Raw genomic sequence first — 72,089 nt, forward strand, 5'->3', positions numbered from 1 at the left:
TACAAAAATACTAATTCAAAGGGATACATGCATTCCTCTGTTTATAGCAGCATTATCAATAATAGCCAAATTATGGAAAGAGTCCTGATGTTTATTGATTGACTGATGAATGGATAAAGAAGATGTGATATATACATAGACATGACGGAATATGACTCAACCACAAAAAAGAATGAAGTCTTACCATATGCAATGATGTGGATGGAGCTAGAGAATATTATGCTGAGGGAAATAAGTCAGTCAGAGAAAGACAAAGAAAGACCATGTGATTTCTTTCATATGCGGAATTTAAGAAATAAAACAGATGAACCTATGGGGGACAAAAAGAGAGGCTAACTAGGAAACAGACTCTTAACTAGAGCAAACAAACTGAGGGTTACTGGAGAGGAGATGGGTGGAGGGATGGGTGATGGGTTAAGGGTGGAATATGTGATGAGCACTGGGTGTTATACATAAGTGATGAATCACTAAATTCTACACCTGAAACTAATGTTACACTGTATGTTAACTGATGGTATTTAAATGAAAATATGAAGAAAAAATAAGTTACCACATTTTTAAATTAGGTGAGTTATCTTCTACTTCCTGTCTTCTTCCTGCCTTTCTTAGATGTCTAATATAGCTGAGTACACGCCTTGCATTCCTATACCTGCTAGGGCTTTAGGCAGTCAGACCATACTTCTCTTGTTTCAGAGACCAGAAGTTCCCCAATGAAGTCTCTATGGCCTGTTTAGGGACCTGTAGGGCCATAATAGGGGTGGGAGGCCATCCTTCCCCATACTTAATGAAAAGAAACACTCAGGAAATAAATTGGTATTCAAGACATGATTTTAGTGTGAATTTAAACACAATGTGATGCATCGCCCAGGAGAATTACATTCTTTCCCTTCCTAATTATGGGTCCAACGGACTTACTCAATTCTACAGGTTTTAGGAGTGACCCCTTTGTATGGGTATGTGTGAGAAGGGAGCATGAGATGGCCATTCCTCCCAATGAGCTCACATATCTAGTTCTTATTACCCTGTCTTAGTTACCTCTCAGGAAGGCAAATGCTCTGGAAATATAAGGAACCTGCTTCAACAAGTGGCCAGAACAGAAATGCAACTAAGGCTGGGACTTGAGCCCAGTCCCATCGCTCCAGCCTACATTCTGCAGAAAAGACCAGGAAATGTCACCTGTGAGTGTATCATATATGAGGCTGTAATCTGAAGAGGAATTTGCTAGAGCAAATTGACAAGAAATTTATTTTCAGAGAGTACTTTAGCCTGAAGATCAGAGGATCAAGAGCAGAGAGAAGCCAGAGAGCTAGCGTGGAAGTAGTCTTGACTGATGCAAACCTCTTGGCCTTGGGTAGAAGCAGGACAGGAAAGTGTTGTTCTTTTCTTGAGAATGTGTGTGGGAGCTGAAAGGTAGCTAGGATGACAACAGAGAATTCGTTTTCTTTTCTCCAACTCCTCCTCCCTCCCTAGGCCTGGAACAAGACTTGAACTAGGCAGGATCTTAAGCTGTTCAGGCTCAGGTGAGTGGTGGGGAGGCCCATCAGAATACACCCCTTTCATGGAGCTCTGTCTGAAGCAGACTCAGAATGGTGCCCAACAATATGGATTCTCTTTCTCCCTTTATCTCCCATTTTCTCCTCCGTGCTACTTTCCTCTGACATGAAGATATAATTTCCTTTGAATAAGTACCCAGAAGTGGGATTACTGGGTCATAAGGTAGTTGTGCTTTTTGTCTTTTGTGTTTGGATCCTCCATACATTTTTTGTGAGAATTTTTTCGAGTGGTGACTGGGCCCCCTGTGGATAGATGTCATATGCTCCATGGAGGTTTTCTTATCTCACTTCATTGGGAGAGGATACTGGATTCAGAGGAAATAATGCTTCTCTTTTGGAAAATAAAGACCATTGAGATAGCTGGTGATAGCTCTTCCTGCCTCCTTTTCTGTTGCACAACTCTTTCTCCTGTTACGAGGATGCAGTGGAGCTGGGTTAGAAGGTAAGCCTGGGCTTCCTGGTGAACACCCTCCTGAGAGCTGCCTTCACTTCCTGGTTCTTGAGACTGTAGATGAGGGGGTTTAGCAGTGGGGTCACCACACTGTACTGCATGGAGAGTACTTGCTCCAGGGCTGAGCCAGATGCTGGGGTCATGTACCTTGAAGGGATTGGCACAAAGAAGTAAACTGAGGTCAGAACAATGGCCACAGTATATTGGTAGCCATGGTCCATCCCATACCAGACACTCTGCAGAGTCCTTAGAGCTGAATCAACTAGCAGTGGTAGCAGCATTTAGATATGACTGTGTGATCAGTGAGACGGCAGTCATTTCTATCTTTAATTGTCTCCAAACATGAGTTATCTTTTTTTTTATTTTTTATTTTTTTTTAAAGATTTTATTTATTTATTTGACAGAGAGAAATCACAAGTAGGCAGGCAGAGAGGCAGGCAGAGAGAGAGGAAGGGAAGCAGGCCCCCTGCTGAGCAGAGAGCCCGATGTGGGACTCGATCCCAGGACCCCGAGATCATGACCTGAGCCGAAGGCAGCGGCTTAACCCACTGAGCCACCCAGGCGTCCCCAAACATGAGTTATCTTATCTTCCAAGAGCTGCCCTGAGAAAAAAGCAAGTTCTGTAGCACATCAAGTGCTGCAAGCTTGAATAAGACTAATAATAATTTCATGCATTTCTCTAGTACTTCATAGTCTTCAAAACATTTTTTCTTAATAGTTATGATAAAGATGTAAGGATTTTTTCCCCTCTTCTTTTCCCTGTATATATAATTGTATGTTTTCATCTTATGAGGATTGTTTCTTGCCAAAGTAGATGTTCATTCTAATAATGCTGTCATTGTTCTCAACATTTATGGCTCTGGGAATTACCTTCAGTCACAGCATGTTATTTTATATAATGCTAGTGGAACAAAACATTTGTCCTTTTTTTAAAAAATTTTTTTAAAAAATTTTATTTATTTATTTGACAGACAGAGATTATAAGTAGGCAGAGAGGCAGGCAGAGAGAGAGAGGGGAAGCAGACTCCCCGCTGAGCAGAGAGCTTCACGTGGGACTCGATTCCAGGACCCTGGGATCATGACCCGAGCTGCAGGCAAGAGGCTTTAACCCACTGAGCCACCCAGGCACCCCAAAACATTTTTCCTTTTAAGTACATTTTTCTTCAGCTTAGAAAAGAAGCTAAACATGATAAATAAAGTGGAAGATAAACATGTTTTAAGCACAAGATTTGAATCCAAAATAATAAGGTTAAGTTTTGGGCTGCATTTTGTTGAGTCTCACTGGCAGTACTTCCCAAAGAAGCATTAATTTTTTTTTTCAACAGGTCATCATCATTGGAATATTCCTTGTAGATTCTGCTGTGCTCTATTTAAAAAGATATTCAGGGGCACCTGGATGGCTCAGTAGTTAAGCATCTACCTTCGGCTCAGGTCATGATCCTGGGGTCATGGGATTGAGCCCCACATCCGGTTCCCTGCTCGGCGAGAAGCCTGCTTCACTCTCTCCCACTCCCCCACCTGTGTTCCCTCTCTTGCTGTCTCTCTCTCTTGGTCAAATAGATAAATAAAATCTTAAAAAAATGAAAAAAATATTCATTTTACTGTCATTTTTCTTCATCTAATTTATCCCTGTTAACATTTCTGTGAAGTAGGTAGGGGCAATCTTAGTGTCTCCTTATGGCATATGAGAAAAATGAGATACAGAGAAAGAAAGATTTGTCTACAGAGTCAGGTGAGCTCCTTTTCCACACCTGCCTTCTTTTCAAGTAACAAACAGGTAAGAAAATTACAGAGCAATTTGTATAAATCTATCTCCAGTTCACTAGTAGACACTATGGGTCATTAATTATTCTGCTCCTAGTAAGTGAGGACTTGTCAGCTAGAGTTGTTTATGTTTGAGAGAAGTATGGTAAGAAAGAGTATGATGTTTTAAGTCAGTGAGACTTGGTTTATACTATGGCTCCATTACTAACTTGTTCTGGGACTTTGGAGAAATTACCTGGTTACTCTTGAAACTTAGGTGCCTTACCTGAAAGTGGAGTTAATAATATTTCTCTTGTAGTATGTTCCATACTAAAATTGAGCTTGAGAATTTAAAAGAAGCTGGTGTACTGTAGGTGCCTAAAGAAATAGTTTTAAATAAGCTTCAGAGACATCATCTTCCAGTAGGAAAAACAATGTCATCTCTTTCAAGAATGATATGTTTTATTGTTTTGGTTAGCACTGAATAAAAATCTACCAAGGGCTCTCTGATTTCCTTTTGAGAGGTATTAATCATAAGTTAATAAAGTAGAAAATCTCTAGTCCTTGTATAAGCTCATCTTTCAGAGATAGACAATTAAGACCTGAGAAAGAAAATGGATTTTTTTTTTTTTATAACTCACACAGCTAGTCCTCAGGAGAGCCAGAACTAGAAACCAGGCTTTCTGAATTCCAGTACAGTCATTTTCCTGCCACTTTGGAAGACCAAGGCCAGTTAAGGGCAAGTGATATCCTACATTTACATTTAGGTGGTTATAGTATGACATACCTGAAAACTCCTGAACCATAAAAGATGGTGACCACAAGAAAATGAGAAGAGCAGGTGGAAAAGATCTTGCTCCGACCCATCGAAGAGTTGATTCCCAGGGCTGTCATGATGATACGAGTGTAGGAGCCCAGCAATAGGACAAGAGTGCCAAAGCCAAGGACTGCTATGGTGGTCAGGATGGAGACAACACTAATGTAAGGGTCAGAACAGGTCAGCAGGAGCACTGGGGGAAGCTCGCAGGCAAAACTGCGGACAAGATTGGGGCCACAGAAGTGCTGCTGAGCCAGAAGGATGCTGTTAACCAGGCTAGTTCCCATTCCTATGGCCCATGATGTTCCCACCAGGCCAATACATACCTTTTTGTTCATAGCCACCACATACAACAGTGGGTGGCACACAGCCTGGAACCGGTCATAGGCCATGACTGAAAGGAGGCAAGCTTCAGTGGCTCCAGAAAATATGACCAAGGAGATCTGGGTGAAACATTCAAGGGGGGATATAGTCTTCCACTTGGAAAGAAGGTTCTCTAGCAGTTTAGGCACAATGACTGAGGAATAGAAAGCATCCATGAAGGAGAGGTGACTCAGGAAGAAGTACATGGGCGTGTGGAGATAAGAATCAGTTCTGATCACCAGCAGCACTGTCAGGTTCCCCATCAGGGTTAGTAGGTAAATTCCCAGGAGGAGTACAAAGAGCACAGCCTGGACCTGAGGGTTGTTGGACAGTCCTAGGAGGACAAATGTCGTGACTGTGGTTGTGTTGTCAACTTCCATGGAGCATTTAAGTTCTCCTTTCAGAGGGACAAGAAGGGAAAAAAATTATCACATGGGTTATCAGTCTCGGAGCATGCCTGGGGATGAGGCATTGGGAGTAAAGCTTCATGGCTGATCCAGAACAGGTTGTGTCGCAGCCACACCCTTGTCATGTCAGACCTGATTAGTCCTTCTTGGCTCAGGGCAGGAAGCTATTGGCCAAGGTGGAGAAGGTGGAAGAGAATAATGTAGACAATTTGACCTAGAAAGGAAAGAGAAGAGAACAGGGATTAGACTGGAACAGGAACAGACTTCAGAACACTGAGAAGTTGCTATTCTCCAGTTCCAAAAGGAATTGAGCTCAAACCACAGGAGAGCTGACTGGCACAGTGAATAAGTGCTGAATATTTTGGCTGACTATCTGGTTGACAGACTGTAATGAATGAATGGTTGATAGGGGGTATAGTGATACCTAGTAACAGTGCAAGACCTTTCCCTGTCACGGTAAGTTCAATGGTAAGTCACTTGAAGTTCTCATTTTTAAAAAAAAAAATGGGAAAACTAGATGGTTCTAAAGTCCATTCCAGTTTAGAAAGTCTAAGGATTAAAAAAAAAGAAATTCTAAAGATTAAGAGACAATCTTCTTTGGGTATCACTGGTACTAAATAGAAATCCTTTCTCCTCTTCTGTGTCAATCCAAGCAGGAATGGTATGTGAGTGTGCTGATGTTATGGAAGCCTGGCAGGAGGAAGCCCTCGAAATGGAGGTGAGTGTTGTACATATCAGCTACTCCAAGGTCTTCCTATTCCAGGGTTTCTGTATTGTCCACTGATTTTTTCTGTAATCTCAGTAATTTACGGGAAAGTCCATGAAAAGTGTGCTATTCTCTGAGCGGGTAGCGGGGGACTTGGATAAATCCAAGTCAGACTTGGACCATCTTCTATGCATCACAGGGATGGTGAAAGCTGATTGAGAGAGAGAGAGAGAAACAGAGAGAGAGAGAGAGAGAGAGAGAAGAGATAAGAAAGATAAAAGAACACCAAGAACACCTGGTAAAATGTACAGTTATAGGGTTTGGTCTAGACCAGAACAAGGTAAAATTGTCACCTTTCTCTTTGATGGGTAACTCAGAAGGAGGTAAGTGAGGATCTGATCTCTATTCATGGCTTCTACACTCACGGTTTCCCAGAGTGGGTAGTTTTAGAAGATGGATAGGAATGAGAAGGGGATTTGTCTTCACCTGGGCACCCTAGGCCAACAAGAGATGATCTCCGTGGATGATAACCAAATGACATCCTTTCCAACACTGGAGCAAAAGCCTCAGATGTGGCTAGGGCTTCTGTGGGCTACCCTCAACTTTGTCCTTTCTTTAGAAGATTCAGGGGTGAAACTTCTTAGCAAGGAAATATTCCTGTTGTCTTTCTATCTAAGGGTAAGACTTCTTGACTCTGCCTCCCATATAACAATGGCCAGAGGGACTTGATCTCAGCTCTAGACCTTGGAGAGTGAGGGAACTCCCTAGAGAGGCCCTTAGAGCAGAAGAGCTGCTCTGGATGTGAATGAGGTCTCCAAGGGCCAACTATTCCTTCCCTGAATCACTCTTGTTTCAGTGGGTTGCATCATACAAGAGGGGACCCAGGGTGGCCAATAATGTCTAAAGATAAAAATAGAGAATTCTGAGGATTCCTGATACAAAAACTTGAAATTTCTTTCTTTCTTCCCTCCCTTTATCTTTCTTCCTTCTCATTTCCCTTCCTTCTCATTTTGTTATGTTAAAAATTGTATTTATGATTATACAAATAATATAATGATAAAACAAAATGAAAAAGATACTGAGGATACTTTAAAAATGAAAAAAAGATATTGGGGCGCTTCGGTGGCACAGTTGGTTAAGCATCCAACTCTTGATTTCTGCTCAGGTCATGATCTCAGGGTTGTCAGATTGAGCCCTACAGTGGGCTCTGCCTCCAGTGTGGAACCTGCTTAAGAGTTTCTCTTTCCCTCTCCCTCTGCCCATAACCCCACCCCCACCCCATGGCTCACTCTCTCTCTAAATAAAAAAAAAAAGGTAAAAAAAGAAAAAAGATATTAAAAATATTTTAATTATAAAATAAGAAAATAAAAATTTATCATGTCGTCCAAAATTAATTGTTGCAATTCAAATAAAATTCAAATAGATTAAAATCTTCAAAACAAATTTTTAATTGTGGTAAAAATGTTTTATTGTGAATACATTTAAGCATATACAGAAGCAAAGGGAATGGTGTATTGATGCTTCTGTATCCATCATCCAACTTCAACAATTATCAGCTCCTTGACTGCAACCCAGCTTTGACCACATGGAGCTGGTAAATGTGGTCCCTGTGTTCCATGAGCAGTCATGTGTCTAAGACATAGAAAAGTTCCATTACTGAAAGATAAAAGGGAAGGGCAGTACTGAGGAGGGATGATCAGGCTTTAGAAATTTTTTTTTTTTAAAGATTTTATTTATTTATTTGTCAGAGAGAGAGCGAGCGAGAGCGAGCACAGGCAGACAGAGTGGAAGGCAGAGTCAGAGGGAGAAGCAGGCTCCCTGCGGAGCAAGGAGCCCGATGTGGGACTTGATCCCAGGACGCTGGGATCATGACCTGAGCCGAAGGCAGCTGCTTAACCAACTGAGCCACCCAGGCGTCCCAGGCTTTAGAAATTTTTTTTTTTAAAGATTTTATTTATTTATTTGACAGAGATCGCAAGTAGGCAGAGAGGCAGGCAGAGACAGAGGGGGAAGCAGGCTTCCCGCTGAGCAGAGAGCCCGATGTGGGGCTCAATCCCAGGACCCTGGGATCAAGACCTGAGCCGAAGGCAGAGGCTTCAACCCACTGAGCTACCCAGGTGCCCCAGGCTTTTAAAAATTTTTTAATAAGATTTTATTTATTTATTTTTAGACAGAGAGTGCTCTCCCACAACCGTGAGCTGAGGGAGGGCAGAAAGAGAGGGCAGGAATCTCAAGCAGACTCCACACTGAGCACAGAGCTTCAAGCGAGGCTTGATCTCACACCGTGAGGTCATAACCTGAGCTGAAAGCAAAAGCTGGGCGCTTAACTGACCAAGCCACCCTCATGCCCTGGAGGATTGGCCTTTGCCATGGATGAGGACTGAATGGTGAGTAATTACCTAGGAGATAACGAAGCAACAATACAGAGGGAACTTGGGCCTTTCACTCCGGACCACCCATTCATCTCTGGACTTAAAAGAAAAGTAATCTACTTTGATTGAGGTGCCGTATTTTGGGATCTCTTCTATAACAGCTTAACCTTTATCTTCCTAAAATAGATTTCCTAATCAACTCAAATTGTCTCCAGTGTCCCACCATCAAAAATAAAGTTGCAATAGCCTCCTTTCCTTCCTTTTGCCTTCAGGAGTGTATTTATTGTGTCTGAGATAATACATCAGGTGCTCTCTGAGCTACACGGTGTAAGAGGAAGTTTTCTCATTACAAACTGACAAAGAAGTAAAAAATTGTTCACAACAGCCATTTGAAGATCTGGTTCTACATGTTCAGAAATATGTCTGGGCTTAATACTAATGACAGAATTCTTAATCATCCAAGGCTGCTTTTATAACTTAATACAGATAATAAATTAGGCTAAAATGTACTGTAATATTTGGTAGGACCTTTAGTACACCACAAAATAAATTTTGATACATCAAAGAAGCAAGACTTGCAAGCAGACACCTTAGACACAACAGATCCTCAACTCTAAAGTTCTACTCTTGAGAGAATTTCCGTCTTTGGGGAGTCTCTCAGTCTCTAGTGGGTAAAGGCAGGGAGAAGAGTCAGCGTAGCATGCCCATGAAGTCTGTGCTGTGTATAGAGATGCACGGCCCAGGGAGAGGGTGCTCCTTCATAGAACATACCGATTATGTGAATTATGTTGCCTAGCACTGGGTCCATGGTCTGAATATCCTGTCATGCTCTGCCCTGTTGGTCAGATACCGAATGGCCATACTTCCAGGCAGAGGACCTTCAGGGTTGCAGTTTGTGAAAAAAATTGAGAGCAAAACCTTTGAAATAGATAAGCAGTTATTCCACTTGTCTTTGAGTAGATGGCTCCCTGACTGTTGATGTCCCAGAGGTAGATACTGGTGTGGCCGTTAAGCTTTGGTGGCTTAAATGGGTCATCAGATGGAAGTGCGATATCCAGAGGGAATAGACCACCATCGTATACAGAACCCAGTGGACCGTTCATATTTAGGAGGAAGATTGGAGGTTCCTTTCCACTTCACCATCAAGAGCCAAGCAGACACAGCTCATCATGTATATGTTGTCATGATGAAGAGTAACCAGTCTTAAGTACGAGAACTGGACAGCACAATTTGCTTTGTCATACACAGGCTCATTCTAGACTCACTTGGTATTTGAGGTGGTTGTTTGGGTTTGCTAACTGGCATTATCCAAAGGAAAACACACTCATCACATCACTATAACAGGTGGTAGTTTTACAAGGTGGAGTGAGGCCCCTCCAAGGTAAGGCTTCTGCCCTTCCCCAGAAACTGGGAGACAGGGGTGCTGTGTTTTCTGATAATTACATTTTGAGGAGTTGGTTCTCAAGTCCTTAAGGAACACATTACTGGTAGTAAAGCTGGCATGGGGCTTTTTAACTTTTAAAAAGATTTATGTACATTTCAAAGAGACAGAGAAAAAACTTACAAATTTTTTAAAGTAAATGCTCTAAGAAAAGAGAAGAGGGAGAGAAGCAGGGGAGTTCGCCTTTTAGTTTTAATTTGCACTTGCCCTTATGTCGTCCAATTTCTCTCCACCCTTGGGTGAAAAGGTTCATTTCTGGGGCGCCTGGGTGGCTCAGTGGGTTAAGCCTCTGCCTTCGGCTCAGGTCATGATCTCAGGGTCCTTGGATCAAGCCCTGTATCGGGTGCTCTGCTCAGCAGGGAGCCTGCTTCCCTCCCTCTCTCTCTCTCTGCCTGCCTCTCTGCCTACTTGTGATCTCTGCCTGTCAAATAAATAAAATCTAAAAAAAAAAAAAAAAAAAAAGGTTCATTTCCCCACTGGGTTTCCTTTGTGCCTTTCAAAAATCAGTCCACTCGCTTTGTGTGGATCCATGTCTGGATTCGCTGGTTTCATAGTTCCACACCACTCGCTTTGTGTGGATCCATGTCTGGATTCGCTGGTTTCATAGTTCCACACATCCATTTTTTTGCTAGCCTCTTGCAGATGCAACACTGTGTTGTAACTTTATGGTCAGTCCCAAAATCAGATGCTAGAAGTCGTCCAATTTTGTTCTTTCTCAGATTCGTTTTGGCTATTTTAGTCCCTTTGCCTTTCCAGCTTCATCAGTTTCCACAGGCTAAGTATGGTTTTGAACACTTTTCATCTGCTGGAAGGGCCACCCCAGCACCCTTGGGAGGGCTTTGATGAATTTCCTCCTTCAGGCTGAGGCTTTTGTTCTGCAAGGGAGCTCGGGGAGCTGGGCCTGGGAGATTTATGGTGGCTGCTGTTCGCTGACCCCAGCCAGCCCAGGGGGAAAGCTTTCCTTAGTGTCTCCCCACCATCCTCCCCGTGAGAGCTGGATGGAGTTCCTGGGGGAACAGACTGCAAGAAAGTGGGAGCTTCCCTAGGACCGCAGCCCTCTGGAGCCTCAGTGCCTCTCACAGCTCACATCCGGCCTCCAGCAATCTGTCACCATTTCTAGTTTAATCTTTCTCCTCCTTGAGGTGGCACCAGCAGCTTCTGTCCCGAGTAAGCCAACGCTCAGGTCTCCCGTCTCCCTGCAGGCACACTCTTTTCTCCAGATTTCTGTGTGGCCCAACAGCTCTCTGATGACTAAGAGAAGTGGTTGACTTTGTCTGTCTAGCTTTTTTCTTATTTTAAGAGTGGGAGTGATAGTTTGCCAGCCTTCTGCATCTCTGAGCCCAAACCAGAAGTCTGAGTTTTTAAAGTTTTTTTTTTTTTTAAGAGTTTATTTATTTATTTGACAGACAAAGATCACAAGTAGGCAGAGAGGCAGGCAGAGAGAGAGGAGGAAGCAGGCTCCCCGCTGAGCAGAGAGCCCAATGCGAGGCTCGATCAGAAAATTGCAGCTCTTGTTGCCAGGATGTCTTTTATTTTACCGTATTTGAATCTCTTTAAATGCCCTCCCCGTGTTTTCCTCGATTGTTTCGGTCCATCTATCTCCTTGCACATTTTTTTATGGGGTTGTTCTGATCAGCTGCTTGATGCTTACCTCTCTCTCCCTCTGTACTGTTTAGTTTGCTCATTGTGGCGAAGTCCGGCTGGTTGAGTTCTGTAAGTGGTGACAGTCTCCTGACAGAAGGCAGTCTGTGCCCCTCCCACTCTGTCCCCACATCTTCTCACCATGCTACAACCACGTTCAGCTCCGGGAGAGAGAGGCGTGCACACCTCTCCTAACAGAACTCCCCTGGGCCCTGAGCCCCCTGGCCCAGCTTCCCAAAGGCTGTAGCTGCTGCTCAGCTCAGGAGGACCAAGAAATTTGAATTTGGGATTAGCATTCCATGGGACATGTTCAAGCTGCCTACTCTGTACATTTTTGTATACAACACATTGAATATATTAATGGTCAGCTATCCTGTATCTTTATTTTGCCTGTCACTGGTCTAATCCATTAAGTGTCACCGCTTAGTGCTCAGAAAGAAATCTATTGCTTTCACTTTCAAGTTTCTGTAAGAACTTCCTTCACGTTCTTGAGCACTTATAAAGCATTCTTCCTCCAGATAAAATTTCCCCAAACCCAAATATCTTCTACTTTTCCTTTCTCAACACCCTCACTGGTCTCTTTGGTTATGGGGTTAGGCCAAAATAATCCTAGCTCATTCAGACCTCACAGCAGAGGTCTCTATCGCCAATTGGCCATTTCTCCCTATGGCTCATGAGAAAGCTTCCCAGCCATCATGGCGGCCTGCCTGCAGACCTCATACTTCCTATTCAGCTCTCACTAAAGGGCAAGAGGGCAAGAGAATTTAAAAAAAATTAATGACAAGAGTCAGACACATTTCCATCAGTAAAGAAGACTCCAAGGATCCAAATGACAGATCTTACAAATCTATGATTTGCAGGAAAAAGATACAATAAGACAACAGCATTAAAATAAAGATATGCATCACAGCCAAAGGCTGCCTCATAGCAAGGGGAGAGGACTGGAGAGAGATCACTTGTCTTCTCTTCACAAGGCCAAACAACACATATTTTCTCTCTTGGTTAGAAACCATCAACATGTGTGTGAAACACTAGAACCAGCTCAGACTGGGTATGGGTGACACGTGGCTTCCTTGATCCAGCCCAGTAAATTAGCTGCAGCTGCACGAGCCATTGCCACAAAGGCAGCAGCCATTTGAAGATCCAAGGTGAGTCCAACCGTGCCCTCAGAAACAAGCCGACATTCTCCTCCACTTAGTGCTGGTCAAGGATGGGGACTTTGCCCCTTGGTCTAAAATTCTCAGTAGCCATTTCAGCAAAGGCGGAACTTCGGGCGGCTGCTTTTAACACACTGAAAAGTCAAAATTCTTTTCACTCATGTATCCCTTCTTTTTTGTTTTCTTGCCCGCCACTGTTAATTTGTCCTACCTTTTTAAATAGTAATTGGTCTTACAGATGTAGCTATTTTATCAGGGGATGTCCGCTCCCGTTCCTTTGGTTGAAGCGCCACCTCCTGGCCAGAGAGGGCGAAGCTCAACCAAAGGAGATTCTGAGCTTTCATTCATTCATTCATTCTTCATTTATTCATTCATTCATTTATTTATAAAGATTTCAAACAATGAATTTTGGAACACTGAAAAAAATAAAATTAAATTGAAAAATATTTTATTTACTCGACAGAGAGAGAGTGAGAGAGCGAGCGCACAAGCAGAGGGAGTAGCAGGGACTCCCTACTGAGCAGAGAGCCCATTCACGACAGTGGGATTATGACCTGAGTGGAAGGCAGGCACTTAGCCAGCTGAGCCACCCAGGCGTCCCTCTGAGCTTTTATTTTTGCTAACCCTGAATGCTGCAACCACGGAACTGAATTTTTGAGCTCCTGCGGTCTTTCCTGCTAATCTATTTTGCTAGATCCTGAGGCTTAGGTTTTATCATTTTCAGATTCCACTGGAAAGTTTATTGTCAGTAACTGCTTCCAAAGCATGTGCTACTTCAAACCCGGGGTGACTTGGCAACCATCTGGCATCAATGATTCATTTCTACCGCCTTTAGCAGAAACATTGTTTTTCTATCTAAATAATTTAGCCATATTTTTAGTTAAAAGTGAGTCAGAGAGTAAACTTCTAATTCCCTTTCTCATACCAACTGAACAAATGGCAGCAGTTAGGGTTTGTTAAAGGACTCTCACAGGACCCCAAATGACAATGCTTACAGATCTATGGTTGTTGTAGAGGACACAGCATAGCAACAGCATCAAGTAAGGATAACCTCACAGCCAAAACCTACCCCGCGGCAAGGCATCCAGAGACACCTGACATAGGCTCCCATTGTCCTCTTTCTCCAATGCCATGGCAGGACATACTTCTTAGATCAGGAATCACTGATGGGTGCATGGAACCAGGGAGGCCAAAAAGGTTCTAGGACTGTCTTGTACCCTGTTGATCACATAGATATATTCTTGCTATGTAACCAGCCTCAATAGCAGAGGTCTCACTGAGACCAGTACAAGCAATCTCATTGTGTCAATAAACAGTGCTGACACACTGGGATAAGGCACCTCAAAACTCACCTTGGACCAATGGATAGACACAAAGTAACATATTAAACAGTACATTTCATACTGATTAATGATCAGGGATCAGTGCCATGCAGATATGTCTCTTACCTCAGTAAAAAAGTTTAGGCCAATTTCATGTGTGCTGGAGTTAATTCTCACAGCACACTTTCCTTATTCAGTATTAAACCTCTCTCAAAAAGCACAATACTGGGGCACCTGGGTGGTTCAGTGGGTTAAAGCCTCTGCCTTCAGCTCAGTCATGATATCAGGGTCCTGGGATAGAGCCTTGCATCGGGCTCCCTGCTTGGCGGGGAGCCTTCTCCCCCACCCCCCCACCCCCTGCTTCTCTGCCTACATGTGATCTTTGTCTGTCAAATAAATAAATAAAATCTTAAAAAAAAAAAGAGAAATCTGGGTTTTCCTATTAAAAAAAAAGTACAATACTCCATGCATTCTGGATGTTCACAGGAAGCCTGATGGGTGAATCAGTGAATGAATAAACACAATTTGCAACCCCAGGCTTTGGCTGGGTTTTATAATTTTCTTTCCCTTTCTTTTCTTTTCCTTGAGCACATGTTTTCCATCTTAAAGAAATTTGGACAGTTAATCACTAATTGTTTTTAAGTGAAGTGTTTCTGTTCTTTCACCACAGTTAGATCATAAACTCCTGGAAGGCTGGATATTTTAAATTTTTCATCCCTACCTCTGCTTTCTAATGACTCCAGTCTTCCAGCTGGGCTCTCTGGTATGTATCTTATCCATGCTACATAGTAGATATCAACAAGGAACTGATTTCTCTACCCCACGGGCATGCCAAAGTGTGGTCATTGGCAAAACGCGTACTTAAAATTTCCTGGATCCACAATGTATTCTTGGTGAATATTTATTAAAAGGAAATTAATCTCAGTCTATCTATATGTTTGGATTATATATCATTCTAGGAATAATAGATACACACTCTCTCTACATGGTATCACTGAGCCTTTAAAATCCACAAGAGATATATATATGGTTATACTTATTTTGAGATTAAAGAAACTCACGGAAATTAAATAATTTGTTTGAGGTCATTCAGGTGTTACATGTTTGAGCAAGGATTTGAAATAAGATCTGTTTAAGATAAAATTTTGGCTCATTCACATAGCTATCATAGTGTCCCAAGATATTTCAGAAAGAAGAGCGGGTCACATGCTCCAGGCATAAAAGGGAGGAATTCTTCTTTTCTTTTAGTTCCCTTGTTGACATTTTAGAAATTTCCCTCCTGTTGCTTCCTGGTCAATCAATTCCTCATTTTATTCAGTCTTGACCTTCTAAAATTTTATAATGCAGGTTAGATATATCCTTATTAGAAGATTGTTTTTAATTACATGATCCTTGTTTTCCTTGATATTACTTCTGTTTGACTAATTTGTTAAGAACTCTAAAATCTGTATAAAAGTCTTCTACAATATTACTCAGCCACCTAAAATAATGGAATCTTGCTATTTGCAACCATGTGGATGGAGCTAGAGGGCATAATAATGCTAAATGAAATAAGTCAGTCAGAGAAAGACAAATATCATATGATTTCACTCATATGTGGAATTTAATAAATAAAACAGATGAACATAGGAGAAGGGAAGGGAAAATAAGATGAAAACAGTGACGGAGGCAAACCATAAGTGAGGCTGAACTTTAGAAAACAAACTGAGGGTTGCTGTAGGGGAGGTGGGTGTAGAATGGGGTAAATGGGTGATGGGCATTAAGGAGGGCATGTAAAGTAGTGAACTTTGGGTGTTATATGCAAGTGATGAATGATTACCTTTGAAACTAATAATATAGTATATGTTACCTAAATTGAATTTAAGTAAAAAATTAAAAAACAAACATATTTCTTCTTCTTGATGATGCATAATAATGTCTCAAATAGGTAGTATGTCTCTGAAAATATTCTTCCTGGAGACCATTATTTAGTAATACATGGAGGTTTAAGACTATTGGATACAGCAGAAATACTCATGAAAAGCACTTAATTTTTTCTTTTTTTCCATGAAAGTGTTAGCATGTCCATTTAATTCTCATTGATTTGATTAAAAGTACCCATAAATACGTTGAAAAAAAAAAAAGTCTCCTGGGGTACCTGGGTGGCTCAGTGGGTTAAAGCCTTTGTTTTCAGCTCAGGTCGTGATCCCAGGGTCCTGGGATTGAGCCCCGCATCGGGCTCCCTGCTCAGCGGGGAGCCTGCTTCCACCTCTCTCTCTATCTGTCTGCCTGACTCTGCCTACTTGTGATCTCTGCCTGTCAAATAAATAAATAAAATCGTAAAAAAAGTCTCCCACAATTATTATAAATTTGTTAATTTCCTTTATTATTTTCTATAGTATTTTATGTTCTGTGACTTGAGTAGTTAATGTTCAGTCATTTTATCTTCTTTGTGCCATATAGGTATCATTGTGGTTGTACCCATCTGAATTTGAGAGTAATATTCTTACAGTCAGCACATTTTTCTTGAGCATTTACTACTTGACTACTGTCCTAGATTCTTCAACTAATTTTTTTTAATGGACATATAATGTATTATTAGCCCCAGGGGTACAGAAACTAATTTTTTTTTTTTTTGCTTCGAATTCAATTTTGACTGAAAATGAGACCTTGACAGCTAATTTCCCCTATGCATTTTCTAGTTTAGAAGTTTGAGCAATTTTTAAAAACTTTCAACCTTTGTGAGTCACTTGCAAGTCTTGTTTTAAGAGTATAATTTCTTTAAAAGATTTTATTTAGTATTTATTTTTAAAGAGAGAGAGAGAGAGAGAAGGGGGGAGAGGCAGAGGGAGAGAGAATCTCAAGCATGTGGAGCCTAACCGGGGGTTCAATCTGACTATCCTGAGATCATGACCTGAGCCGAAATCAAGAACTGGATGCTCAACCGACTGAGCCACCTAAACACCTTGAGATTATAATTTTTATTGTTTAAGACAATAGATTTCTTTAGTATAGTTGAGACACAGTGTTTACATTAGTTCCAGGAGTACTGCATAGTGATTCCACAAGTTTATCCTTTACAAAGTCTTTATTTTTGAAGTCTTAATTTTGTATATAACATATAGTTCTCATAACCCAATCTTAAAATCTTTTCTTTTTAATTTGATGACTTTACATTTCCATTGTTGTTGTAATACATGGTTATTGACGTTTTCTGCAATGCTATTTAAAAAAAATTAAAAAAAAATTTTTGTGCCCTCGTGGTGCTAGTTTGTTTTCTATCTTTTTTTTTGTGCAAGAGTGTCACTCTGTCCTTACATTTCCAAAAACTGGTAGATACCAAATGACAGTGTATAATATGTACAGAAGAAAAAAGAGGGGACCCCAAAATTCTGTAACAAGGCAAATTTTCATTCATATGTACAGTCAAAATAAAGAGACTTTCATTTTTTTAAAAAAGATTTTTTATATTTATTTGACAGAGAGAGAGAAATCACAAGTAGACAGAGAGGTAGGCAGAGAGAGGGGGGAAGCAGGCTCCCTGCTGAGCAGAGAGCCCGATGTGGGGCTCGAACCCAGGACCCTAAGACCATGACTTGAGCTGAAGGCAGAGGCTTAACCTGCTGAGCCACCCAGGTGCCCCTCATTTTTTTTTTTTTTTTTTTTTTTTTTTTTTTTTTAGAGAGAGAGGGTGGAGTGGGGGACAGAGGGAGGGGGAGAGAGAGAATCCCAAGCAGGCTCCATGCTGAGTGTGGAGCCTGACATGTAACTCAAATTCATCACCCTGAGATTATGACCCAAGTTGAAACTGAGAGTGGAACACTTAACTGACTGAGCCACCCAAGCACCCCTAAAATAAAGAGATTTTCAGATATGCAAGGTCTTGGAATATTTTGCAATAGCCATTCCTTAAAAAAAATTCTAGACAAGTGCATATGACAACTAAATCAAAGCAGAATGAAATGAAGAACTTGGGGCGCCTGGGTGGCTCAGTGGATTAAGCCTCTGCCTTCGGCTTAGCTCATGATCTCAGGATCTTAGGATCGAGCCCCACATTGGGCTCTCTGCTCAGCAGGGAGCTTCCCCCTCTCTCTGCCTCTCTGCTTACTTGTGACCTCTCTCTGTCAAATAAATAAATAAAATCTTAAAAAAAAGAAATGAGGAACTCATGAATAATGATCAGTAACACTCAAATGGTGGCTGTTAATGTTCTAGTGCTTGATCTCCCATTTCATTAATCCTCATGCTAACTATACAGTGTAGATACTCTTGTTCTCCCAATTTTATATCTAGAAAACAGATACAGAGTAGGTAAGCAGTTTGTCAGGATTATAAAACTTATATGGGCAGAGTCGGGATATGAACACAGGCATCGCAGCTCCTAAGACTGTGTTCATAGCCATTATGCTCTGCTGGGCAAAAAGGAAGTAGAATGGGGGAATGTGCCATCAAAGGGATGCCAGTGAGTAGTAAATAAATTTAAACGTAGAATGAAGCCTAAATAACTATAGATTATGATTGAAATCCAGAATTTAATTGATTCGACAGCAACTAATATAAAGACAATAGTATGTTGATAACATCTAGGGACAAAAATTTCAGAATGTCTGGGGCGCCTGGGAGGCTCAGTGGATTAAGCCTCTGCCTTTGGCTCTGGTCATGGTCTCAGAGGCCTGGGATGGAGCCCCACATCCATCCGGCTCTCTGCTCAGCGGGGAGCCTGCTTCTCCCTTTCTCTCTGCCTGCCACTGACTACTTGTGATCTCAGTCTGTCAAATAAATAAGTAAATTCTTAAAAAAAAATTCCAGAATGTAAAAACAAACAAACAAAAAATCCCAAAACAATGGAGGAAAGAGGTTGAAGTGGCAGAAGGAGGAGAGATTTTTTTTTTTAAATTTTATTTATTTGTTTGACAGAGAGAGACACAGAGAGAGAGGGAACACAAGCAGGAGGAGTAGGAGAGGGAGAAGCAGGTTTCCTGCCAAGCAAGGAGCTGCATGGGTTGGCCTGGTGATGGGTATTAAAGAGGGCACGTATTGCATGGAGCACTGGGTGTTATATGTAAACAATGAATCTTGGAATGCTACATCAAAAACTAATGACATACTGTAAGGGTGACTAACATAATATAATAATGATAAAAAAGTTGAACTTCATAAATACATATTTAAGACGAGTTTAGAATGATAAAGAAGGAAAAATTGTCTAAATATTATGAAGGACAATAAAATGCATAATTTTTAACAAAGTAGATCAGCAAGACAAAATTAATAAGGATGACAAAATAAAGTACATTGCTGATTAATTCAGGAGATACAACATCTGTGACCTCTACGAAAGAAGTGGTGCTGATGGTGCGAAGGGGTAGAATTAAAAATAGACCTTATATCTAAAGAGCTAAATAAGATATGATTTTATGTATTTTATTTTTTGTTGGCAGTATAGCCAGGGAGAGGGTGGTTTAGGGCTCCTTTCCAGTTAGTGGTCCAGAATTCTACCTGAGGTTCAAGCAGTTGGCAAGGCAAACTCATCTGCCACACTCTGGGTCCTTGTTCACTACCTCACATAGTGCAGGATTTTGCCCAGTGTCCGTCTCACAGCCGCCTTCACCTCTTGGTTCTTTAGGCTGTAGATGAGGGGATTCAGCAAGGGTGTCACTGCACTGTACTGCAAGGAGGAGAGCATATCCAGGGAGGAGCCAGATGTGGGCATAAGGTAACGAATCAACCCGGAGCCAAAGAACAGGGTCACTGCAATGAGGTGGGAGGAGCAGGTGGAGAAGGCCTTGGTTCTGCCTGAGGTGGAGCTGATGCTCAGGATGGTGGAGACAATACGGGCGTAGGAGAAGAAGATTGGGAGGAAAGTTCCAAGCCCATGCAATAAGATGGAGCAGATCAAGATGTCAATATTGATGGAAATATCAGAACAAGATAGAGGGAAGAGGGAGGGCAGCTCACAAGTATAGTGGTGTATGGTTTGGGCCTCACAGAAGTCCAGGTTAAGAGCCAAGAGCAAAATTACGACTGAATTGAAAGAGGCCAGGCACCATGAGATGAAAACCAGCTTCACACAGAGCTGGCTGCTCATCACCTGGCCATAGAGCAGTGGGTGGCAGATGGCAGCATAACGGTCATAGGCCATCACTGAGAGCAGAAAGGCTTCGGTCCCTGCAGTGATAAACACAAAAAACACCTGAGTCAGGCAGCCCTCTACCGAGATGGTTTTCTTCTCAGACAGAAGGTCCTTCAGTAGCTTGGGCTCAGTGACTGAAGAGAAACAGAGGTCTAGGAAGGACAGGTTGCTCAGGAAGAAGTACATGGGGGTGTGGAGGCGGGCATCAGTCCTGATCACCAGCAGCATCATCAGGTTCCCCGTCACGGTCAGGAGGTAAATCCCCAGGAAGAACACAAAGAGCAGAGCCTCGATGTGGGGGTTGTTGGACAGCCCGGTGAGAATAAACTCAGTGATGGTGCTGTGGTTCCTCCAGGCCATTTGTGGAGGGGGTTTCCCTGGATAAAACAGAAGTAGAGATGAGATCTGTCATCATTCCTCTTACCCTATATCCCTCCCTGCTCTGCCTTCGCTCTGTTCAGACATCTCTAAACTGCTCTCACTGTATATCAGGAAGAGCTTTTATCCTGTTTGGTTATTATCGATTCTGGGTCACAGTCTTTGCATATTTCAGAGAATCTTCTTCCTCTTTTATAGGGATAACTGGAAAAAAGATCTCTCTGGTTCACCTACACATTCATTGCATTTAGATTCTACTGCATTCTTCCTCGAGTATCGAAATCCTAAAAATTCTAACACATATTCGCAGGGGTCTTAAACCTTCTCTCTTCAATTTCTCAATCATAATTTTTTGTTCAAAATTATCTAATGGCTCCTTCCCAGATTTGATCTCCATTAGGCAAAATAGGTACCATTCTTACCTGGCTAATAACAAAGATTATTAAAAATTAAATTAAAATATTAAATTTCTTTTAAGATCAGAAGAAAAAGTGAATATAATGCAGACTGGATTATAGTCATCTCATAAACTGCAATCATAAAGTATAAATTTTAGTGTAGTTTTATGGAAAATGGACCTAGGAAGGCAGAAGTGACTGGGGCCCATGAAAGTCTTGTGTCCTTGATCATTACTTCATACAGAGCATTTAATTTTAATAAGAGCTTATTAAACATGGAGCACTTTCTTAAACACTTATCTAAATTGTTTCAAGGCAGCTCTGTGATTGGATAGGGAATTAGTAGCCCCAGGGTAAGGAATTTTATCCCCATTTTACCTGTGAGTAGTCTGATATTAAGGGATATTTTGTAATGTTATGTTGACAACAGCAGAAGAAAGAGGAAATAAATTACTTTTTTTTCCTTCTAATTATAGCCCAATGTCTAGGCTTAGTCACAGTGATGAGGAACAAAAATTTTCTTACTTGGACCTTTAAATTCTTCCTCATCTGCCCTTAAAGTTTCAGTCATTTTGGCTTCTTTTGATACCAGAAAGGTCTGTTTGCTTCTGTGTCTCTGCTCATCTTCTTCTCTGTATATTTTCCTCTTAATTCTACTGACCTGACTCTCATGGACCTTCCAATGTCACCTATAACTTTGACTTTTTCCTTTTACCCCGTCCCAACTGCTTCCTCCTTGACTCACAGCTGTCTGTTCAAATCACTGGGCCACTCGTTCTCAGGTGCCTTATGTCATAGTCTGAATTCTGTGTTTGTCTCATGCGAGATATCTTTCTCACATGTGAGAATATGTGAGATATTTTTTTCCCCTCCCAGCTGTGAGCTCCGTGAGAACAGGGACCACAATTTGACAAGGACAATCACCATTAGCTTCTGATTCCTCTCAAATTTCTGTCTGATTATTTTGGGAGCCTCTCTGTGGCATCTCCTGTGCGCCTCAGACAAGACTTCATGACTGCCTTCTGCACAGGCTCATTCCTTCCTCCATGGGCCCCCATAGCACTGGCCCCTGTGGGGAGCACTGTTGACACTGTTGTCTACCATTGCTGCTGGCCCTCCCACTCAACGCAGCATGGAGGGCACTGCTGCTGAACTTGAAGGATGTCTACACAGAGCACACCGTCTCATGCTGCTGCTCATCCTCTTTCTAGTGGTCTCATATTGGTAAAACCCACAAGCACTGTGGCTACCACTGAAGAAGCTGTTTGTGTTGTTAGTGTGGACGTGTTATTCTTTTATGGCTCCATGAGGGCCAGATGGAAAAGGCTTATAGTTTTCTTATGAACAATATTTCTCTCATCCTCTTGCTCTGTCAGCTGTGTAACCAGGAGGACCAGATGGTGAGCCATTTAGATTAATGATGACATTAAGAATCACTTTGACCCCTAACATCTTGGACTATGTAGTGAGTCACTGCCCTATGTGATGATTCCTTCCTCAGTTGGACATTTGAGGCTAATTTACCCAGATTCTGTTTTTGTCTGCCAGTCCACTGTCTGATTCCATGGTAAGCTTCTGAATCATAGAAATATTTAATCTTACTGATCCAGAATGCCCTGCCTCTGACCCTTCAAGCTTTGCCAGGAATCCATGTACAGACACTAACATATATCATGAAATGCTTAAATTCTGATCCCATTAACAAATCCATTAGTCCCACCTCAGTCCATCTCAGACTCAAATCTGGATTACCTGTGTCCCAGGACAAGTAGGGCAATGTTCTCCGTTATGTGCCTGTAGGACATGAGCTTCGATCCAGTGATGGTGAAGCACCACTGGCTGGAGAAGTTACTTTTGAGGATCCTGCAATGGGCAAAAATTGCAGATACCAGTGAAACCAAACACTATATCTGAATCTATACAAACCAAGCAAAATGATAAGTGGAAGCCATTCTTCCCAGAGATCTCTGTATTTCAAAATATGTATGGATGTGGCTCTCCTGAAAATCGCCTCCATTCTTCCACTGTCACTCACAAGGAGCCACAAGTGGCTATTATGTCCACAGGGGCTTCAAGCTCTCATCTGAGGAACTCTGTAGCATTTGTGGAAAATCCTGTTCTCCCCTGCCCTACATCCACATATTGCATAAATGAAGGCAACAGCTACTTCTCTCTTGTGATTTTCAAGTTGTCACAGAGAAAGGAATCTCCCCTTCCCCCACCATTCGCTGTCCTTACACAATTCATCAACTTGATGCCTGAAACGTCTTTCTTGACCAGGAATGATTATTTCCATTTAAATCCTCGACCAATTAAGCATGAAAATAAAGTGCACTTGCAGTCACTCTTGGGAAGGGAAGATACTGGCTTCATTTAATCCTGAGCTATAGTGGACTGAAGGCAGATGTAGGATATGGATTGTGGAGAGGACACAACTAAAAGGAAAGACAGGGAGACTGAGGAGAGGTGGGAGCCGCCACAAAGGGAGGATTTTAGCAGTGTTTTAGGTGAACGCCTGTTCCAGCTTTTTGCCAACACAGACATGTCATATCCATCAGAGACCTGGTAATGCAATGAATATCTCCTTCAAAGAGATACAGCAGATTACTGGCTATGTTCATGACTTTGTGCCTTTCAGGAGGTTAAAGAAAATCAGCATATTTTCCAATCCAGCTGTTAATACAGCAAATCACAGATTTATGTTGGGGACTTAAGGATCAAGCCCAAAGTTGAGAACAATTCTGCTGGAGCTATGATCTTAATTACCCAATCTTGCTCAAAGAGGAAGCTATTTGACAGCATGTTTCCATTAAATGAGAGTGTCTTTAGTGTGTGTACAAGTGCTTTGCACACTGGCTGCTTAAAGCCATCTTTGGAATGAAGAAATGAAAGAAGGGTGTGTGCAGAAGGTCAGACTGGACAAGGAGGCTCCAGGGATCCTGTGAGCTGGGCTGTGCTGTTCAGACCTTAAGTGCATGCGGGAGGAATCTGCATGGGGGAGAAGGATGTCAGCCTTGGGAGGAGGGACCTAAGACAATCTTCATCCACTTGAAGTGGTTCTCAGAGCTGCCTCTCCTCTGCTCCCTTGGACCATTCACAGTGTTACAACGTGACTAGTTCTCAGGTGACTTCAATACCAAGAACAATACGGTGCTTCTAACAGTTTGTACTGAGCAAGCAGGAAAATACGTGGCTCTGATGGTGTAGTCCCTATCTCTGATACCCTTGTTTCATCGCAGGTGTCAGCTTTTTGCAATCTTTTGGGATCCTGAAGCACGAGAGGATTGATGCGTAGATTTTAAATTGTCACTGTCCTCAGTGTGAAGCAGGGAGGGAACGTGTCCAAGGCAGCTGGAACTAATGCACCATTCAGACAAACAGAGATGGAGTCCCATCCAGGGAGATGGTCTGCCAAGGAGTGGGATGTTCCCGCCTCTAGCTTAGGGACAAGGAACGGGTGCAGCAGGAGCTTTAGGACAAAGGATCATGAGGTAGAGATGCGGGAGAGGATAAACAGCAGAAGTGAAGTGTACAGAGAACTTCACAGGCAGAGAATAGGGGGAACCACCAGAAACCCAGAGAAGATTTTACCATTCTCCTGGCTTTTCTTGGAAGAAGCAACTCCACATGTTCTGTGTTCCCCATCACAAGCAGATGCTTGGTAGGTAAATCCTGGTAAGAGAACCCCTGTCACAAGCATTTCTTTACAGAGTACATGGCCTATTTTCTTTGCCATCAGTGAGTGAAGGAAATTAGAATAGTTCCAGCTCTGGAAGCAATGGATATATCACAGCATCAGGTTTATTCTCCAGCACAACTTACAGGAGAGTGGTGTCATTCTGCAATGGAGGCCACTATATGGAAAGACAAGGAGACCTTCTCTAAAGAAGCTCCTATTCTGAAAAACAGGCACCCATTTCGTGAATTCCTTCTCACATGATCTCAGGTGCAGTAGTGAGCCTGGTCTTCCTTCATTCCATCTGTGATTCTGAATCCTCTTCTAAGAGCATCACTGAAAGAGAAGATTCCACCAGAGCCAATCAGAAGGTTCTTTGGACATAGGTAGCTCTGGGCTGGGTCAGGGTCCCCCAGAGGAAGCTGGGCTGCTGCCCTGTATTCCCTGAAGTCCCAGCCTGAAGTCGAGCTCTGGACTCACTAACCACAGTTTGGACTTAACTAGAAAGGTAAATTTAGTGCACAAGGGTTCTCTCCAGGGCGGTATTATAAGTTTCTGAATTAAGGCAATTATTTAAAGCCTAGAAGACACTATTATTAGGCTTGGGGGAGGCTGCTTAAGATCAAGAAAATAAGAAAGAGATTTAAAGGAAAACTTCTGGGAGATGGACATTTTCCTGATATCATCAAAGCCCTGAGAAATCATGGAGGGAGCTGAGCTGAGACTTATTAGTGACTGAAGTCCAGTCTAGTGGACATTTGAGTTTTCCTTACTTCTCCAACAGGACCATCCACTATAATAACGAAAAGACAGGAGATAACTCCACCCTGGAATATTATTAACCCTTAGGTTTCCAGAGTTTCCACTTTAAGCATATAATGAATTGAAAAGAGAATTTATTAAAGAATAATAATTGAAGTTTGTAATAAATTACTTTTAATAAGTCATACAGATAGTTTTTGAAATAAAAAAGTTAAAATTTTATTTCTTTTCAAGGCAGAGAAACATCATGAACATTTTCATGGGATTTACATACAAGTGACAAACACAGAGGCATGGTACCCTTAAGTTAACTGAAGTGATGCAAACAGCAATAAAACATGTATTCATCCCTTCTTCAGTAAAAAGTGAGTGCCAGGGCAGAGATGTGAGATCCCAGAATGAATACTTTTGCTCATAGTGATCCGAAGGGGCACTTGCACCCCAATGTTTATAGCAGCAATGTCCTCAATAACCAAACTATGGAAAGAGCCCAGATGTCCATCAACAAATGAATGGGTAAAGAAGATGTGGTATACATACACAATGGAATACTATGCAGCCATCAAACAAACTGAATGACATGGATGGAACTAGAGACTATTTTGCTAAGCAAAATAAGTCAATCAGAGAAAGACAAGTATCATATGATCTCACTGATATGAGGAATTTGAGAAAGAAGACAGAGGATCATAGAGGAACAGAGGGAAATATGAAACAATACCAAACCAGAGAGAGACACAAACTATAAGAGACTCTTAATCTCAGGAAACAAACTGAGGGTTGCTGGCAGGGATGGGGGTGGGAGGGATGGGTTGGCTGGGTGATGGACACTGGGAGGGTATGTGCTCTGGTGAGCACTGTGAATTGTGTAAGACTGATGAATAGCAGACCTGTACCCCTGAAACAAATAATACATTATATGTTAATAAGAAAAAGATCTACTTTTGCTTATCCATCTAAGTGTCCTATGTGGGAATAGGCATTATCTTTAATGCCTTATCCTTCTCTGTCATTCAGTTTTACTGAGCAGCTGTTAGGTGTCAGGCACTGGAGAGACAGCTGTGGCAGCACAGAAGCCTCTGCCCTCCTGTCAGTGTCACTCTGCAGTTAATACAGACATAGTTCAAAGTGCAGTGATGTGATGGCAAGCACCACCAAGAACGACAACAGGATAAGGAGACAGAGGGTGATGGGATGTGCTGTTTGATGGAGGAGGTAAAGAAAGAGGAGGCAGCATCAGGAACCTGAATTAAGGGATGGAGAGCCTTGTGGATATGGAGGGTGGGGACAACAAGTGCAAAAGCCCTTAGGTGGGACTTATTGCTAAGTTGTTCAGAACTGGGTATCAGGTGTCAGATGTTGGTAGCAGCGATATGAGGTAGTTTCCTCAGGGCTCTGCAGATGGGATGAATTCCTGTGGTTTGCAGTTTTTGTGTCACTAAGGGATTAAATTCCTGACTACCACATTTCAGTCCTCCTCTTGGTCAGGGGAGGCCTTGACTGACAAACCCATTAGAGCATAGGGTGGCAGGTTTCCCAAAGGGAAATAGACATTGGCACCAGAAGGAGGGAGGGATGCCTGGTGAGCAGATACAAGCATGAACTGTTCCCAAATGGAGGCAGACAGTGCGGCATGGGAGCTGGGTACCTGTCACCCGTGCACTGCCTGCTGGTTCACTTCTTGCCTCTCCCCTAGGCTCAAGATGTGACCAACACCACTGTGGGTGGCTTTTCTCCTATAAGGCTCAGGACCAGCTGCTGCATTCACTTCAGCCCTTGGAGGTTAGGGGGTGCTGGGGTGGGATGTGTCTGTCAGGGTGGGAGCAGCTCCTTGGTTAGTCAACCCACACTCACTAAGCACCTGCTCTGGGCTGGTCCTGCCATATTATGGGCTCACAGCCCACAGGAGACCAGATCCCACACTGCAGTGACAGCTCAGCCTGATGGATCCCATCACAGCCCTGCAGTCCCATCACTGCAGGGCTGTGATGGGAAAGCCTGAGGGTCTGGGTTTGGGGAGCCCAGTGGTGGAGGGGAAAAGTAAGCACGTAAAGCCGGCATTGGAGGGTACCCTGAGTGTGAACACAGCATATGAGGGGAGAGCACAGCCTTGGGGACTAGTGACATTCTCCTCCCTCCCCAGGTCAGTGAGGCATGAACAGGGGCCAGGATAGCTAGACTGCACATCTCCCAGGACCCTAGAAAGGTGACTCAGGAGGCTATGTGGAGGCAGGGGAGGGACATGGTGAAGGAAAAACCCTGCCTAACCTGATCTCTTGCCTTGCCACCATGCTGCACTGGTGTGGTGAAGGATGCCACAGAGTCCATGGTCCGCGTGGAGCTGCTCTCCACCTGCCGGACCATCTCTGTGGCCACTTCACTCACATAGTGTACAGCTGAGCCAGGGCAGGGCCAGGAGGGAGTTGGTGAGTGATGAGGGGTCTTACTCGCCCCACTTGTTCTGTGCCCACAGGACTCCCCTGCTTCCCTGTGGCATGACTGAAACCACTATGGAAGCATAAACGTGAATGGAAAGTAAGGTGGACACACTAGTGCTTCAGCAAGACTTGCCTATAAACTGAACACGTTTTTCTCTTCCTCATTCTTGAAGCATCCTGTTCCCTTCACTTGTGTTTCTGTAGAATTCTTTGTTCCAGACTTTTGGTATTGATATTGACATCCTGATGACATCAATGTAGACTTACTAATGACTTGTATGGCTGGTGGAATGGCTAGTCATGAGGCCACTTGGAAGACAGGATGAAGGTGGCTGGCCCCACATACCAGATTTGTATTGAAACTGCCCAAATCCTGTAGTTTCCTAGGAAGTCCTCAGCCTTTTACTCCTGTAAGCCTGAAGTTTTGCAGTCTTGGAGGCCTGCTGGAGATTTCTTAGCCTTGGAGTAATAAACTGTCTTCCTTCTTCATATCTAAACTCTGTCTTCTCTCTGGAGCAAAGAGATTGGTTTTGGACAACATGACTTTTCTGCTCTGGAGCACAGAGGCTATTTTTTGACAACATGACCTTGCCATGTACAGCTCGCAGATGTCCATCCATGGCTTCTGAACTCTTCTCCAGGATGGTGAGTGCTCCCCAAGGGACAGGGAGGAGGGGCCATGTGGTGGGACCTAGACAGGACAGAGTAGATGGACACACCCATCTCTCTGACTCCAGGAGCCACACTCCTGCCCAGAATGATGCCCATGACTCAGCAACCCTAACACAGTCATAACAGGGCCAGGAACTGGGAGGGCAGGGTTCCCCAAACACGGAGTGTGTGTGCCCATGTGTATGTGGTTATGCTGGATGTCTGGGGATGGAGGAATCTGTATGGCCCACCTGAATGTTCTGCTCCAAACTCCAGGCTGGTCATGTGAAGCAGGCATGGCTGGGACTGAGGGCAAAATAATCTCTCCAACACCCTCTGACTACACGAGCATATAATGGTTAAGGCCTGGGCTTGGAGACAGTTTGGGTGACCTTGGTCATGTGACTGGTTGTGTGACTTTGGGCAGGCAACTTCCCATCTCTGCCTTTCTATCCCCTAGGCTGTGAAATGGAGGCCTCTGGATGGGGCTGCTGTAGGATGAATCTTCCTGGTCCATCTGGTGTTCAGTGTTGTACTGGAAGCATTTGATATGTTGCTGTGATCCTCCAGCCTTTACCCCCCAAAAGGGCTGGATCTGCAAACACATTAGGTGGGCCCAGGCAGATGAATGGGCAGGAATGCTCTCCTTTTGGGGCCCACATTTTTGTGGTTATTGTTTTTTTTTTTCCTTTAAACTGTCTAAACACATATTCCTGTACCTGCTTATAGCCAACTTTGGAAGGGTCAGGGAAGTCCTCCTGGAGAAGGAGACATCTGTGCCAGGACCTCTGAGTAGTGGGTGTCTGGGCCATCCTCTTGCAGGGGTGATGGAGTGCCGTGGGGGCTGGAGTAAACCAAGGTATGGATGATTATTCCAGTTGGTTGCTCAGGCAGTGATGAGGGCATCTGGAGGCCAGTGCACCTGTGCCCATTTGCCTATTGCCCTTTGTCCTTCTCAGTTTCCTAGAAAGCTTAATATCAGACAGCATGTCAGGAAATAAATATCTCAATTCTAGGAAGCAAACAGTACTCCCATACTAAAGGCCAATTTAATGTGATTTTTATGGTGTTAAAAAGCATTGACCTTTGACTGACATTGCTGATGGAATGATAGTGGTTTGATTCATCCTTGCTGGTAGGTAAGGAAAAGGAGGGCATTTGTAAGTGGAACTATATCTTATTCTTTTTTTTTTTAAGATTTTATTTATTTATTTGACAAAAGAGATCACAAGTAGGCAGAGAGGCAGGCAGAGAGAGAGAGAAGGAAGCAGGCTTCCTGCTGAACAGAAAGTCCAATGTGGGACTCGATCCCAGGACCCTGAGATCATGACCTGAGCCGAAGGCAGCAACTTAACCCACTGAGCCACCCAGGCACCCTGGAAGTACATCTTCTTGAGTCCTTAGTTAATCCAGAGAAGGTCTACTTTAATTATATTTTATTTATTTATTTATTTATCATTCATTCATTCAGAAGGAACATAGTTTTTGGGGAGACCTGGGATACAGATGAAGCAGCCCCAGGGCATCCTATTCATCATACTCAAAAATGTACAAAGAAGGTTTTGCTAAAAGAGATCCATTGGAATGTTGGTTCCTTTGGGCAATTTCCCAAACTCATCCTTTGAAGGGTGTGGACACTTCGAACCATTTCCTTGAAGGCAACTGTAGTCTGTTAGAGACAGAAAGCTCAGTGGTGCCTTTTTGTTTTTCACAAAGAACATTTTTTTAAAATTTAATTTTAATTTTTATTAAAATTAATTTTAATTTTATTTTATTCAAGTGTTTATTTTTATCAGTGTTCCAAGATTCATTGTTTATGCACCACACCCAGTGCTCTGTGCAATATGTGCCCTCCTTAATATCCATCACCAGGCTCACCCATCTCCCCTACTCCCCTCCCTTCCAAGGGAGGGCACCTTGGCTCTTTCTGTTGAAGGGCATCTTGGTTCTTTCCACAGTATGGTGATTGTGGCCATTGATGCTAGGAACATTGGGGTACATATGGCCCTTCTTTTCACTATATCTGTATCTTTGGGGTAAATACCCAGTAGTGCAATTGCAGGGTCATAGGGTAACTCTATTTTTAATTTCTTAAGGAATCTCCACACTGTTTTCCAAAGTGGCTATACCAACTTGCATTCCCACCAATGGTGTAAGAGGGTTACACTTTCTCCACATCCTCTCCAAGACTTGTTGTTTACTGTCTTGTCAATTTTGGCCATTCTAACTGGTGTAAGGTGGTATCACAATGTGGTTTTGATTTGAATCTCCCTGATGGCTAGTGATGATGAACATTTTTTCATGTGTCTGTTAGCCATTTGTATGCCTTCTTTGGAGAAGTGTCTGTTCATGTGTTCTGCCCATTTTTTTACATGATTATCTGTTTTGTGTGTATTGAGTTTGAGGAGTTCTTTATAGATCTTGGATATCAGCCCTTTGTCTGTACTGTCATTTGAGAATATCTTCTCCCATTCCATGGGTTGCCTTTTTTAAAAAAATTTCTTTTCAGTGTAACAGTATTCATTGTTTTTGCACCACACCCAGGGCTCCATGCAATACGTGCCCTCCATAATACCCACCACTGGGCTCACCCAACTTCCCACCCCCACCCCTTCAAAACCCAGAGTCCATAGTCTCTCATGGTTCATCTCCCCCTCCAATTTCCCCCAACTCCCTTCTCCTCTGTGTGATTTCTTATGCTCCACAAATAAGTGAAATCATATGATAATTGACTCTTTCTGCTTGTCTTATTTCACTCAGCATGATCTCTTCCAGTCCCGTCCATGTTGCTACAAAAGTTGGGTATTCATCCTTTCTGATGGAGGCATAATACTCCATAGTGTATATGGACCACATCTTCCTTATCCACTCATCTGTTGAAGGGCATCTTGGTTCTTTCCACAGTTTGGTGACTGTGGTCATTGCTGCTATGAACATTGGGGTACAGATGACTGTACAGATGACCGTTTTTCCACTACATCTGTATCTTTGGGGTAAATACCCAGTAGTGCAATTGCAGGGTCATAGGGAAGTTCTATTTTTAATTTCTTGAGGAACCTCCACACCGTTTTCCAAAGTGGCTGCACCAACTTGCATTCCCACCAACAGTGTAAGAGGGTTCCCCTTTCTCCACATCCCCTCCAACACATGTTGTTTCCTATCTTGTCAATTTTGGCCATTCTAACTGGTGTAAGGTGATATCTCAATGTGGTTTTAGTTTGAATCTCCCTGATGGCTAGTGATGATGAACATTTTTTCATGTGTCTGATAGCCATTTGTATGTCTTCATTGGAGAAGTGTCTGTTCATGTCTTCTGCCCATTTTTGGACATGATTATCTGTTTTGTGTGTGTTGAGTTTGAGGAGTTCTTTATAGATCCTGGATATCAGCTTTTTGTCTGTACTGTCATTTGCAAATATCTTCTCCCATTCTGTGAATTGCCTCTTTGTTTTGTTGACTGTTTCCTTTGCTGTGCAGAAGCTTTTGATCTTGATGAAGTCCCAAAAGTTCATTTTCGCTTTTGCTTCCTTTGCTTTTGGAGACATATCTTGAAAGAAGCTGCTGTGGCCGAAGTCAAAGAGGTTACTGTCTATGTTCTCCTCTAGGATTTTGATAGATTCCTGCCTCATGTTGAGGTATTTTATCCATTTCGAGTTTATCTTTGTGTATGGTATAAGAGAATGGTCGAGTTTCATTCTTCTATACATAGCTGTATATATATACACACACACATATATATCCCAGCTTCGTTTATTGAAGAGATTGCCTTTTTTCCACTGTATATTTTTTCCTGCTTTGTTGAAGATTATTTGACCATAGAGTTGCAGGTCCATATCTAGGATCTCTACTCTGTTCCTCTGGTCTATGTGTCTGACTGACTTAACTTTGCTCTGCATTACATTCTCCAGTTCCATCCATATCATTGCAAGTGGCAAGATTTCATTTTTTTTTTTTATGATTGAGTAGTATTCCAGCATACATATATACCATCTTCTCTCTCTCTCTTTTTAAAATTAACATATAATGTATTGTTTGTATCAGGTGTACAGGTTGGTGATTCATCAGGCTTACACAATTCACAGTACTCACCATAGCACATGCCCTCCCAATGTCCATCATTATACCACATCTTCTTTATCCACTCATCTGTCGATGAACACTTGGGCCATTTATCTATTTTGGCTATTGTAGATAATGCTGATATAAATGTAGGGGTGCATGGATTCCTTTGAGTTAGTGTTTTTGTAGTCTTTGTAGTCCTTTATCTTAAATTAGAAAATATAGGAGTACCTGTATGGCTCAGTTGGTTAAAATCTGACTCTTGATTTGGGTTAAGATTATAATCTCAGGGTAGTGAGATCAAGCCCTGCATTGGGCTCCATGCTCAGTGGGGAGTCTACTTGTTCCTCTCCTTCTGCCCTTCCTCCTGTTCTCTCTCTAAAACAAACAAACAAATAAAATCTTTAAGAAATTCTTCAACACATTGAAGTCTGGTTTCCACCCACTCCCACTGTTACTGATTTTACACATTTATGAAAGAGAATATTTCAGAGCATGAGAAGCCAGTCAGTAGGTGTAGACTGCCCAGGTTTAAATTGGTCCAAACCAGTTCTCCTCAAGTCTAATCACTGAAAAATCCTTTACATGAATGTGCATTTTGCCTAATATCTCTCCTAGAAAATTAGATTTCATGTATGAGAGATGGGTTCAATTGCTCTGGGTAACTGACCAGTTTTTTTTTTTTAAATTGATTTGACAGAGATCACAAGCAGGTAGAGAGGCAGGCAGAGAGAGAGAGAGAGAGAGAGAGGAGGAAGCAGGCTCCCTGCAGAGCAGAGAGCCCGATGTGGGGCTCTATCCCAGGACCCTGGGAGCGTGACTTGAGCTGAAGGCAGAGGTTTTAGCCCACTGAGCTACCCAGGTGCCCCCAAACTGACCAAATCTTAATGCTAGTTTTCTACTTCCTTTCTCCTTTTAGCAATTTTAAGATTTTAAAGTCTAACACTTCTTAATACAATAAACCAACAAATTCTCTAGATACTTCTAAGCAACAAGGTTAAGCAAATGGACAGTTTTCATGGAAATAGGCTTCTTCTTCTTCTTCTAAAGATTTTATTTATTTGTTTGACAGAGAGAGACACTGGGAGAGAGGGAACACCGGCAGGGAGAGTGGGAGAGGAGGCAGGCTTCCTGCTGAGTAGGGAGCCTGATGTGGGACTTGATCTCAGGACTCCAGGATCATGCCCAGAGCTGAAGGCAGATGCTTAACGACTGAGCCACCCAGGTGTGCCACAAATAGACTTCTTAAGGACATGTAAATAGACCATTATAAGTAGCAAAGCTGAAGGTGAGTTCATATAGAGAATATTCCCTTGTAAATTGAGGGCAAAAATTACAGCATTTCTTGCTGCTTCTTTTGCCTGACATAATGGGTGTAATAAAGCAAAACACAGGTGAAAGGAGATTGAAGTTTACCAGCTCCTCAACAAGACTTAAAGACTACTGCCTCCAGCTTTGATTTTCTTTTTCAACATTACTTTGGCTCTTTGGGGTCTTTTCTGGTTCCATACAAATTTTAGAATTGCTTGTTCCAGCTCTGTGAAAAATTTTATTTTGATAGGGATTGCATTGAATGTGTAAATTGTTTTGGGTAGCATAGACATTTTAACAATATTTGTTCTACCAATCCCTGATCATGGAATGTTTTCCCATTTCTTGTATCTTCCTCAATTTCTTTCATAAGTGTTCTATAGTTTTTAGACAATTCTGACTTGTTTCACTGCATTGGAAGGAAATTGCAAAATGTTCTTAAGTAATTTGAGTGGTAGTGTTGTCTGTTTTATTAAGGTGTAATTTCCTCAATCTGATATTTGTTATTATCATGAAGCATGTGGTTGAATATCGCTTAATATTAAATACTTTGTATTAAAGAGAGAATCATTAGAATTTTTTATTGTTAAATATTTGAGGTCATAAGAAATGTTGAATATTATTTTCATGCCTATTAAGAGTCTATTAGGGTGGACATATGATTATTCACTTTAACCTACTGATTTGAGGGATCAAATCAATAACAAAGTTTGCTTGATCTTGGATTATTATTTACATTGTTATTCTTTCAGTATACTTTACACTTGATCTTAGCCAAAAGTCCAAGAAGTGATTCAGTATACTTTCAGATTCAACAGATTAATATTTCATTTAGAATTGTCTATATAATCATTACAAGATGATAATATTACAGGTTTGAGTCAGAGTTGCTTTAGCTCTCAAAATGCATTGACAGCTTCCCCTATTATTCTGTACTCTAAACAATTCATATAACATTGAAGTTTGGACTCATTTGAAAAACTGTCTGTGCTTGTTGCCCTTTTGAGCGAATTCTTTGATTTTTAAAAAATTTTAATTATCTAATGGCTCAATTTTCTTTTTCTTGACTTACATATTCTTTAAAATTGAACAAAAGCCCACTTTTCAAATTTTTTGAGATGATTCTTAACATTTCCTTAAAATTTTTATATTTTACATGTTGTGTTACTGTTTTTCTTTCTTTTTTTGAATATGCTTTATGAGGTTATATCAAATTTTAGAGTTTTTTGAATGGCTACAACCTTAATTTACTTCCCAATTTTGTTTTTCTGTTTTCTGACTTGTTAATTTGTGCTTTTAGTTCCTTTATCCTCCTTTTCATATTTAGTTTCTGTTATCTTTCTAATGCTTGGATTTGAGCTTTTAGAAACTTAAATTTTCAATGAATTCAATGAATTATATGAATTCAGTGAATTCATATAAGGATAGATAGATTACAATAAAGAAATCTAAATACTGGCAATATTTCATAACTTTAGTATATCATGTTCTAATATTCATAATATTCTACATAGAGTTTTGATTGTTTTGTTGACATAGGATTTTTTTTTTTTTTTTTTACCAATGCTTTATTTACCAGGGGTTGGGATTTGCAAAAGTTATCTTCTATTTAATAAATGCCTCTTTTGTTTTTAGTACTTCCTGCAATTCCTCACAGTCAGATGCCGAATCTCCTGAAATGATCATTGAATCTTTTCAACCTAATTATTTTGTTGTCTTATCAATCTGTTTTGTGGAAAATTGTCTTCACATTCTCTTCCAACCAACAGAGCACAGACTTTCCAAATAAGGAGCCCAAATCAGCCCAAATCAAATCTGAACAGAGTCTGCCTTGGAATAATAAGCAGGCTCTGTTCAGACAAGCTCTGGAATTTTTCTTCCAAGTTTTATGACACTGTGTGTGGGAGAAAGTGGGGAGAAAAGAAGAAATGTGAAGGAACAGTCTTTGTAACTGTGTCTTTGTCACTACTTAGAGATATTTCCCCAGTGTCCTTCTCACAGCCGCCTTCACCTCTTTGTTCTTTAGGCTGTAGATGAGGGGATTCAGCAAGGGCGTGACTACACTGTACTGCAAGGAGATGAGCAGATCCAAAGAGGAACCCAAGGGAGGCATGAGATAACAAAGAAAACCTGAACCAAAGAACAGGGTCACTGCAATGAGGTGGGAGGAGCAGGTGGAGAAGGCCTTGCTTCTGCCTGAGGTGGAGCTGATGCTCAGAATAGTGGAGATAATACGAGCATAGGAGAAGAAGATTGGGAGGAATGTTCCAAGCCCATGCAATAAAATGGAAGAGAGCAGGATATTGGTAGTGATGGAGATATCAGAACATGACAGAGGGAAAAGGGCAGGCAGCTCACAAATGTAGTGGTGTATAGTTTGGGCCTCACAGAAGTCCAGGTTAATACCCAAAAGCACAATGATAAATGCATCGAGAGAGGCCAGGCCCCATGAGGCCACCACCAGCCTCACACAGAGCTGGCTGCTCATCACCTGGCCATAGAGCAGTGGGTGGCAGATGGCAGCATAACGGTCATAGGCCATCACTGAGAGCAGAAAGGCTTCAGTTCCTGCACCAAAAAACACAAAGAACACCTGAGTCAGGCAGGCCTCTACTGAAATAGTTTTCTTCTCAGACAGAAGGTCCTTCAGTAGCTTGGGCTCAGTGACTGAAGAGAAACAGAGGTCTAGGAAGGACAGGTTGCTCAGGAAGAAGTACATGGGGGTGTGGAGGCGGGCATCAGTCCTGATCACCAGCAGCATTATCAGGTTCCCCGTCACGGTCAGGAGGTAAATCCCCAGGAAGAACACAAAGAGCAGAGCCTCGATGTGGGGGTTGTTGGACAGCCCGGTGAGAATAAACTCAGTGATGGTGCTGTGGTTCCTCCAGGCCATTTGTGGAGGGGATTTCTTGGAATAAAATACAAAGGGAATGATAACACCTATGATAGTTTCCATTTTTTAGGGCATCATCATGTCTTCTTATACATCCCTCCCATCCTGCTTAGTTTGACCTTGTGCTCAGGTATTTCAAAGCTGCTCTCACTGTATCTCAGGGAGAGTTTTTATCCTTTCTTGTACTTTAGAGTACTTTATCCTTTCATGCACTTTAGAGAATTCTATTCCTGTTTTACAGGGGTTTATTTGAAAAATAATATGGCTGGCTCACTTACACATTAGTGTTACTCACTTCTTGTTGCATGCTTCAAAGTTCAGAGAGACTGTGGACTCTGAGAAACAAACTGAGGGTTTTGAAAGGAGGTTGGGGAGATGGGTGAGCCTGATTGTGGGTATTAAGGAAGGCATGTATTCCATGGAGCACTGGGTGTGGTGCATAAACAATGAATCTTGGAACACTGAAAAAAAAAAAAAAAAGAAAAGAAATCCTTACAATAATGTTTCAAAAACCATTATATAACATATCTACAGCAAACTATTATATAACATATCTACAGCAAATAAACCTTTTCTCTTCTCTTCATTCTTTTTATTCAAAATAATCCAAGTCTTCTTACTTCCTAAACAGTGTGTTAAACTTAATAGTACTTTTTTTTTTTTTGGTATGCAGAGTATAAAAAAAAAATTTCCTATCTGTTTTCATGCATGGAAATTTCCCCCATTTTACCCTGGAGGAAGATGATATTGAGCCCTGTTGAGAACCTGTAGAAGAGCCAGGAAATGAATTCCCTAGTTTTCTCCTAATTCTGATCCCAGTGTCTAGGCCTGGTTCCAGAAATGAAGAATACTTTTCTTCCCCTGACATTCAGATTTTCTTATTTGTCCTTACCCTATATTATTGCCTTTTTGGCCCATTTTGATACTAGAAAGGCCTATTTATTTTTGTGTCTTTGATTATATTGTTCTCCTTTTGGATGTTCTTCTTCTGTATTCCACGGACCTGCATTTTCAACTGCCTTCCAGCATCCCCTCAAATCTTGCTATTTCCTTGTCAAGTGTACTTAAAAACCTGATTCTTTTAACAAATCCATCAGCCCAAGCTCAAGCTCACCCTCGATACAAGTCTAGGTTACCTGTGTGCCTGGAGCAAACAGTGCAATGTCTTCCTTGGTATGTGACCTCAGCTAGATCCAGTGGTGGTGAAGTATAAATAGCTGGAGGATTTACTTTTGAGGATCTTGCATGGATAAAATTATAAACAGTGTTGAAAGAAAACATTTTGCTTGGAATCTACTCAACTGAAGTGGAAAGGTAAATTTATTTTTTGCTTTTCAAAGATTTGGAGAGCACCAGGGATTTGTGGATAGCTCTATCCTGAAAATAGTTTCCAGTTTTCTACTTTTACTCATAAGGCAGTACCTGACCACAGTATCTTTGGGGAGTTCAGGTTCTCATCTAAGAAGACTAGCATTTTTGCAAAACTATTTTTCATTAGTGTGCTAACATCCACACTTCGTGTGGATGATGGCAGCAGCTATTTTTGTCATATGATCTTGGGATCTCACCCTTCTCACCATCCTAAATAGCAAATCAAATGGACTCTACGGATTTCTTTAAAGACCAAGGACAAAGTCTTCTATTCAATTCTAGATTACATTCCAAGCATGAAAATGCATCTATTTTAAACAAGAAAATGAATATTAGCTTTCATTTACTGTTTAGAATGAAAGACATTTTCAGCTTTATTTCATACTGACATTAAGAGACACTGATGTCAGATTTACACGAGGTTGAGGACAAAAGACTGAAATTAAACAAGGGGTAATTGAAAGGGTAAAATATGTAAATATGAGGATTTCAGAAGTGTTCTAGAGTTTTTGGCTATATTTGGAATGAATAAGTGAATGAAGGGTGTGTTTGGAAGGTCATTTTCCAAATGGTTTGAGGCTTCTAGGGGCTGGATGCCCTGTTCTGACCTTATGTGCATGAGGAAGAATTTGAAAGGGGAGAAAGATATCAGTACTGGAAGCAGGAGGGACCAAAAGGTCAATGTAACCCAGTTGAAACTATTTTCATAGCTGTCCTCTCCAGTATCTCTCATACTATTCATATTTTCACAGTGATGACTAGATCGGAAGCTTGTTCTAGTAATTGAAAAAAATACAAATAAGAGGTCTGTGCAAGCAAGGGAATAAGTAGTTTCAATGAGTCAACATATATTTCTGATATTCTCATTTCATTCTTGGTGTCAACTTTCTGCAGTTTTTTTGGGATCCTTACGCACAAGAGGATTAATGTCTAGACTGTGAGATGTCCCTGTCACAATGTCATGAGGAAGTGAAGACAGATCTTTCTCATATCTTGTCCAAGGCAGCTGGGATAAATGAACATTTTTAGGAACAGAGACACCAGGGTCCAATCTAGGGAAGAAAGTGGCCTAGGAAGGGGTGGGAAGTTTCCACCACAAATTTAGGAAAGAGGAATAGGTTGAACAGGAGTCTCAGGATCTAGCAGTAGTGGGATGTATTAGAAAGTTCCAGGGGATGGGCTCATGGTGGGGCATGGTGAGCAAAATTATAATACACATAGAACGTTCTAGGAATTAAAAATGGAGGGATAACAGATAAGTTGAAGGATATTACCATACTCCTGGTTTTTCCTGGAGGAGGCAGCTCCTGTGCGTTCTGCTTTCCCATTCAGATGGACACATCATAAAGAAAGTCTCCCCATAAGAGAACCTACGCCTGACTCTTGACAGAACAGATAGTTTTATCTTCTGGCTGTCAGAGGGTATTAGACATTAGAATAGTTCAAACTTTACAAACACTGAGGATAACAGGATCTCAAGATCATTTCCTGAATACCTGAACCTAGATTGGTGTCATTCTGCAATGCAGACCACTATCCGGAAGGACAAGAATGGTATCTCTAAAGAAGCTCATATTTTCAACTGGCATATACTTCATTAAACCTTCCTCACCTGATTTCGGATCTAGCAACCTGCCATCTCATTTATTTCCTCTGTGATTCTGAATACTATCTGAAGAATACTACTTAAAGAAAGAACAATCTAACACAACCAATCAGAGACCATCTGTAGTTACATAGCGTTGTGCTGGGTTTGGCACCCAGGGGAAGCTGGGCCAATGCCTTGTATTCTCTGAAGTCTAGTCTGAAACCAGGTTCTGGACTCAACTAATTAACACAGTTTGCAGTTAACTAGAAAGGTAAACAGATAGGGGAGTATTTGAAATTTCTGAATTGGAGCAATTACTTAAAGCCTAAAAGAGAATTTTATTAGGCTGGTTGGGACTGGTGAAGGAAGAATAAGAATGTGGGGCTTCATCCCAGGACCCTGGGATCAAGACCTGAGCCAAGGCAGAGGCTTTAACCCACTGAGCCACCCAGGTGCCCCCATGATGTATCTTTAAACAACATCTGTATTATCTCCCCATCTCTCATTTTCTGGCAATCATCATTTACTCTCTTTTTTGTGTGTGGCTTTTTAAGATTCTATACATAAGTGGTATCATACAGTATCCGTCTTTCTATGTCTGACTTATCTCACTTAACATAAAGTGCTCAAGAGGCATTTATGTTGTTACAAATGGTACGATGTCCTTTCTTATGGCTGGATAATATTCCATTGTATGCATACACAACATATTCCTTATCCATTTCTTTCTTTCTTTCTTTTTTTCTCATTTATTTATTTGCAAGAGAGAAAGAGAGAACACATGAGAGGCAGAGGGAGAGGGAGAAAAGCAGATACCCCACTGAGCAGGGAACCAGACATGGGGCTCAATCCCAGGACCCCAGGATCAGGACCTGGGCGGAAGGTGGATGCCTAACCAACTGAGCCATCCAGGTGCCCCTTCCAGCCATTTATTCCTTGATGGACACTTAGATTATTCCCATATCTTAGCTATTGTGAATAATGTTGCAGTAAACACAAGATTGCATATATCTCTTTGATATCCTATATTCATTTCCTTTTGGTAGATACCAAGAAGTGGAATTGTTGGATTATATGGTAGATCCATTCTTAATTTTTTTGAGAAACCTCATATTGTTTTCCATAGTGGCTGAACCAGTTCATATTCTCATAACATAATACCCTACATTTGGTAATAGCTACCAAAAATGACATGAAACACCCTTTTCAAGGCCTGTACCCCTGGGGATAAAAATACATGTTTATAAAAAATAAAAAATTAAAAAAAAATTTAAAAAAATATGAAAAAAAAATGGTGCTGGGAAAATTGGACAGCCACATGCAGAAGAATGAACCTGGACCATTTCCTTACACCACGCACAACGATAAACTCAAAATGGATGAAAGACCTCAATGTGAACCAGGAATCCATCAAAATCCTAGAGGAAAACCCATGCAGCAACCTCTGTGACCTTGCCCACAACTTCTTACTAGACATACCTCCAAAGGCAAAAAGAAGAATGAACTATGGGGACTTCATTAAGATAAAAAGCTTCTGCACAGCAAAGGAAACAGTCAAGAAAACCAAAAGGCTGGTGGTTATCTGCTTAATCAAAGAGAAGAGGGACTGCAGGGAGTATCAGATTACAAAAGTTTCCTCACATTTGTTTGAATCTACTCTTAAAACTACTGTTGCAACATTCTTTTGGTGCTTCTCATTAGTTCAATTCTAACTGTCAGTGAGATATGAAGGCAGTAGTGAAACCCTTAAAGAATGTAGCAACCTGGGGTGCCTGGGTGGCTCAGTGGGTTAAAGCCTCTGCCTTTGGGTCAGGTCATGATTCCAGGGTCCTGGGGTGGAGCCCTGCATGGGTTTCCCCGCTCAGCGGGGAGCCTGCTTCTTCCTCTCTCTCTCTCTCTTCCTGCGTTTCTGCCTACTTGTGATCTCTGTCAAATAAATAAATAAAAATCTTAAAAAAAAAAAAAAGAATGTAGCAACCAGCATGTGTTTGATCCTTACTGAAACTATGCAGACTGTAAATCCTCCTTCCTGACTAAGGGTCAACATTTTCCTGCTTCTGTCCCTCATCAATAACAAGTATTTTAGGGTGTCATTATTGTTAGACAGAAAATAACATTGAACAAGTATAAGTTATCACACTTAAAACAATCTATTTTGAGGAAAATCATAAATAGTATAGAAAAATTTCTCAGAAGATACAAATTTGGTGAATTATATAACACGTAATGCATGCTAGAATATATGAAAAGGAAATTACTCCAAAACAATTGACTAGACCCCCTTGCATTCCCCATGTGGGCTAAGTGGAAAAAACAAACCTCTTGAAGGAGGTTAATTGTTGCAGAGGGCTGCATTTTCCTGTCTTACCTTAGAAGGAGTGACATTTTCCCTCGTTTTGAAACTCTCAAGAAACAGAATCAATAGAGTTCTTTGTATCACCCAAATCACTTACCTGCTGATGGTGCTGACCTGAATTTTAGTGTTTTTGTCTATCTGCAAGGGCTTCTTCATTAAAGCACCAAGGCCCCCACAGACCCCAAGTTTATAACTTTTCTTTCCCTGAGATTCAACACTTTTTGGTGAAATCTTATGGTTTTCATGCCTTTCTGTACATTTAATCCTAAAAAATAATCCAGTACACACACATTGTTTTATTCAGTGTCAATGAAACAGTAATACAGTGTCAATGAAACAGGAATAAATTATGATTAAAACTTTTAATCAAGACGAGTATATATTCCGTTGATCAGCCTTTGAGCAGGTTTTAATCTGAACCACCTTCACGTACCCTTGCCCTACCCTCAAGGTTATCTGTGTGGCTCTTTCTTAAGCTCTTCTGTGGTGTCTTTTAGCATCTAAAACAATGGGCCATCAGGAAGATTGTAGTAACAACTCAACAGATATCTTGAAGCCTGTAGTTCTTTCCTTATTGATCATCTCTTTGTAGCTTGCTACCTGTGTCGTTACAAACATTTTCCCAAGGTTCTTTTCAGAGCTGCTTTTTTTTCCCCTTTGTTTTTCAGGCTGTAGATGAGGGGATTCACTAGAGGAGTGACCACACCATATTGTATAGAGAAGATCAGCTCCAGATCCTGAGGTTGGCATTAGATGACCGGGGAAAGCCGAGCCATGGAAGAAGCTCACTGCAGTGAGGTGGGAGGAACAAGTGGAGAAGGCCTTGCTTCTGCCTGCGGTGGAGCTGATGCTCAGGATGGTGGAGACAATGTGCACATAGGAGATGAAGATCAGGAAGAATGTACCAAAATCATGTAGGAGTGTGGAACAGACCGGCGGTGAGGTTGGCAGAGACGTCAGAGCAGGACAAAGGGAAGAGGGAGGGCAGCTCACAGCTGTAGTGATGGATGGTATGGGCTGCACAGAAGTTCAAGTTCATAGCCAGGAGGATGTTGGTAAGTTTATCCAGGAAACTCAGGGTCCATGAAGCCCATAACAGCCTCATATACAGCTGGCTGCTGACCATAGAGCAGAGGGTGACAGATGGCGGCATAGCAGTCATAGGCCATGGCAGAGAGCAGTAAAATTTCTTTTCCTGCAATGGCAACTGCAAAGAAGGCTTGAGTCATGCATCCCTCTATTGAAATGATTTCCTATTTATTTATTTATTTTTAAGATTTTATTAATTTATTTGAGAGAGAGACAGTGAGAGACAGCATGAGAGAGGAGAGGTCAGAGGGAGAGAAGCAGACTCCCTGTGGAGCTGGGAGCCCAATTCGGGACTCAGTCCTGGGACTCTGGGATCACGACCTGAGCTGAAGACAGTTGCTTAACTAACTGAGCCTCCCAGGCATCCCGATTTTTCCTTTTAGACAGGAGGTTCTCCTGAAGCTTGGACATAGTGACTGAAGAAAAGCAAAGATCCAGGAAGGAGAGGTGACTCAGGAAGAAGTATATGGGTGTGTGGAGGTGAAAATCAGTTCTGATCACCAGCAGCATTGGCAGGTTCCCCACTAGGGTCAGGAGGTAAATCCCCAGGGCAAAGAGCCGTGCCTGGACACTGAGGTCCGCAGGCAGCCCAAGAAGGATGAAATCAGTGATTGTGCTGTGGTTTCTCCAGGCCATTTAGAGAGCACGTTTCCTAGAAATAAATTGTTAGGGTACAGAGTCAACCACCTCTCAATTAGACAGAGAACACTCTCGATAATGCAAGTCACACAGCGAGGTTTATTTCCAGCTAGCTGGGGTCCAAGTATCCGCCTGTCACAGCGGGTTTCAACAAGGACCCTGAGCACTCAAAGCCAAGGGTTTATATAGCATTTTAAAGGCACTTTTCCATAGCTACATACATATCTTGTGCCCCACTTTGACAGTTTAACTTTGTTTAACCTTTTGCCACCCCGGCATCACCTTGGCGCCATCCTGGAAGTTAAGTGAGATTTAGGTTTAGGAGAAATTTAACTTTATTTACATTTCCCTCTGCCTCCACCTCCTTCAGTTTTATGGTGGGGAGGGCGACTTTAGGCCTTGAGGAACTGAGCCATTTGTCTCTGGAAATTGGGCCATTGAAGAGATAGCCCTTTTTGTTGTAAATCACCAGGACATTTGCAAACCAAGGGAGACTCCTGTCTTGCAGGATTGTGATCTCTGCAAGTTAACTATTTGTTTTTCTTTAACATCTGGTCCCTATGGCGCCATCGCCTAACCGCCCTGGTGGTATATGATCAAGTTGTTTCTTAGGTTTTAGCTACTTTCTCTTATCTCAAGTTACAGGGCGCTGTTTGGGCTGGTTAGGGACACTCAGTAAAATGGTTTCCCGGCCTTCAGGATGGCCATTCTTATGCTAACCCACTCTTACAGTGCAAGGTGCCAGCTTTTGCTTTGCCAAGATGGCTGTACTTATGTCAGGGCTAGACTCGAGGTGGGTACAGTCTTGTTTTTCTTGGCCTCCACACCTGGAGCTGGTTTCCAGGACTTGTTTTTAAGTCCCCTGGGGGAAAGGGAGCAGGGACAGTAAAATAGGTCCTTACAAAATATAGAATGGACTCAAAACTTGTCTTGATTACACCCAGTTACAGAATTAAGGACCCTCTTTTAGGTATATGTTCCTAATTATTTAGGTTTCACATATGCCTTTGTTGACTATCTAGAATCCCTTCTTCCCCATCTGGTATTTGGTTTCAAACTCACTGTGGTATTTCCGTATAGCTGTTAATAATTCCGTATAGCTCTGAAAGCCTGCAGAGGAAATTTGCGATTTTGTTCAGATCTAGTCCATGATCAGTTTATTCTGTGTCCTTCAACTGGACACTGGTTTATTAGCAGTGTTCTGGGCATATTTCATACATTGTAGCAGAGTTGCTAAGGGGCTGTTTCAGCATTTATCTTCTCTTCTCCATTTTCCAACCTGTTCTTGACCCATTTCAAAACCCTCCTAAGATTCATAATAGCTTAATAGTATCATTTTGTCTTTCCATAGCTTTTTATCACTGATAATACACATTAACATATAATGTTGATCCTTTGGGACAAGATTAAAAGATGATTGTGTGTGTGTGTGTGTGTGTGTGTGTGTGTGTGTATTTTTAAAAAGAAAACAGAGGCTCCATATGGCATCGCTTAGCTTAAGACCTCATGTCAGTATGCCAACACTTAATACATAACCTAACTCCTAACTGCAGTTTCAACTTCCCAGAAAGGTAAACTTCAGCCTGTCAGCATGGAGATTTCTTGATCAACACTGAGAAATTTACTGGTAGCCCTCTTCTGTTCTCTTTAGGAAGGCAACTTTGCCTAAAACAATGGACTCTTTCCTAATAATTTCCTTTTTTCCACTTTCTCTCTCTACCTTTGAAAAACCTTTCGTTTGGAACTCCCCTCTACTTCTTAGAATGTTGCCTGATTCATGAATCAATTAATAAAACCAATTAGATCTTTAAAATTTACTCAGTTGATTTTTGTTACTTAAATATATGTGTGCATGTGCGTGTATATATTACACAGATATCAAGCATACATTATACATATACATATCAAGGCACATTAAAGTTACTGAATAAAAACAAATCTGGTATCCTAGCGGAGTGTGGTGTGCTAGCTTAGAGAAAATGCTTTTGGGTATGCAGATTGTGTTCAGAAGGAGGTAATAAAAGGTTTTCTTTGCATAGTATGCATGAGGTAGTGAGCTATTCCATTCAAGTGTGTACTCTTCAAAATTTTGTTGACATATTAACTCCTATTGTGCTTTTGTGAACTGCAGGATAAGAGATAGTCATGAACACCTAAAGGTTCCTTAGTGACTCTGCTGGGGTTGTTACAAAATATTGTTATCTTGGATAATAATCCAGTCAAGACCAACAATTTCTAGTACTCAAGCAAGAGGCAAACAGGAAAATAGGTTGAAAATGATATAGAATGTTGAAATGGGCTGAAGCATGTTTGCCTTATATGAAAATCCAAAGTTTGATCATTATAGCTGGAAAGAGAATGTTTTCTAAGAAGAAATGATAATTGGCAAAAATGGCTTAGACAAATATCCTTTAGGTAGAAAGTCAGTGGAGTTCTGCAGAGGGTGGTTTGAGGGCACCAGGTGGGCACATAAAGAAGGGGCATAAAGAAGTGGGAGGCGTGAAGACAGACAAGAAGGACCCCAGGGCTTATGGTCCTCCAAAGTGGAAAGAGGTTATCATAGACCTTGTGTAGGGACATATTTCTCTATTTTGGTTTCATTTTAAATTCAGGGCAGAAGTCTTTCTTCATGATCAGTCCCAGGCACTGATGCAGTGAATTCCCTACATCCACACATATTCTGGGAAACACAGGTGTTCTGTTTTTCAGAACAGCTTCTGAAAGTTGACAGCTTCTCAGTGATCTCCCTCTCCAAACTGAATCCTTCCCCATCTCTACGTAGCACTATTTGCTCATACTGGGTCCCCTCCCTTTCCCCACCTCTCCTCTCTGCTCTCCTCATCATTCTAGCTTTATTCCCTTTTATGCCCTGTTTTTATAGTAGGAGTGTTTTGTTAATATGTTTACTTGCTGTGAAAGGCAGAATTCTAAAGATGGCCATTTAAGATTCCTGCTCCGTAGTTCTTCAAACATGAATCCAGGGACTGCTGTGAAGGGATTTTGTAGATGTAATGAAAGTCCCAAATCAGTTGACCTTAAAATAAGAGATTATACAGGTGGGCCTAATCAGCTCTTTAGAAGCAGAGAGTTTTCTCCAGATGGTAGAACAAGGGGACATGAGGGAGATTCAGAAAGTAAGAAGTGGGTGATACATTGTTTTGAAAATGGAGAGGACCATGTGAGAAGTGAAGGGGCCTCAATGAGGAGAAAATGATCCCCATTCAACAGCCAGCAAGGAAACAGGGATCTCACACCTACATTTTCAAGGGGTCAAATTCTGTCAACAACCTGAACCTCCAGAGCCTGTGGAGAAGAGCCCAAGTGAGTCAGCACTTTGATTTTGGTCTAGTGAGACCCCAAACAGAGAACTCAGTGGCATTTGCTTCACTTTTTGACCTAGAGAACTTCAAGGTAATAAATGGATGTTATTTTAATTTGCTAAAGTTTTGGTAACTTTTCATGGAAATAACAGAAAGCAATAGAGACTAGTATACCTAGTAAATTGTGACTTCATTCTATTGGCCACATTTTCTATTTCTGCCTATTTCCAGAGACCTTACCACAACCTATGACCCTTTCTTCTACCCTATAAACCCCAAGTCTTTGTTTCCCTTTTCTAGAGACCCAGAATCTACTATTCCTATGAAATCTTTCCCTAGACAGATTAATTCAAATTAAACATTCAGGACACAAAATATTTCAGGGTTTATCCTATTTGATTGATTTTAAAAAATGTGAATCATGAATTGACATGTTGTTAAGTAAATCTATGAAGCTGAGGGAGTTTTCTGACTTATGTGCTCTGTGTCTAAATAGGATTGATTCTGAGCCATAGAAAACAAATAGCTTCTAGCGCTTTCCTTGATAATTTTTAAAAAGGGAGAATCAGCAATGCACATTGTAACAGGCGACAAAACAGGAAATCAGGAACTTAATGTCAAACATGAGATTTCTTGCTGCAGTTCCATTTTATGTTTATTTCATGTTATATCTCTTCTGTGCCCAGACATTGTAAATATTTTATCATCAATCTTCTCAGAGCTTCTTTCACCTCCTTGTTCTTCCAGCTGTAGATGAGTGGATTCACCAGGGGAGTGATTACACTATACTGTATGGAAAGGATCAACTCCAGAGGTGAGCCTGAGGTTGGCATGAGATAGCGAACAATGGCTGAGCCGTAGAACAGTGTCACTGCAGTGAGGTGGGAGGAGCAGGTGGAGAAGGCTTTGCTTCTGCCTGTAGTGGAGCTGATGCTCAGGATGGTGGAGAGAATGCGAACATAAGAGAAGAAGATCAGGAGGCAGGTGCCAATGGCATGCAGAAGGGCAGAGCAGAGTAGTACTGCTGAGTTGGTGGAGACATCAGAGCAGGAGAGAGGGAAGAGGGAAGGCAGCTCACAGGAGTAGTGGTGGATGGTTTGAACCTCACAGAAGTCCATATTCAAAGCCAGGAGGATGTTCACGAGTGCATCCAGAAAGGCCACGACCCAAGAGCCCCATACCAACCTCTCGCATAGCTGTTTATTCATTACCTGTCCATAGAGCAGAGGGTGGCAGATGGCAGCATAGCGGTCATAGGCCATTACTGAGAGCAGGCAAGCCTCAATCCCTGTAGTGGCAAACACAAAGAAGACCTGAACCAGGCAGCCCTCTACTGAGATGGCTTTCCTCTGAGACAGGAGGTTCTCCAGCAGCTTGGGCACGGTGACTGAAGAATAGAAGAGGTCTTGGAAGGAGAGATGGCTCAGGAAGAAGTACATGGGTGTGTGGAGGTTAGAATTTGTATGGATCATAAGTATTATCAGCAGGTTCCCCAGCAGAGTGAGAAGGTAAATTATCAGGAACAGAAAAAAGAGCAGAACCTGGACATGGGGGTCAGCAGACAGCCCAAGAAGGATGAACTCTGTGATGCTGCTGTGATTCATTGAGGCCATTTAAGGTTACTGTTCTTTAGAGAAAAATTAGGAAGAGGATTGAAATCTCTTCCAGTTTCCAGAAGGCATCATTCTTTGCTATTTATTCCCTATATCTTTCCCTATATATTCCTTCCTGCCTGGTCTGATCTCCATTTTCATTAGCCCTCACATCCGCCTTCAGTAGTTCCATGGAGTCCTTCTCCTTTCTGGCCCTCTGCTGTGCTGTCTCTGAGTTCTGGATCAGCCCCACTGGGGACTTTTCCATAAGAAAGCTAATATGCAAGGGTATGATTGACTGTGCAGGCCTACCAGAGAACTTCCCCATGACTAAATTACACAATCCTTTAGCTGGGTCCTTGTATTCCACCACATTTATCATCTTTTAGGAATTCCAGCAGATATCCTGAGGAGGTTGAGGCAGATCTTGGCTCACCTCTATTACCTCGTCTTTATGCCCTTCTTCAAAACTCTCCATGGTTCATTAACTAATTAATTAACAATAATGCTAATTATGTTAATTCTAATGATGCTAATTAACAATGGCAGAGTTGTGTTTGTGTAGCAGTTTGTCTTGCACAAATGACTTCCACCCATATTTTCCACTGTGTGTGTGTGTGTGTGTGTGTGTGTGTATGTGTGTGTGTTTGTACAGAGGATATTGAAACAAAAGACTGAACTCATTTCATAGGTGAGCACGGTGATCCTAGAACTTGTCTAGATCCCTACACCAATCTTTGAAAAACAAGGAACTGAATGCTGCATTTGGTTGTAGGAATAGAGATTGTCTGCTATATAACCTGCTTAGAGAAAAAGCCAAACTCCCTGGTTTGGATTTCAAAGCGTTAATCACCCAAGGTGATGCTCTACTGCTGAGGTCAGGTAGCTTTGCTTGTTCCCCATCACTCCTGTTTTCTCTCATTTGATTTAGGCTGATGTATTTTGTGTTCCTATTGATTGATTTATATCTTATATACCTTGGAATTCCCGCCTTATTTATCACCTATTCCATGAGTTTTTCTTTGATTACTCCCTTCTCCATTCTCACATAAATCTCTGGGAAAATAATCACGAACCACATTTTTGCTGATGATAAAAATAAAGCTAAATAAGCTAATTCAAGATTCTAATTAATCTCTAATCTAAGATCTTAAAACCTCATCTGCTTTCCTTTTCTGCGTAATATTTCATCAACACACCGTAAGCTTTGCCATTTTTTTGTATTCCTAGTTTGAGTATTATTTCTTGTGTCTACAATGAGAGTGCAGTTTCATGGAGCGTGGGAATGATTTTCTAACTCACCCCCACCATCAATAACTAATAGGCCTTAAGTAAATCATTGTTAACTAACCCTAATAAAAATTGTTAAGACTAACAAAAAATTGTTTGTTAAACAAAAATTATTTGTTAACTGATCTTAACAAAAATTAAGAAAACTTAACAGATTATGTAGTAAAAACTCTTGGAGATTATCTACATGTCTAGAGAACCAACTTCAAGTTGTAGTCAAGGGCAAAGCTTTAAGGGAGCCTGGAGTTAGAAGAGAAAGGGAAGAGATGAAATACTTACCTCCTTTTTTGCTATAACAGACTGACAGAGGCTTTATTCTTTTTGAAATTGCGAAAACCTACAGATCTCTGCTTCAGAGAGATCACCCTACACTTTGTTTAAATGTACAATATCCATCCATCCATCCATGTTATTGAATAAACATTTTTGAGTGTCTGTTTACTGTAAGGTACTGTGTTGTGCATGCAGTTGAAGACAATTCTCCATTGCATTTTTCTTGACTCTTGCATGAATGCACTTACCTGAGTATTATCTGGGTTTAACTAATCCCCCTAGGCTGTTTCTTCCTCATCAGATGCAACCTGTGGTGGTACATTCGGATTCAACCTTTCTTCAGATTCTCATGAGTGCTTTACTACCTGTTAGATTATTCGAATCTGCCTCTTGAACTCCAAATCTTTCCTGGGATCTCTACCTTTTACGTCTACCACACAAATCTAATCTTGATGCATCTCACAGAGCTTTCAATAAAATGTATAATCTTGCTCTGAAGGTAAGTTTCCCAGTCTTTGAACTCCCTTTCCACCTTATTCCACCCCCGCTACCAGGCCTATCAAATATACACCTTCCAAACTCTGAGCCCTGATTTAGAATATGTATCTGAATTATCTATGAGTTCTGTCCAGGGTGTAATCTGTAGTCCAGAGGGTTGGTCCAAACTAATGAAGATTCAGCAATGAAGAATAACTACCTGCAAAAGTCAGTTTTATCTTTGAGTCCATAAAACTCTTAAAATATTTTTGACACTTTGCTTTTTATAAATCTATTGTCTAACTTAAACCCATTCAACAAAAATGCCAGTAAATTTTACAAATCATAGTTTTGTCTTTTAAAAACTAGGAACATAATAGAATTATTTTCTGATAATCAAACAACAATACTAAATCTGAGTTGTATGAGCTGTTAGCTTGTAATTTGTTTTAATGTTTAGCTTAAAAGAAAGCCAAAACCAACCACATGCTAATATATGTCACACAAGTTTCTCAGAGTTGCCCTTTTCCTCACTCTATGTCAGTATTTTTGTTTCTTCACTGACATACAGAATGCTGCCATATCAGGTGTTAAGTTACTCATTCTAAACTGTCCTATCCTGCTCATTTTAGGAGTCACGTTGGAAGGAAGGCTGATGATATTTATTATCCCCTAGCAAGTCCATAAAATACCTTTTCAAAAAAAATATTTTATTTATTTATTTAAGAGAGTGAGAGAGTGCACAAGTGGGGGAGGGTCAGAGGCAGAGGGAAAAGCAGACTCTCTGCTGAGCAGGGACCTCCCCACCCCTGGAAAAGGCAAATTCTTATATGCCCGAGCCACCTGGGTGCCTCCATAAAATAAAGTACTTTTGAAAGTGAACAACTTCTCTGGATTTTATATTAAGAAAAAACACTGTGAACAAAATTCATTCATGTCAAGACTGTGAACATATTTAAGAATCTGGAATTTAGTATCCAAATGAGAGAAATTGGCCTAGTTCTATGCTTACTCTTTGATCTGGTTATAAGGGCCAATTCTTTTTTTTTTTTTAAAGATTTTTATTTTTTTATTTACTTGAGAGAGAGAGAGTGAGAAGGTGAGAGAGGAGAAGGTCAGAGAGAGAAGCAGACTCCCCATGGAGCTGGGAGTCCGATGCAGGACTCGATCCCGGGACTCCAGGATCATGACCTGAGCCGAAGGCAGTCGTCCAACCAACTGAGCCACCCAGGCGTCCCTATAAGGACCAATTATTAGCATGAAAATACTCTAGCACCTTCAGAGGATATTAGAGAACCTGCTCATTATGGATCCAAAACCTGAAAACTTTTATCTTGGAATGGAAACACCACAGTCTATCATGGAGACAGCTACATCATGTGACATTATGACCCACCTCACCCCAAGTTCAAAACACAGATCTTCTGAAAACTGATACCTTCTTTCAAAGTAGGACAATGTCATTATGTTGATCTTTAAGGAAAAGATAAAATGCTAATATCAAAATTTTCTCACTTACCTCCAAGAAGCAGCACAGTGAATTCAGTTCAGCCCAAAGTTTGAGTGAGTGGTTCCAGATCTAAACCTGGCTGTGAATGTAGGGAGTCATGAGGCAGTTCCTGAGGAGGGGGAGGTAGGAAGAAGAGCTCAAGGGATTCTCCCAAGGCTTTTTACCAATTTCCCTTGAACTATACACAGAACAAAAGCAAACTCATTTAACATTCCATACTGTTTTTTCAAAGACCATCTTAACAGAAGTAGAATATAAAGTTGAAGTCAAGTAACATTATAAATATTCACCATCTTCCTTTCTACTGAAATTTCTTTTTTTTTTTTTTTAAGATCTTATTTATTTATTTGTTTGAGAGAGAGTGACATCACAGAGGGAGAGGGAGGAGCAGACTTGACGCTGAGTGGAGAGCCCAACCGACCCTGGATGCCAGGGTCCTGGGATCATGACCTGAGCCGAAGGCAGTTGCTTAACCCACTGAGCACCTCAAGCACTCCTCTCCTGAAATGTCAACATTAGAGATTGCTTTTACCAGATTGAGTTTGTGTCTAAAGTAAAATTAGACAATTTTTTAAAAAAATTAGACAATTTTGACAAGGGTCACACATTGAGACAGTTATCAAGTCTTTAGATCTAATGAGACCACCAGTGTTTTCCAAGGTGACAACTAGTTAAGGGCCAATAATCAAGACATGAGACTTACGTCAATAGGTGCCTGATACTTGTCGTGGTATAGTTTAACTCAGAAGATATTGAGGTCTTTAATTAAATAATTGCTAAGTGAGGTTAGGAGGAGTGAAAGCTGAAATGCTTCAGTACTTACCGAAGGGACTTGACGACCAGACTGAATTTTTATAAATAGGTCTCCCATTGTTCTTTAATTATTTCAGCAGGGATCATATTGGGCATGGGTAATAACAGCAGAAAAATGAATATTCTGCACACAAAGGACTGAGGACCTGGGAAAAGAAAGGGTACCTAAGGGCTCCAATATTTTCTGCCAAAGTTCATGTATTTCCCTTTCCTAATGATTAATATTATTAATTGAGCAAACATTGACCTCCTCATTACCTAATAAGAGAACTTGAGGACAAAAGCCCAGTAGAACATACTGAGAAATACAGACATAGTTTCGGGAGAGTTAACAGGCAAAGTTCTCTCCGTTGTGTGGAATTGAGGTGAGAAAGTGTAAAAAAGTGTCTCAGAGATCCAGAGAGAGAAGGCTCAATGATAGATGTTAATAAAACTATAAATCAACTGGAAAGCATTCAGGAAAAACTTTCAGAAAAATCAGAGAAAATACTACCATATTCTGGTATCTTCTGGTACAGAAGACATTTTGTAGCTCTTTTCCTAGGTGGACCTTATCTGAGTTTCCAAGAACTTACACTTCAATGAAATAACTCTAGGAAAAACAGCAACTTTTACTTTTCCAGTTGGGAATCACAGGAAGACAGAATGTCCTAGATATAGATTGTCCTGAAGTATTGGTTATCCGTGTCTCAACTGGCCACACTAAAAAGATTTTTGAATCCTCAGTAAGTGCAGTTTGGTGAGAAATTTCTTTCAAATGGTCTCAGGCCTCGTTCCTTGATGTCTCTTCATTTAGTTTCTCTGTGACTAAATATTGTGTTCAAGAGAGTAAATCTCAGCTCTAAATTCTCAGAAAAGCAGTTATAGTTCATGCGGTTTGTTTATTGGCTGACTGAACCTGGGCACTCAAGAGAAAGATGGAAAATAGCCTTTATTCCCTGGAGTTAGGGCCTGAACTACACGAGCTAATTAGGGAAGTTGTATTTTCTAAGAGAGCAGGAGATGACCTCAGATGTTGGCTTCAGAACTTGACTTAGAAATCTTACTGGAAACTCTTGGGTGAGAACTCCTGGTGTTTTGTCTTTACTTCCTCCCTCTCTGCCTCTCTCCCTTCCTTCCTTCTTGACGTTTCAGCTTTATTGAGTTATAATTGAAAAATAAAATTTTATTATTTATTTATTTATTTTTTGAAAAATAAAATTTTATATATTTAAAATGTACAGTGTGGTGATTTAACATATGTATGCTTTGTGAAAGATTTTTTTTTTTAATCTTATTCTTTTGAGAGAGAGAAAGGGAGTGTGCATGTGTGCATGAACCTTGGTGGGTGGGAGGTGAGGGAGAGGGACAAGCAGATTCCTTGCTGAGCAAGAAGCCCACTTCAGGGCTGGATCCCAGGAACTAGCAATCACGACTTAAGCTGAAGTCAGACATCTAACTGACTGGGCTTCCTGACCAGGCACCCAGACCACAATCAGATTACTTAGTACACCCATCACCTTACATAGTTACATGTATGGTGAAAATGCTTATGGTCTACTTACAGCTAAATTTTTTTTCCTTTTTTAAAAAAATTATTTTATTTATTTCAGCATAACAGTATTCATTGTTTTTGCACCACACCTAGTGCTCCATGCAATCTGTGCCCTCTCTAATACCCACCACCTGGTTCCCCCAACCTCCCACCTCAAGCCCCTTCAAACCCCTCAGATTGTTTTTCAGAGTTCATAGTCTCTCATGGTTCACCTCTCCTTCCAATTTCCCTCAACTCCCTTCTCCTCTCCATCTCCCCTTGTCCTCCATGCTATTTGTTATGCTCCACAAATAAGTGAAACCATATGATAATTGACTCTCTCTTCTTGACTTATTTCACTCAGCATAATCTCTTCCAGTCCCGTCCATGTTGCTACAAAAGTTGGGTATTCATCCTTTCTGATGGGGGCATAATACTCCATAGTGTATATGGACCACATCTTCCTTATCCATTCGTCTGTTGAGGGGCATCTTGGTTCTTTCCACAGTTTGACGACCGTGGCCATTGCTGCTATGAACATTGGGCCTTCTTTTCACTACATCTGTATCTTTGGGGTAAATACCCAGGAGTGCAATTGCAGGGTCATAGGGAAGCTCTATTTTTAATTTCTTGAGGAATCTTCACACTCTTCTCCAAAGAGGCTGCACCAACTTGCATTCCCACCAACAGTGGAAGAGGGCTCTCCTTTCTCCACATCCCCTCCAACACATGTTGTTTCCTGTCTTGCTAATTTTGGCCATTCTAACTGGCATAAGGTGGTATCTCAATGTGGTTTTAATTTGAATCTCCCTGATGGCTAGTGATGATGAACATTTTTTCATGTGTCTGATAGCTATTTGTGTGTCTTCATTGGAGAAGTGTCTGTTCATATCTTCTGCCCATTTTTTTTTATATGATTGTCTGTTTTGTGTGTGTTGAGTTTGAGGAGTTCTTTACAGATCCTGGATATCAACCTTTTGTATGTACTATCATTTGCAAATAACTTCTCCCATTCCGTGGGTTGCCTCTTTGTTTTGTTGACTGTTTCCTTTGCTGTGCAGAAGCTTTTGATCTTGATGAAGTCCCAAAAGTTCATCTTCGCTTTTGTTTCCTTTGCCTTTGGAGACATATCTTGAAAGAAGTTGCTGTGGCTGATATCGAAGAGGTTACTGCCTATATTCTCCTCTAGGGTTCTGAAGGATTCCTGTCTCACGTTGAGGTCTTTTATCCATTTTGAGTTTATCTTTGTGTATGGTATAAGAGAATGGTCGAGTTTCATTCTTCTATATATAGCTGTCCAGTTTTCCCAGCACCATTTATTGAAGAGACTGCCTTTTTTCCACTGTATATTTTTTCCTGTTTTGTCAAAGATTATTTGAACGTAGAGCTAAGGGTCCATATCTGGGCTCTCTACTCTGTTCCACTGGTCTATGTGTCTGTTTTTATGCCAGTACCATGCTACTTACACCAAATTTTAAGTACACAGCAGAATATTATTAATTATAGTCATCATGCTGAACATTAGATCCCCAAAGATTATTCATCTTCTTATTTAAAAAAATTATTTATTTTTTATTATATTATGTTATTCACCATACTGTACTTCATTAGTTTTTTATATAGTGTTCCATGATCCATTGTTTAATTTAACACCCAGTGCTCATTGCAACACATGCCCTCCTTAATACCCATCACTGGGCCTACACATTCCCCCACTACCCTCCTCTGAAACCCTCAGTTTGTTTCCTGGAGTCCATAGTCTCTCATGGTTCATTCTCCACCCCCACCCCCGATTACCCCGCTTCATTTTCCCTTTCCTTCTCCTAATGTCCTGCATGCTATTCTTTATGTTTCATATGATAATTGTCTTTCTCTGCTTGACTTATTTCACTTAGCATAATCTCCTCCAGTTCCAAAGAAGTCAATGCAAATGATGGGTATTCATCCTTTCTGATGGCTGAGTAGTATTCCATTGTATACATGAGCCACATCTTCTTTATCCATTCATCTGTTGAAAGGCATCTCAACTCCCACAGTTTGGCTATTGTGGACATTGCTGCTATGAACACTGGGGTGCGTGTGCTATTCTTATTTTTAAAAAAATTGTTTTAAATCTAAAAATTATTTATTTATTTATTTAATTTAGAGAGAAAGAGAGTATGAGAAGGGAGGAGTAGAGGGAGAAGAAGAGAGAGAATGCTAAGCAGGCTCCATGCTCAGTGTGGAGCTTGATGTGAAGGTCCATCTCATGATACTGAGATCATGACCTGAGCTGAAATCAAGAGTTGGGCACTTAACAGACACAGCCATTCTGTTGCCTAGAGAGCTTAGTCATCTTATAACTGAAGGCTTGCACACTTTGCCTAGTCTCTTCTTATCCTCCCACCCCCAACCCCTGTTGACCACCATTTACCATTCTATTCTTTGCCTCTCTACATTTGGTATTTATTTATTTATGTCCACATATTAGTGAGATCATAAAGTATTTGTCTTTTTAATTTAATTAGTATATTGTCCTTTAGATTCATCCATGTTTTTGCAAATGGCAGGATCTCCTTCTTTCTCATGACATGTATTCCGCTGCATAGATATACCACATCTTTATCCATTCATCCATTGATGTACCTTTAAGTTGTTTCCTTGTTTGCTATTGGGAATAATGTTGTAATGAACATGGGAGTATGGATATTTCTTCAAGATACTAATTTTGTTTCCTTTGGATATGTACCCAAAGTGGAATTGCTGATCATTTTTAGTTCTTTTTTTTTTTTTAAATCAATTTTTATTTATTTATTTATTTATTTATTTATTTATCTGAAAGAGAGAGAGCACATGAGCATGGGGAGTAGCAGAGGGAGAAGCAGACTCCCGTTGAGCAAGGAGCCCAATGTGGGACTCAATCCCAGGACTCTGGGACCATGACCTGAGCCAAAAGCAGATCTTAACTAACCAAGCCACCTATGAGCCCCCCATTTGGTAGCTGTATTTTTAATTTTTTGAGGAACCTCCATACTGTTTCCCCTAATGGTGGTAACCAATTACATTCCCACCAACAGTGTCCCAAGGGTTCCCTTTTCTCCACATCTTGGCCAACACATACCTATTGTCTTTTTGATTATAGCTGTTCTAATAGGTATGAGGTGGTATCTCATTTTTTTTTGATTTTCATTTCCATAATAATTAATGATGTTGAGCATGTTTTCATGTACCAAGTGACTATTATAATGTCTTTGGGAAAATGTCTGTTCAACTAATTTTCTCATTTTAAAAAATTGGTTTATTTTTATTGTTGTTGAGTTGGATAAGTTCCTTATGTATTTTGGATATTAACTCCATGACAGTCAGTTAAATGCTTTGCAAACACGTCTCTAATCCTGTAAGTTGCCTTTTCTTTTTGTTGGTTGTTTCCTCTGATGTACAGGGTCTTTTAAATTTGATAGTCCCATTTATTTTTGCTTTCATTGTTTATGCTTTTGGTGTCATATCCACCCTAAAAAATTATTGCCAAGAGCAAATCAAAGAACTTTATCCCTATGTTTTCTTCTAGGAGTTTTATGGTTACAGGTCTCATGGTCTTATGTTTAGGATCTTAATCTATTTTAAGTAGTTTTTGTGGGTGGTATAAGAGAGGGGTGTAGTTTTATTCTTTTGCATGTGGATATCCAGTTTTCCCAGCACCATTTGTCAAAGCCTATCCTTTCTGTATTGTGTGATCTTGTGCTTTTGCGAAGGTTAGTTGACTTGATATATATGGGTTTATTTATGAACTCTTGATTTTTTTCCATTGGTCTATGTGTCTAATTTTTATGTCAATGTCATACTGTTTTAATTACTATAGCTTTGTTATAGCTTGAAATTAGGAACATGCCTCCAGTTTGCTTTTATTTTTCAAGATGGCTTTGACTATTTGGGGTCTTTTATGGTTCCATAAAAATTTTTAGGGATTTAAGAAATCTATATCTGTGAAAAATGCTGTTGGAATTTTGATAGGGATTACACAGAATCTGTAGGCTTTGGGTAATATGGACATTTCAACACTATTAATTTTTCTGACCCATGAACATGGATATCTGGCCATTTATTTGTGTTTTTCTCAATTTCTTCCATGAGCATCTTACAGTTTTCAGTGTACAAGTCTTTCACCTCCTTGGTTAAATTTATTCCTCAGTATTTTCTTGTTGTTGATACAATTATAAACGGGATTGTTTTCTTTCTTTCTTTCTTTTTTAGATTTTATTTATTTATTTGACAGACAGAGATCACAAGTAGGCAGAGAGGCAGGCAGAGAGAGAGAGAGAGAGAGAGAGAGAGAGGAGGAAGCAGGCTCCCCACCGAGCAGAGCGCCCAATGCAGGGCTCGATCCCAGGACCCTGGGATCATGACCTGAGCTGAAGGCAGAGGATTTAACCCACTGATACATCCAGGCACCCCAATGGGATTGTTTTCTTAATTTTGTTTTCCAATTGTTTGATCTTAGTGTATAAAAATGGAACTAATTTTTGTATGTTGATTTTGTGTCCTGCAACTTTATTGAATTAAATGATTAGTTTAACAGCATTTTGGTGGAGTCTTTAGTATTTGTATATGATCATTTCATCTTCAGAGACAATTTTCTTTGTTCCTTTCCAATTTGAATAACTTTTATTTCTTTTTCTTACCTAATTTCTCTGGGTAAGACTTCCAGAACTATGTTGAATGATAATGGTGAGAGTCACCCTGTCTTGTTCTTGTTCTTAGAGGAAAAACTTTCGTTTCACCACTGAGTGTGGCATTAGGTATATTAACATATATGGCCTTTGTTATGTTGGAGTGCATTCCTTCTGTACCTTATTTTTTGAGAATTTTTTCATGAAAGATGTTGAATATTGTCAAATTCTTTTTCACATGGATTAAGATGATCATATGATTTCTATCCTTTTTGTTAGTGTGGTGTATATATCATTTTTTTTTAAATCTTTATATATTGAACCATCCATGCATCCTTGTAATACATCCTACTTGATCATGGAATATGAGCTCTTGAATTCAGTTTGATTGATGGTTTTTGTGCCAATTTAAATCAGGGATATTTGACCTGTAGTTTTCTTGTAGTGTCTTTGTCTGGCTATCAGGAGCAATGCTGATAATATGAAAGTTTCCTCCTCTTTAGTCTTTTGAAAGAGTTTGAGGAGGATTGGTATGATCTCTTCTTTTAATATTTGGTAGGATTCAACAATAAAGGCATCAGGTTATAAGTGTTTCTTTTTTGGGAGGTTTGATTACTGATTCAATCTCCTTACTTGGTCTCCTTACTCAGTCTGCTCAGATTTTATATTTCTTCATGATTCAGTCCTGGTAGGTGGTATGTTCATAGTAATTTCTATATTTCTTGTAGGTTGTGTAATTTGTCGCTGTATAATTATTCATAGTAATCTTTTATGATCTTTGTTTTTCTGCTGTACCGATTGTAATATCTCCTCTTTCATTTCTGATTTTACTTATGGTTGACCCTTGAACAACCCAGGTCAGTCCAAAATCTGCATAGAGCTTTTGACTCCCCCCAAACTTAACTACTAAGAGTTTACTATTGACCAGAAGCCTTATTGGTAACAAACTGTTGGCTGTTGATACTATTTCATTTTTCATTCCATTCAATGTATTCTTCAGCTCCAGAATTTCTGTTTAGTTCCTTTTAAATAATTTCTGTCTCTCTGTGAAAGTTCTTGCATTGTTCATGTATCGCTTTCCTAATTTAGTTGAATTGTCATCCTGTGTTTTCTTATAGCTTACTGAGCTTCCTTAAAACAACTATTTTGATTTCTGTATAAGACAAATCTCCATAGATCTCCAGTCCTTTGGGTTTGTTACTGAAAAATTATTGTGTTCCTTTGGTGCCATTATGTTTCCTTCATTTTTCATGTTCCTTGATGTCTTGTGTTGCTGCCTTTGCATTTGAAGACTTGTTCACCTCCTCCAGCCTTTACTGCCTGGCTTCAGGAGATAAATACCTTCTGTTAGCCTGGTAGGTATTTTGAGGCTTTCCCCAAAGCTTTTCTGTGGACACACCTACTACATGCTTCTTTCTTCCTCTTGGGCAGGGTTCACAATATTTTATGCTTTTTCTTGATTCTGCAAAGCTAGAGTGGATACCAACATCATCCTGTTTGCTTTCCCTAGGCCAGTGATGAATTGTCAAATTTGTGTACTTTCTCTCAATTCTGTATTTGTGTCATCTTTCTGCATGTTTTCACTAGCTGTCTGCAAAGGCTTATACTTGTTGCCTTCAGGGAGCCACACAGGTTACCAGCTAGAGGTTGGTGGAGCATGTGGGTGAGGCACCTGCAATATTGGGGGTGCCCATGGGACAGCTGGGGGGGATCCACAGGTGAAGTATCACCAGAAGCTCATAGGCTGTCTTCTTAATGGAGTCTGTGACAGTTCAGTGGGACGTATGTCTCTGATGCCCTCTAGGAGCAACTGGCTGCTATTCTCCAAGGCCCCTCACTCCTAGTAATGCAGCATATCCTAGTGCTCTGACGGGACAAAAAAGAGGTGGGCCTCTTTCTTATCCCATACAGCTGGGAAGCCAGGTGCTTACTCACATATTCCCATATTCCTCCAGCAAGGTTGTCATTCAGAATGGATGGATGAAAAAGGAGCTTCTAGGACCAGCAGAAACTAAAAGAATATGTGAACACTAAGCCATCCCTGGAAGAAATATTGAGGGGGGTTCTATAAAAGGAGAAAGACCCCAAGAGTGATTTAGATTGGAAATTTACAGAGACAATATATAGAAACAAGGACTTCACAGGCAACATGATGACAATAAAATCATATCTTTCAATAATCACTCTCAATGTGAATGACCTAAATGCTCCCACAAAATGGCACAGGGTTGCACATTGGATAAGAAGACAGAACCCATCCTTACGTGGTCTACAAGAGACTCCCTTTAAACCTAAAGATACCTCCAGACTGAAAGTGAAGGGATAGAGAACCATCTCTCATGCCAATGGACCTCAAAAGAAAGCTGGAGTAGCAATTCTCCTATCAGACAATTTAGATTTTAAGATAAAGATTGTAGTTAGAGATACAGAAGGACACGTTAGATACATTGTTAGATACAGAAGATCTAACAATTGTAAATACATATGCCCCCAACATGGGAGCAGCCAATTGCATAAACCAACTGTTAACCAAAATGAAGAGACATATTGATAATAGCACACTAATAGCAGGAGACCTCAACACTTCACTCTCAGCAAGACAGATCATCTAAGCAGAAAATCAACAAGGAAAAAAGCTTTGAATGACACACTGGACCAGATGTACCTCATAGATATATACAGAACATTCCACCCTAAAACAACAGACTCTTCTCAAGTGTGCATGGAGCTTTCTCTAGAACAGACCACATACTGGGTCACAAATCAGTCTCAACTGATACCAAAAGATTGAGATTATTCTCTGCATATTCTCAGACCACAATGCTTTGGAACTGGAACTCAGTCACAAGAAAAAGTTTGGAAGGAATTCAAACACTTGGAAGTGAAAGACCATCCTGCTCAAGAAAGTTTGGGTCAACTAGGAAATCAGAGAGGAACTTAAACATTGCATAGAAACCAATGAGAATGAAGACACATCGCTCCAAAACCTATGGGCTATGGCAAAGGCAGTCCTAAATGGGAAACACAGAGTCATCCAAGCCTCACTTAAAAAAAAAAAAAAAATCCCGAATACACAAACGATCTTTACACCTTAAGGATCTGGATATTCAAAAACAAATTAAGCCTAACTTATGCACGAGAAGGGAAATAATTAAGATTAGAGCAGAGATCAATGAATTAGACTTGAAATACAATAGAACACATCAACAAAACTAGAAGCCAGTTCTTTGAAAGAATTAATAAGATCGATCAACCACTGGCCAGGCTTATCCAAGAGAAAAGAGAAAGAGAGAAAGGGCCCAAATTAATAAAATTATGAATGAGAGGGGTGAGGTCATGGCTAATACCAAGGAAATAACAATTATCAGAAACTATTATCAGCAGCTATATGCCAATAAATTTAGCAACCTAGAAGAAATGGATGCCTTCCTGGAAACCTATAAACTTCCAAGACTGAAACAGGAAGAAATCGACAGCCTGAGTAGACCAATAACCAGAAACGAGATTGAAGCAGTGATCAAAAACCTCCCCCAAAACAAGAGTCCAGGACCTGATGGATTCCATGGGGAATTAATTCTACCAAACATTCAAAGAAGAAATACTACTTCTTCTCCTGAAGCTGTTTCAAAAGATAGAAACAGAAGGAAATTTTCTAGACTTTTTCATTGAGGCCAGCATTACCTTGATCCCCAAACCAGGCAAAGACCCCACCCATCAAAAAGGAGAATTACAGACCAATATCTCTGATGAATACCCATGCCAAAATTCTCGACAAGATCTTAGCTAATGGGATACAACAGTACATTAAAAGGATTATTTGTCATGACCAGGTAGGATTTATCCCTGGATGCAAGCGTGGTTCAACATTCACAAATCAATCAATGTGATAGAACACATAAATAAGAGAAGAGATAAGAACCACATTTTATGCAGGAAAAAACATCCATTCTTGATTAAAACTCTTCAGAGTATAAGGATAGAGGGAACATTCCTCAATTTCATAAAATCCATCTATGAAAAACCCACAGTGAACATCATTCTTAATGGGGAAAAGCTGAGAGCCTTTCCCTTCAGATCAGGAACACGACAAGGATGCCCTACCTCACCACTATTGTTCAACATAGTACTAGAAGTTCTAGCAACAGCAACCAGACAACAAAAAGAAATAAAAGCTATTCAAATTGGCAAAACACAAAAGTCAAACTCTCTCTTCACAGATGACCTGATACTTTATGTGGAAAACCCAAAAGACTCCACCTCCAAATTACTAGAACTCATTCAGTAATTCAATAATGTGGCAGGATACAAAAATCAATGCACAGAAACAAGTTGTCTTCTTATAGACTAACAATGAAACTGTAGAAAGGGAAATTAGAGAATCAATTCCATTTACAATAGCACCAAAAACCATAATATACCTTGGAATAAACCTAACCAAAGAGATGAAGGATCTATACTCTAGGAACTACAGAACACTCATGAAACAAACTGAGGAGGACACAAAATGATAGAAAAATATTCCATGCTCATGGATCAGAAGAATAAACATTGTTAAAATGACTATGATGCCCAGACCAATCTATACTTTCAACATCATCCCAATCAAAATACCATCGGCATTTTTCAAAGTGCTGAAACAAACAATCCTAAAATTTGTATGGAAGTGGAAAAGACCCCAAATCGCTGATGAAATTTGAAAAAGAAAAACAAAGCTGGGGGCATCATGTTGCCTGATTTCAAGGTATATTACAAAGCTGTGATCACCAAGACAGCATGGTATTGGCACAAAAGCAGACACACAGACCAGTGGAACAGATTAAAGAGCCCAGATATGGGCCCTCAACTCTGTGGTCAAATAATCTATGACAAAGTAGGAAAAAAATATTTAATGAAAAAAAAAAAGACAGTCCCTTCAACATATGGTGCTGGGAAAATTGGACAGCTATATACAGAAGAATGAAACTCAACCATTTTCTTACACCATACACAAAGATAAACTCAAAATGGATGAAAGACCTCAATGTGACACAGGAATCCATCAAAATCCTAGAAGAGAACATAGGCAGTAACCACTTCAACATTGGCCACAGGAACTTCTCTTCAAGATACGTCTCCAAGGACAAAAGAAACAAAAGCGAAAATGAACTTTGAGGACTTCATCAAGATGAAAAGCTTCTGCACAGCAAAGGAAACAGTCAATGAAACAAAGAGGCAACCCATGGAATGGGAGAAGATATTTGCAAATGACACTACAGACAAAGGGCTGATATCCAAGATGTATAAAGAACTTCTCAAACTTAACACCCAAAATGAAATAATCAAATCAGAGATGGACAGAGGATATGAACAGACACTTCTCAAATGAAGACATGCAAATGGTTATTAGACACATGAAAAAATGTTCATCATCATTAGCCATCTGGGAATTTCAAATCAAAACCACATTGAGATATCACCTTACACCAGTTAGAATGGCCAAAATTAACAAGGCAAAAAACAACAAATGTTGTAGAGGATGTGGAGAAAGGGGAACCCTCTTTCACTCTTTTGGGAATTCAGGTTGGTGCAGCTGCTTTGGAAAACCATGTGGAAATTCCTCAAAAAGTTAAAAATAGAGCTACCTTATGTCCTGGCAATTGCACTATTTACCCCAAAGATACAGATGCAGTGAACAAAAAAAAAAAAAAAAAAAGGGTCACATGCACCTCAGTGTTCATAGCAGCAATTTCTAAAATAGCCAAACTGTGAAAAGAGAGGAGAAGCCCTTCAACAGATGAATGGATAAAGATATTTTCATCAGAAAAGATGAATATCCAACTTTTGCATCATCATGAATGGAACTGGAGGAGATTATGCCTAGTGAAATAAGTCAAGCAGAGAAAGTCAGTCATCTTATGGTTTCACTTACTTGTGGAGTATAAGGAATACCATGGAGGACATTAGGAGAATGAAGGGAAAAATGAAGGGAGTGAAATTGGAGGGGGAGACAAACCATGAAAGACTGTGGACTCTGAGAAACAAACTGAAGATTTAAAAAAAAAATTTTTATTTTTCAAATTTCTTTTCAGTGTACCAGAATTCATTGTTTATGCTCCACACCCAGTGCTCCATGCAATACGTGCCCTCCATAATACCCACCACCGGGCTCACCCAACCTCCCACCCCCAACCCCTTCAAAGCCAGAGTCCATAGTCTCTCATGGTTCATCTCCCCCTCCAATTTCTCCCAACTCTCTTCTCCTCTCCATCACCCCATGTCCTCCATGCTATTTGTTATGCTCCACAAATAAGTGAAACCATATGATAGTTGACTCTCTCTGCTTGACTTACTTCACTCAGCATAATCTCTTCCAGTCCCATCCACGTTTTTTTTTTTAGAATTATTTTAGTTCTTTGAGAAATTCTTTTGAGATTTATTTTATTTTATTTTATTTTTATTTTCAGCATAACAGTATTCCTTGTTTTTGCACCACACCCAGTGCTCCATGCAATCTGTGCCCTCTCCAATACCCACCACCTGGTTCCCCCAACCTCCCATCCCGACCCCTTCAAACCCCTCATTTTTTGTTTTTCAGAGTCCACAGTCTCTCATGGTTCACCTCTCCTTCCAATTTCCCCCAACTCCCTTCTCCTCTCTAACTCCCCTTGTCCTCCATGCTATTTGTTATGCTCCACAAATAAGTGAAACCGTATGATTATTGACTCTCTCTGCTTGACTTATTTCACTCAGCATAATCTCTTCCAGTCCCGTCCATGTTGCTACAAAAGTTGGGTATTCATCCTTTCTGATGGGGGCATAATACTCCATAGTGTATATGGACCACATCTTTCTTATCCATTCGTCTGTTGAGGGGCATCTTGGTTCTTTCCACAGTTTGGCGACCGTGGCCATTGCTGCTATGAACATTGGGGTACAGGTGACTGTTCTTTTCACTACATCTGTATCTTTGAGGTAAATACCCAATAGTGCAACTGCAGGGTCATAGGGAAGCTCTATTTTTAATTTCTTGAGGAATCTTCACACTGTTCTCCAAAGTGGCTGCACCATCTTACATTCCCACCAATAGTGGAAGAGGGCTCCCCTTTCTCCACATCCTCTCCAACACACGTTTTTTCCTGTCTTGCTAATTTTGGCCATTCTAACTGGTGTAACGTAGTATCTCAATGTGGTTTTAATTTCAGTCTCCCTGATGGCTAGTGATGATGAACATTTTGTCATGTGTCTGATAGCCATTTGTATGTCTTCTTTGGAGAAGTGTCTGTTCATGTCTTCTGCCCATTTTTTAATATGATTGTCTGTTTTGTGCGTGTTGAGTTTGAGGAGTTCTTTTTTTTTATTTTTTAAAGATCTTATTTATTTATTTGACAGACAGAGATTACAAGTAGACAGAGAGGCAGGCAGAGAGAGAGAGAGGGAAGCAGGCTCCCCGCCGAGCAGAGAGCCCGATGCAGGCCTCTATCCCAGGACCCTGAGATCATGATCTGAGCTGAAGGCAGCGGCTTAACCCACTGAGCCACCCAGGCACCCGAGTTTGAGGAGTTCTTTATAGATCCTGGACATCAGCCTTTTGTCTCTACTGTCATTTGCAAATATCTTCTCCCATTCCGTGGGTTACCTCTTTTTTTTGTTGACTGTTTCCTTTGCTGTGCAGAAGCTTTTGATGAAGTCCCAAAAGTTTATTTTCACTTTTGTTTCCTTTGCCTTTGGAGACATATCTTGAAAGAAGTTGCTGTGGCTGATATCGAAGAGGTTACTGCCTATGTTCTCCTCTAGGATTCTGTTAGATTCCTGTCTCACACTGAGGTCTTTTATCCCTTTTGAGTTTATCTTTGTGTATGGTGCAAGAGAATGGTTGAGTTTCATTCTTCTACATATAGCTGTCCAATTTTCATAGCACCATTTATTGAAGAGACTATCTTTTTTCCACTGTATATTTTTTCCTGCTTTGTCAAAGATTATTTGACGATAGAGTTGAGGGTCCATATCTGGGCTCTCTACTCTGTTCCACTGGTCTATGTGTCTGTTTTTATGCCAGTACCATGCTGTCTTGGTGATCACAGCTTTGTAGTAAAGCTTGAAATCAGATAATGTGATGCCCTTAGTTTTGTTTTTCTTTTTCAACATTCTCCTGATTCCATACAAATTTTAGGAATGTTTGCTCCAGCTCTTTGAAAAATAGTGGTGGAATTTTGATCGGAATGGCATTAAAAGCATAGATTGCTCTAGGCAGTATAGACATTTTAACAATATTTATTCTTCCGATCCAAGACCATGGAATGGTCTTCCATCTTTTTGTGTCTTCTTCAATTTCTTTCATGAGTATTCTGTAGTTCCTTGAGTACAGATCCATTACCTCTTTGGTTAGGTTTATTCCCAGGTATCTTATGGTTCTTGGTGCTATAGTAAATGGAATTGATTCTCTAATTTCCCTTTCTGTATTTTCATTTTTAGTGTATAAGAAAGCAACTGATTTCTGTACATTGACTTTGTATCCTGCCACATTACCGAATTGCTGTATGAGTTCTAGTAGTTTGGGGGTGGAGTCTTTTGTGTTTTCCATATAAAGTATCATGTCATCTGCGAAGAGAGTGAGTTTGCCTTCTTCATTGCCAATTTGGATACCTTTTATTTCCCATGAGTGACTCTTAACTATAGGAAACAAACTGAGGGCTGCTGGAGGGCGAGGGGTGGGAGGGATGGTGTAATTGGGTGATGGGCATAAAAGAGGGCAAGTGATGTGATGAGCACTGAGTGTTATATGCAACTGTTAAAGTATTAAGCACTACATCTGAAGCTAATGATGTATTGTAACTTGGCTAATTGAATCTAAATTTAAAATAAATAAAAAGAAGACATGGCGTACACACACACACACACACACACACACACACACACACACAGAGTATTACTCAACCAGAAGAAAGAAGAAAATTCTACCATTTGCAACAATACAGATGGACCTCGAAGGTGTTATGCCAAATGAGATATGTCAGATAGAAAAGGACAAATTCTTTATGATATCACTTTATATGAAATCTAAGAAAGCCAATCTTGTAAAATCAGAAATTAAAATGGTGATTACAAGGAGCTGGGGGTGGGGAAATAGGATAGATTTCATTTAGGATATAAACTTGCAAACAGTTACCTGAAGATCGAAAACACGGTATAGTGATTATAGACAATACTATATTACAAACATCAAACTTGTGAATAGAATATATCTAGATCCCATCACAAAAAAGAAAGTATAAGGCTCCTGGGTGGCTAACTCAGTTAAGCATCCGCCTTCCCGTTAGGTCATGATTCCACCGTCCTGGTATTGAGTCCTGAGTCAGTTTCCCTGCTCAGTGGGGAGTCTGCTTCTCCTCCCTGCTTGTGCTCTCTCTCTCTCTCATTTGTTCTCTTATTCTCTCTCTCATACAGATAAATAAAACCTAGAAAAAAAGAAGAAATTATAATTATGTTACTGTTAGAGGTGTTAGCTAATGATTCAATGGCACTCATATTGCGATATATGAATGTAGCAATCAACATGCTTATATCTTAAATTTGTACCATGTTACACATCAATTATATCTCAAGTTTAAAAAATTTTTAGTAAATATAAAGATGTTTTAAAGCAAAAGTTTCACATAAGCTGAGTAAATTCTCATTATTGTCCAACAACTCATCCTCAGAGATAGAGGCCTCCCATGAGAACATGAAGCTGGACCTGTGACTGTGCTAGTCTATATACCACTCCTTACCATACTGTTACATAGAATGAAGTTTCACAGATGCACCCCATGAATTAGATAGCTGTATAACTAAATGTTTCTAATTTTTAATTGATTTAATCAGAAAAATGTTCATCTCGGTTTTTTTTGTTATATATCTTCAAAACGTATTCTATTTTTTAAAAAAATTTTTATTTCTTTTCAGCGTAACAGTATTCATTGTTTTTGCACCACACCCAGTGCTCCGTGCAATCTGTGCCCTCCCTAATACCCACCACCTGGTTCCCCCAACCTCCCACCCCCAGCCCCTTCAAAACCCTCAGATTGTTTTTCAGAGTCCATAGTCTCTCATGGTTCACCTTCCCTTCCAATTTCCCTCACCTCCCTTCTCAAAGATACAGTTGCCTATGCAGCATGTGGGTGGCTCAGTTGGTTAAGCATCTGATTCCTGATTTGGGCTCAGGTCATGATCTCAGGGTCCAGAGATTGAGCCCTGAGTTGGGCTCTGCACTCAGCAGGGAGTCTGATTGAGGTTCTTTCCCCCACTTCCCTCACTCTTTCCCTCTCTCTCACTCTCTCTAAAGTAAATAAATAAATCTTTAAAAAAAGATATAGTTCTCTGTGGCATGAATTATATCTCAGTATATACACCTTCCTTAATAATTTCCTAATAAGGTATCCCTCCAGTAAGCAGCCAACAGGAAAAGACTTCCCAGCTTGCCTACTTTCAGAGTCTCCAATACTTCAGGGTTTATGATTAAACTTCGATAGCCTATATCTGTGAGAACCCCATAGGACTTCTACAAACTTCATTTTTCTAGTTAATTACTTAAAGTCTGGCTTCAGACTATGACCTTGGGGAATACAGCTTTCTTGCCCTGCTGAGATCCACAAAGACCACAAAACTAATTTCCTACAGCTAGATTATATCTAGCTAGATTATATCAGCTGGATTATATTGCTTCATTGATATTCTTTGCCCAGTATATAGATTCCAAAAGGTAAGTAAGGAGTAGCCTCTATGATTGGGTCTGGCATATGAGAGAAGTCTCTTTTATGCTCTTTTCAGAAGTTGAATGTTTCCCACTGTATTTAGTGAGTGAGAAGAAGTTTTCCTTCCTTCATTGAGACTTGTAAATAGAAAACATATATGCTTTCTGAAATTGGGCTATAGAGATATTGATTCCTCTGTGCCTAGTAATCACCTGACCAAAGATGACTTCTTGTACTGTGGTAAGGCTAGAGTCAAAATTTTAGGATTGTTTGTTACACCTTTGTGAAAAATGTTGATGGGATTTTCACAGAGATTGCATTTGATGTGTAGATTGTTTGGGGTAGCATAAACATTTTATTTTTTTAAGATTTCATTTATTTATTTGAAATAGAGCAAACACAAGCAGGGGTAGTGGCAGAGGGAGAGGGAGAAGCAGGCTCCCCGCTGAGCAGGGAGCCCAACCCAGAACTTGATCCCAGGACCCTGGTATCATGACCAAAGCCGAAGGCAGATGCTTAACCCACTGAATCACCCACGTGCCCTGAACATAGACATTTTAACAATATTTGTTCTTCCAATCCATGTGCATGGAATTTTTTCCATTTCCTTGTATCTTCCTCGATTTCTTTCATAAGTGTTCCACAGTTTTCAGAGTACAGATCCTTCACCTTTTTGGTTAGGTTTATTCCTGGGTTTATGGGTTTTGGTGCAATTGTGAACAGGATTGATTCCTTGATTCATCTTTCTTCTGACTCATTGTTAGCATGTAGAGATACAACTGACTTCTGTGCATTGATTTTATATCCTGCTACTTTGCTGAATTCCTGTATGAGTTCTAGCAATTTTTTAGTGGAGTTTTCTGGGTTTTCAACATAGAATATCATGTCATCTGCAAAGAGTGTAAGTCTGACTTCTTTGCTGATTTGGATACATTTAATTACTTTTTGTTGTCTGATTGCTAAGGCTAGGATTCCAGTACTATGTTGAATAATGGTGATAGTGGACATCCCTGCCGTGTTCCTGACTTTCATTTTTTCCCCAGTGAGAATGATATTCACTATGGGCTTTTAGTATATGGCTTTTATGATATTGAGGTGTGTTCCCTCTATCCCTACACTGCAGAGAGTTTTTATCAGGAAAGGATGTTATATTTTATCCAGTGGTTTTTCTACATCTGTTGAGAAGATCATATGGTTCTTGCCCTTTCTTATATTAATGTAGTGTATCACAGTGATTGATTTTTGGATGTTAAACCACCCCTGCATCCCTGGAATAAATCCCATTTGGTCATGGTGAATAATCCTTTTAATGTACTGTTGGAACCTATTGGCTAGTGTATTGGTGAGGATTTTTGAATTCATGTTAATCAAGGATATTGGTCTATAATTCTCCTTTTTGGTGGGGTCTTTGTCTGGTTTGGGGATCAAGGTAATGCTGGCCTCATAGAATGAGTTTGAAGATTTTCCTTCCATTTCTATTTTTTTTTTTTTTGGAACAGCTTCAGAAGAATAGGTATTAACTTAAACTAACAATATACCATATGTTAATTAACTTTTAAAAATGACTAGAGCCAAAATAAGACTATTGTCCCAGAAAAATTCAGTCCTCTGTAATTTCTCTAAATGTTCCCCTAATTTCCATTTGGTGATTTCCAGTCTGTTTCACTTAGCCTTCTGTTCCTGACTGTCTCAGTCAACTCCTTTTACACTGAGTTCTCTTATCACCTTTTGCTTGTGCTACAAACTAAGTTCCAAATGCTGAGAACTTTGTAGGTATTTCTCTCCTTTAAGGCTCTTATCCTTAGTTGTTTTTAGTATCTATTAAATAAATTTTTCTGTACTCTCTACTGTTGAGTGCACCCTGGCTATAGATTTCTGCATTGGTCTGGGAAGCTGAAGCCAATAAATAGCTAAGAGGTTCTCAGTCTGTGAGGAGTGTGTAAAAGCACATTATAATAGACTTTAGTGGTCTGAGATCCTCCTTCTTTTAGATGCTAAGTGTTATGTGCTAAAAATAGTTTACTTTTCTCGTAGTATTAACCACTCCATCATCTCTGGTCATCAATATTAGTGGTTAAAGGGGAAGAGGAAAAGAAGAATTCAGAGATTTTAAGGAAAATATTGATGGTATGTGAAGTTCATCTTCCATGCAAACAAACCACAGGTATTGGGACCCTCCTTCTCATTTCAGGTGGCCTCAGAACATGAAAGGTCTTATATTTCCAGTAATAGTTACCCAGACCATCACTGCC

At 40.6% G+C, this 72,089-nt stretch overlaps 4 protein-coding genes and 1 pseudogene across 4 annotated transcripts; all 5 read right to left on the reverse strand.

The window, feature by feature from the left end:
* Window positions 1-1,988: 1,988 nt before the first annotated feature.
* On the reverse strand, window positions 1,989-5,307 carry LOC101681164 (olfactory receptor 8S1-like). The gene is made up of 2 exons (XM_004778930.1): window positions 4,535-5,307; window positions 1,989-2,151 (listed from the first exon to the last, which is right to left on the reverse strand). Exons 1-2 carry the CDS (start codon window positions 5,305-5,307, stop codon window positions 1,989-1,991), a joined length of 936 nt encoding a protein of 311 aa, XP_004778987.1.
* A 14,202-nt stretch (window positions 5,308-19,509) lies between these two features.
* On the reverse strand, window positions 19,510-20,445 carry LOC101681438 (olfactory receptor 8S1-like). Its single transcript, XM_004778931.2, has one exon. It carries the CDS (start codon window positions 20,443-20,445, stop codon window positions 19,510-19,512), a length of 936 nt encoding a protein of 311 aa, XP_004778988.2.
* A 15,282-nt stretch (window positions 20,446-35,727) lies between these two features.
* On the reverse strand, window positions 35,728-36,651 carry LOC101681721 (olfactory receptor 8S1-like). Its single transcript, XM_013049146.2, has one exon. It carries the CDS (start codon window positions 36,649-36,651, stop codon window positions 35,728-35,730), a length of 924 nt encoding a protein of 307 aa, XP_012904600.2.
* A 5,923-nt stretch (window positions 36,652-42,574) lies between these two features.
* On the reverse strand, window positions 42,575-43,691 carry LOC106004328 (annotated as a pseudogene).
* A 3,988-nt stretch (window positions 43,692-47,679) lies between these two features.
* On the reverse strand, window positions 47,680-48,627 carry LOC101682019 (olfactory receptor 8S1-like). Its single transcript, XM_004778933.1, has one exon. The coding sequence runs from the start codon at window positions 48,625-48,627 to the stop codon at window positions 47,680-47,682; it is 948 nt and encodes a 315-aa protein (XP_004778990.1).
* Between the last annotated feature and the right edge of the window lie 23,462 nt (window positions 48,628-72,089).

This window comes from Mustela putorius, unplaced genomic scaffold (assembly GCF_011764305.1).
Source record: "Mustela putorius furo isolate JIRA1106 unplaced genomic scaffold, ASM1176430v1.1 tig00537227_pilon_pilon_pilon, whole genome shotgun sequence".
Lineage (NCBI taxonomy): Eukaryota > Metazoa > Chordata > Mammalia > Carnivora > Mustelidae > Mustela > Mustela putorius.

Bases quoted from the DNA above. Each gene is read 5' to 3' on its own strand.
- LOC101681721 (XM_013049146.2), bottom strand. From the start codon at position 36,651: ATGGCCTGGAGGAACCACAGCACCATCACTGAGTTTATTCTCACCGGG.
- LOC101682019 (XM_004778933.1), bottom strand. From the start codon at position 48,627: ATGGCCTCAATGAATCACAGCAGCATCACAGAGTTCATCCTTCTTGGG.
- LOC101681164 (XM_004778930.1), bottom strand. From the start codon at position 5,307: ATGGAAGTTGACAACACAACCACAGTCACGACATTTGTCCTCCTAGGA. The intron at 2,152-4,534 runs GTATGTCATACT...AATCCCTTCAAG, and splicing joins TATGGTTCAGGAGTTTTCAG to GTACATGACCCCAGCATCTG.
- LOC101681438 (XM_004778931.2), bottom strand. From the start codon at position 20,445: ATGGCCTGGAGGAACCACAGCACCATCACTGAGTTTATTCTCACCGGG.